The 72,089-nt window shown below is 40.6% G+C and overlaps 1 long non-coding RNA gene across 1 annotated transcript; it reads right to left on the minus strand.

Moving 5' to 3' along the window:
* Window positions 1–20,774: 20,774 nt before the first annotated feature.
* On the minus strand, window positions 20,775–45,643 carry LOC119472181. The gene is made up of 3 exons (XR_005201295.1): window positions 44,700–45,643; window positions 35,193–35,341; window positions 20,775–21,389 (listed from the first exon to the last, which is right to left on the minus strand). It is a non-coding gene; the product is annotated as an uncharacterized LOC119472181 (long non-coding RNA).
* Window positions 45,644–72,089: the final 26,446 nt, after the last annotated feature.

A 72,089-nucleotide genomic window follows, 5' to 3' on the forward strand; every position in this document is an offset into this window, starting at 1 on the left:
AAACACTCAGAAAAATTCCTAAAATAAGGACTTTTATCTACCTGCAGTGCTCATACACAAAACAGACACATTCTGTATTCCAAATTCTTGCTTAAAGAGAAATAATGTGCTTTGAGTAAGCAAAATTAATTTCCATCATAAAAAAAAAGATGTAACCAACAACCTGAGTTAAGTAGCCAAGCTAGTTTAGTAAAAGTCTTTTGCAAGGGGGAATTCATGAGATACATTAACAAGTCTTACCTGAAAGTCCATTGACTTCTAAGTACTGCCAAGCCTCCCTCACTTAAATAGCATGTATGTGACAACCTTCATAGGCAAATAATAGGAAGATAATTGGTGGAAGGAAAAGGTCTTTGAGAAGTCAAAATAAAATATGCAGTTCTATGCATTTAAATCTAGGAACTTTTCCTCCAGAAGATCTTGATGACCTCCTCGATAATGTTCTTAACCTAATTTCGACAACTGATGTGGGAGTCAGTTTCCAAAGACTATTCCCCACTGAGCTACATCTCCTGGTATTTCACCCTTGGGTTGTTTTCTCCCATATTTTGACCAAGAGAATGGGATAAAAGTGATGGAGGGGGCTGGGCGTGGTGGCTCATGCCTGTAATCCCAGCACTTTGGGAAGCCAAGGCAGGTGGATCATGAGGTCAAGAGATCGAGACCATCCTGGCCAACAGGGTGAAACCCCGTCTCTACTAAAAGGACAAAAAGTTAGCCGGGCGTGGTGGTACGTGCCTGTAGTCCCAGCTACTCGGGAGGCTGAGGCAGGAGAATTGCTTGAAATCGGAAAATGGAAGTTGCAGTGAGCCAGGATCAGGCTACTGCACTCCAGCCTGATGATAGAGCAAGGCTCTGTCTAAAAAAAAAAAAAGGAAGTGACAGAGGGTAGTCCACATGAAGGATTACTCCCCCAGCTGGATCTTATGAGATGCATGCTATTGAACCACCCTTTCTCAGAAGCCAGCTGTGAGAAGCTCAAGCCACAAGAAATCCATGTGTAGGTGCCTTCACCATAGCCCCAGCTGAGCACGCTGCTGAGAGCCAGCATCATTGTTAGACATAAGATGAGCAGCCCTGGATGTCTAGTGCAGCTGAGCCTTCTGGTACCTCCAGTCTCAGCTGCCATTTGATTGGAACCATAGGAGGCAGTTTAAGGGAATGCTTTCTAACCTAGACAAGGTACAGAACCATGAGCTACATTAACCAATTGTTTCAAAGCACTGCATTTGAATTTTGTCAGGCAGTAATAGATCCCTGAAACACTTGGCTACCAAATTTCCAGCTCTGCAAGAGCAATTAGGAAGACTAATTGAGGTAAGACCTGAAAGCAGTAGGAGCTGGAAGTTAAATTTGAGGGAAGTAACAGAGACCAGTAAAATCAAAAGAAGAAATCAAAACACAGCAGTAGGAGACCATTTAGCAGGAAGAGAGGGGAGAAGACTGCTAAACCCAGCACTAGGCTCCTCACAATAAACATTACTAAATTATGTCACTTAAGAATCATGTATTCATGACAACTTGAAGTTAGGAAGAAAGATTACATTGTCAGCAGCGTATTATTGGAGAGCCTACAGAGGTATGGAATAGTTATTTTTAAAAAACATTTGATTGTCAAAAATTAAACTGTGACATTGTCCCAGAGTTTAAGGAAGCAGGCTTTGATTTTTCTGTAAATTTATTAATGAAGACCACTTCAATTCCTCAACAGTCTTACGTTTGCAAGATATTCTTGCCTCATAACTCTTTCTGATGTCTGGATTTCTCAGTGCTGTTAGAGCTACGGAAACACATTCATTGATTCATTGATTTGTTCCGGGAAGATGCATTGATAATTGCTCACCCTGAGTTCCTTTTCTAGATGTCACCCACAGAAAGATGAATAAGACATGGTTCATGGCTCTGACACCATATCTTCCACTGGGGGAGGGATAAAGGAGAGACCAGGACTAACATTTATTGAGTTCCAACTGCTTATGCCAGGCACTATACTGGTTGCTTTGACACCTTTTACTAAATCCTAGCAATGCTATCTCCTGGACTGTATTCGCCCTATTTTCAGATGACAAAGCAGAGCTTCAGACTGGTATACAACTTCTGTGAGGACTCAAAATAAGTGAACCGGCTTGCACTCCTCATCAGTAGCATCTCCCCAGCCTCCAAACACCTTACATATACTATATGGGAAGCTGTAAGATGGAATGCCATCATCAACTTATTTTATGCATTTTGATCATTTTTAAGCTCTTATTAATAATCTGAGGGCACAGCAGAGTCAGAAAAAAGCCTCCCCAGGATCATTTCTTCCATATTTGAACCAGTTCTCTTTTTCTTTTTCATGCGACTCTTTAATTTGATGACTCCTGAGGTTCCCCAGAGTGTTTGTCATTTTTACAACGGCCATTTTTCTTTGACTCAAGAAAAAAAAATATTAAATCAATGTTTGCATTTGTGCACATTTCTTAAAGTGCTCCCAAATACGTTGGTTCCCAATGAACTTAAGATTTTAATTCATTTTATCCCATTGCCGCTGCAGAAGGAGTCACATTTTTAAGTGTGTGATGACATATGGCTATTCATTATTTATACATTCTGTAGCAGACTGTAAATTTTACTTTGGACATATATCGAGGCACTGAAACCACTTTGGTTGCAAACACATAAATCATGGTTACAGTTATTAGTCTAAATGTAACACCACCCGGGTTCTAGATCAAAACCTTTAAAATCTGTTGTAATTGATGTCTGCTGTATAACTTATGTCTGATTTTATTAAAGGTTCTCATTATTATTTATATATTTGGAGCATTACACTCCTGGCTGTGCTACTCCATCCAGAGTAAATTATTTTGAGGTGTAGGTCTGAAAGAGGATATGGAAGTGTGTCAGGGTGCCAGGGTGGGGAGGGGAAGGCTCTTTGTGAAATGTTAAAAAAAAAAAAAGTGGGAGAAGGAATGGGTGTTGTATTTCAGTGCGGTCTAATTCATGCGATGATTCAGTTAATTTACCTCCCAAACGCCTTGTCCTCTGTACCAATTGACATTCATTTGAGATAAATAAAACAGCCATGGAGTTGTGTCAGCTAAATTATAAATTAGCGAAAGGGTAACCGAGTGAGCCGGATTCCCAGGGCTGCGGTTGGACCAGGGCTTTTCAAAGACCAGAAATGCTTAGATTGATCCATACATCACAGTGCCGAGATGCCTCAGCGAAATGGGGACCGAGGATTGATGGCGCTTCACAGGCTCATTAGGAAGCCTCAGGTTGATGAGCCACTTGCCGAGCGTGACTGCAGAGTGCTGGCAGGCTGACCCAAGGGGACAGGCCATGTCAAAGCGACACCAAGGATGAAGAGCAAAGGCATCTTGCCATGGAGGAGAGAGAACACCGCCCTGGGAGACAGGAGGCCAGTGAAGAAGGAAGTGACAAGGCCGAATGGCAGAGACCTGAGCGTCAGAACCTCATAAACCAGCGTCCCCATCTCTGTTGGGCTGTTACCAGCCTTGTGGCCCCTCGGGAACTTCCCTAGCCAGTCAGAGCCTTGCTTTCCTCATCTGTAGCGAGAATGCCATTATAAGGATTTGCTATAAAGTTTTTTTTTTCCTTAATTAATGGACTTTATTCTTAGAGCAATTTAAGTTTATAGAAAAATGGAGGAGAAAGTATGAAGTTCCCATATAATCCTCCCATACTGTCTTTCCTAGCATCTTGCATTTGTGTGGTGTATTTGATACAACTGATGATACAATATCAATATCTTATTATTAACTAAGGTCCGCAGTTTGCATTAGGGTTTATTTTGTGTCCTATAGTTCTACAAATTTTTGTAAATCTATACTATCATGGATTGACCATTACCGTATTATACAGAATAGATGCACTGCCCTAAAAATCCCCTGCGCTCTATTAATCTTTCTTTTCCTACTTCCAGATCCCTGGCAACCACTGATCTTTTCACTGTTTCTATAATTTGCCTTTGTTATGAAGTTTTGAGATAACACAGGTGAAGAGACTGAGTGTTCAGTAAATGGCTGAACTACAGTAGGGTCTGTGCATGACATATGAATTTCAAACACCACATATTTAAAATGCAAATTTCAGATAGATGACCAACAACCTGAGAAGTTCTAAGAGGGGCAATGTCTATATTATAATATCTCCAAATGTGATTCCCCCAGATGCAAGCAATCAAAAGGTCTAGAAAGTCCAGCCAGCTCTCCTCCTGAGTATTTGGCTACTGTGGAGGTACACCCAGGCTGCTGTTATTCTTTAAGGCCCTCACTGAAGCATTCCATAGGGAACAAATCAGAAAGTCCAGTTGCTGTACCTGCACACCCCAATCCTGGTACAGGATAAGTCTCTAAAGCAGGATGGAGAGGAATCTTCCTTGCCTCACCACTAAGGCAAGAGCTGACTTCCCCACCCTGTTGCATCTGGTGGTCCTGGCATGGCTGCTATGCTCATACTCTTTAGACTTTCTGCCCTATGGCAGAAAAGTATTCTGTATTCTGTGGGAACACAAAGAATACTTTTTGCAGTGATGTGAGAAGAGATTGGACCGGAAACTCATTCATCTGCTTTTCGTGGTGGGAATAGGCAATAATTTTGCGCTGTTGTCCTCTCTGTTAGGCCTGTCTTTGGGTATCCAATGCATCCATTGTTATGAACAGTTCCCAGACACACCAACAGCATTCCTCCCCAAGCACCTCACTTTGTCTCAAGGTTCACTCCCATGCCACCAGAGTGTGTTCAGCCCTTAATCCGGGTGGCCAGGAATTGAGGAAGAATTGATGTCCCCGGATAATATCTTCCGCCAATGAGCGATGGATGTTGACGGCTAATGTCTGGGCCTCCTGTCTTTAGAAGAGACAGTTCTGAGGCAAATCCTATAGTTTTTTGGATAGTCCCCAGAAAGACTGAACCCCAGCTCCTACAGTGGTACCCATGTGGAGGAAAAAAGCATCTTTTTCCTCTTTTCTCCCTTCTACCTCTCACTTTTGCTGCTGCTTCATTCTTGCCTCTAGGGACATTGTCTACAAAAATGACCAGCTGCAAGTCTTGTCTCAGGCTCTGCTTTGAAAAGAACCCAAACCAGGTCAGTGCATACAAGCAAGTGGCAGAAGGTAAGATGATGTGGACGCTGAAAATTTCATTCATTTAATGAACGAGATGGCGATTTCCAATGACAGTTACAGTCGTAGTTAACATTGCCAGGTTGTTTACTGAATGTTACATAATTGCACATGAATTATGTTATTTAATCCTCATACAACCATATGAGGTAGGAATTATTCTGATAACCATGTTACAGAAGAGAAAATTGTGGTTCAGAGATATTAAGTGATTTGTTCGACCTCAAATTCTTAACTAATACAGTGGTCAGGAGGCAAACTAAAAACATCTAACTCAAGGCTTACCTTTTAACTGTGACTGCGTACTTCCTGTTTAGCATTGGGTTTTAGGTGTGCACATGTATAATATAGAAGTTGTTGACAGACACATTTTTTAATAATGCTGATATCATGACTCCCATACAAATGTAAAATGAATATCTGCCAAAGATTTTTATTTATTTTGTCAATTAATAAAGGAGCCAATAAGATGTAACAATTAGCTCAAAGGAAACTTTAGAAATCTCATATTTTTAGAGGCAATCAAGGATATCAAAATGATCTTGAAATAGACCCAAATATGGCAGTGAAACTGGTCAGTGTCCAAAGGGTATAAATCAATTGCATTTCACAGGACACAATTCATTTGCTTTTCTTTGGATAAAGATCATCTGCATTTGTCTCAGTTTTCTGCCACTTAGAGAATTGTAAAAGAGGTCAAAGAGAGAGAAAGGCACACATAATCCAGGAGGGTACATGACACGGTTGCCCAGTAATCTTCTTTGTTCAAATCAGAGTCTTCCATGATTTTTCTGGACAAAATATATGGTAGAATGAATCCAGGACTTTTACAATAACAATGGTAATAAAATATGACAGGGGTTGGCAAGTTTCTCCTAAACGGTCAAATAGTAAACATTTTCGGCACAATGGGGGACACAGTCTGCCCTGCCACTATTCAGCTCTGCCTTTGAAGCACTAAAGGGGCCACAGACAATAGATAACCCAACAAGCATGGCTGGGTTCCAATATAACTCTATTTACAAAAACAGGTGGCTAGCCTGCAGGCTGTTGTCTGCCACCCCCGGAATGGAAGATCATGAGATATAAGAAAGCATTTGCCAAGAATACTTCCCAGGCAGGACACTTTGAATTAATTCACTGCATAGCTGCTGACTATGGCTGCTGAAGGTTCCATGTGTCTAATAATTTATAAAACCAAAATCCAGTTACAAACTATGCCAGTGAGTTTCTTCACTATTTTAAAAAATGTATTGGTTAACTAATTAATTGATGGACAAATAATTTATATTATTATATTATAATTCTTACAAAATTCTATCTACTATATTATAATTATTACTATAATTAGATATAATTATAATTGTATGTAATTCTATTATAATTATATTATTTGTGAGGTGTCATGTGATGTTTAGATGTAGAAAGATTAAATCAAGCTACTTAACATGTCCAGGATGTCACCTCTTTATGGGTTTTTTTGGTGTGTGCTGAGAATGTTTAAAATCTATTTTTAAAGCAATTTTGTGGCTGGGTGCAGTGGCTCATGCCTGTAATCCTAGCACTTCAGGAGGCCAAGGCAGGTGGATCACCTGAGGTCAGGAGTTCGAGACCAGCCTGGCCAACATGGGGAAATCCTGTCTCTACTAAAAATACAAAAATTAGCTGGGTGTGTGTGTAGGGGGGCACGCCTGCAGTCCCAGCTACTTGGGAAGCTGAGGCAGAAGAATTGCTTGAACCCTAGAGGTGGAGGTTGCAGTGAGCCGAGATCGGGCCAGTGCACTCCAACCTTGGCAACAAAAGCAAAACTCCATCTCCAAAAAANCAAAAAAAAAAAAAAAAAAAGCAATTTTGAAATATGCAATGCACTATTTTAAACTATGCCGTGCACTAGATCACCAAAACTCATTCATTCCATCTAAGCAAAATTGTGTACACTTTGACCAACATTTCCTCTTTCTCCATCCCTCTGTTTCTATGAGATGGATTCTTTTTCCATTCCTCATATAAATGAGATAATGCAGCATTTGTCTTTCTATGCCTGGCTTATTTTACTAAGCACACTGTCCTTCAGATTCATCTATGTTGTCACAAATGAGAGAATTTTCTTCTTTGTCAAGGGTGTATACTATTCCGTTATGTACCACATTTTCTTACCCATTCATCCACTGATGGGCACAGGTTGCTTCCCTATACTGGCTATTGTAAATAGTACTGTAATAAATATGGGACTGGAGATCTCTCTTCAACAGACTGATTTTAGTTCCTTTGGGTGTATACTCAGATGTGGGATTGCTGGATCATAGGGTAGTTCTGTTTCTGGTTTTTTGAGGCTCCTCCATACTGTTTTTCATAATGGCTGTACTAATTTACATTCCCACTAACCGTGTATCAGAGTTCATTGAGTTTCTTTACTGTTGAAAAAGTACAAGCAGCTTAGATCTCATCCCATCCACATACAGATGAAGGATATGAGACCTAAGATGGGGGAATGTACTTGTTAAAGATTACAGAGAACATGTCGCTGGTTACCTTAGAAACCAATCAATGTGCTACAAACTAGCATCATAAATTATGTAGATGGTTCTAATTCATATATATGTTATCTCTCTATATAAATACAGACACGTTATTTATATAAATATATATGTATATGAAACTTATGACCATTATAATTTCATTTGAGAAGATCCATTAGAATTTTTTAGCAACGTAATCTTTTTTAATTTATATTTATTTTTATTTATGGAGACAAAGTCTTGCTCTGTCACCCAGGCTAAAGTGCAGTGGTGTGATATCAGCTCACTGCAACCTCTGTTTCCTAGGTTCAAGCCATTCTTGTGCCTCAGCCTCCCAAGTACCTGAGATTACAGGCATGTGCCACCACACCTGGCTAATTTTTTGTATTTTTAGTAGAGACAGGGTTTCACCATGCTGTCCAGGCTGGTCTCAAACTTCTGATCTCAGGTAATCTGTCTGCCTCATCCTCCCAAAATGCTAGGATTACAGGCATGAGCCACCATGCCTGTCTAGCAACTTAATTCTTTGCCGGGAACATGTGAAACGTATTCACACATCAATTTATCAGTTCGGAACATCTGTTGACCAATGATGCTAGAGAGGACCCCACAGAGATACTCAGGACAGACCCTGCCCTTAGGGAGCCCGGTCTGCAGTGGGAAGGGGAGACTCTCAAATGTACAATAGAGCACAGCATCTTCAGTGCCAGACACAGGTAAACTGAGGCACGATAGGAACATGGAGAAGAGGAATTTTCAAAGAGGCCAAAAAGGATGTTAAGGGTGTTTTTCTAGAGGAAGTAGCATATGAATTGGTGTTTAAAATCTGCATAAGGAAATGGATATGAAAATATATGATTATCTCCCTTTGATTAAACACATTGATCTTCTAAAAACAAGTTTTACCATAAAACAAATAGGGTGTCCTTAATAGTTGTTGATTATTGTTGTTAGAGATGACGCTTAAGAATGTATCTTTAATAACAAAATTTATAAACAGGCCGGGCATGGTGGCTCATGCCTACAATTGCAGTACTTTGGGAGGCTGAAGTAGGTGGTCACTTGAGGTCAGGAGTTTAAGACCAGCCTGACCAACATGGCGAATCCTTATCTCTACTAAAAATACAAAAATTATCCAGGTGTGATGGTAGATGCCTGTAATCCCAGCTACCTGGGATGCTCAGGCAGAAGAACTGCTTGAACTGGGAGGTGGAAGTTGCAGTGAGTTGAGATGGCACCACTGCACTCAAGCCTGGGTAACAGAGCAAGACTCAGTCTCATATACACGCGCGCGCACACACACACACACACACACACACACACACACACACGCATAAACAGGAGTTGGTGGTGGGGATTTAGGGGATGCATTTTGCATTTCAGTACCCCCTGCATGGCTCCAAAGTATTACTAGGAAATTAGGATTCATGCCCTGGGCTTCTAGAAAGACAGAGGCATGGAGGAATCCGAGTGCCTCATATTGGGAGACCAGGATGCTTTGACAAACTGTTCTTATCTGGTGATTGGTGAGAGAGGGAAGCCTCCTTATTCCCCAGGTTAGGCAGAGACTCTAGGCAAGCCCGGAAATCACTCTTTGCTGCAGGCACAATGGACCTCACAACCTTATTAAGTGACCCTGGTGTTCTGACTGAGGATAACATGACTGTGAGTCAAAAGGCCTTGAGGACTTCAAATTATAAAACAAAATATTTTTCTCATGACACAGTGGCTTCTTGTAGACAGTCACTTCTCCTGCGCTGACCTCACCTGCTAATTTTTGCATTTTTAGTAGAGATGAGGTTTCGCCATGTTGCCCAGGGTAGTCTTAAACTCCTGACCCCAAGTGATCTGCCCACCTCAGCATCACAGAGCAGTTTAAACTGTGAACATCCACTTTTAATCTCAGTCTCACCTTCTTTGTCCCTCATGCCATTATACACCCATCATGCCAAACTCAGCTTTCCCTTAGGATCACCCGTCCTTGCCCGCCTCTGGTTTTTTGCTGACCTGTCTTTTACGATACAAGTCTTTGAGTACTTGAGTGAATCATGCTTTGACTAACTTGGTGGAGGATGTCAGTCCTTTCCTGAAAATAATACCTGTGAAGGCTTGCATAACAACATAGACGCATGCATGGTACTTGAAAGAAGTAAAGTTGTGTATCACAAGTGCAGGAAATGTTCTGCACGTGTTGAGGAAAATTTAAAAAAAAAAAAAAAGGAAAAATGCACCTTTGTAACACAAGTAGTCCTGTGGAAATTGAGCCTCTGGGTTGCTCACTGCTCTTTACTTTTTCTAAAACTTAATTTATGATATCAATTTTATAATTTAAAAACTAAAAGTTATTTCACCATTTTTTTCTGTATTCACTACACAACCGTGTGTACTTTATTTACTTTTACTTTTTTAAAAAATTAAAAATGTTGTGGGTACGTAATAGGTTTATTAGTCAATTTTCATACTGCTGTGAAGAAATACCTGAGACTGGGTAATTTGTAAAGAAAAAGAGACATAACAGACTCACAGCTCCACATGGCTGGGGAGGCCTTAGAATCATGGCAGAAGGTGAGGGAGGAGCAAAGGCATGTCTTACATGGTGGCAGCCAAGAGAGCATCTGCAGGGGAACTTATAAACCCTTTATAAAACCATCAGATCTCGTGAGACTTACTGTCACAAGAACAGCATGGGAAAGACCCGCCCCATGATTCAGTTACCTCCCTCCACCTTTCTCCCAGGACACGTGGAGATGATGGGAGCTACAATTCAAGGTGAGATTTGGTCAGGGACACAGCCAAACCATATCAGTAGGTATATACATTTACAGGGTACATGGGATGTTTTGATAAATGTATGCAGTGTGAACATTGCCTGTTCTAACTTATTTGTGGGATCTAAAAATCAAAACAATTGAACATAAGTTCAACACAGTGTAGGCGGATTGTTACCAGAAACTTGAAAGTATACTGTGTCTTATTTAAGTCCATGCTCAAACACCATTCCTTCTAGAGCAAACCTATTAAAACAATTCATATTCTCTTGAACCTCTGTTGGCTTTTATACCTACTTTACTAATTCCTTGATTCTGTAATTATCTGTTGGTTACTTATTATTTTCTTGTGAATGGAACAAATTAGTTAACAAACTAAACCCTTCTCTCCCAAATCCCTGCCCTCAAGGAATTTTCATTCTGATGGGAGAGAGAGCCAAATACAGTACATAAGTAAAATACAGAGTTGGACCTTTACTTATAAATACTCTCATGTATATCTGCCTCTTTCTCTACATCACGAACTTATATGAGGGCTTATTTAATTTCATTCCCAGGGCACCTGGAACAACGATTAACATACATTAAGTGTTCAATCAATTTTTGCTGCATTAGAAAGGAGCCTCAAAAATTTTATCTGCCTACTCCCCCTTCAAGTTACTACTCCGATCGAGAAAAACTGCAACAGAAATTACAACAACAGTCATCATTTTGGCTACAAGTGCTCCTAGCAGGAGACTCAACTGATCCTCTCCTGTCACAGTGGGTACTAGGCTTGGCAACACAAAAGGAAATCCAGGCCAGGTTACCTGAGGTCAGGAGTTCAAGACCAGCCTGACCAACATGGTGAAACCTGGTCTTTACTAAAAATACAAAAATTAGCTGGGCATGGGGGGGGGGTGCCTGCCTCTAATCCCAACTACTTAGGAGGCTGAGGCAGGAAATCACTTGAACCTGGGAGGTGGAGGTGGCAGTGAGCCGAGATCGTGCCACTGCACTCCAGCCTGGTGACAGAGTGAGACTTCGTCAAAACAATTTTAAAAAAGAAAGAAAAGGAAGGAAGAAAGAAAGGAAGGAAGAAAGAAAGGAAGGAAGGAAAAGGAAGGAAGGAAATGAAGGAAAAGGAAGGAGGAGAGAAGGAAGGAAGGAAGGGAGGAAGGAAGGAAGAAAAAGGAAGGAAGGAGGGAAAAGGACGGGAGGGAGGGAGGGAGAGAGGGAGGAAAAGAAAGGAAGGAAGGAAATTCAGTGGTCCTCTTCCCAGTTCTCTGCTTCCAAACACACCCAGGGCAAAAGGAAAATGCAAAGCCCCTGTTTCCAGATGTTTTTATTTTCTTTCATTTCTTTAGACCCTGCTAATCTCTTTGCAAACTCCATGGATACAGAACAAAGCTCTTTGGCCTTTATGCCACAGAGCTGAGGATTCATTATGAAATACCACAAGGGAGACATTTGCAGTTTTGGAGGCAGAGGGAAAATGTGTCCACATGGAGGCAGGCCTGGAATAAGTTCTTCTTCGCCTTCTCGAGAATACCCATAGAAGTGTATTTGCAATCGTAATGCACAATTGGATTTTCTCCCTGGGTGCCAGCGCCCCTCCGTAGTAAGAATCAACTGCTATCCTGCGTGCTTTCTCATTTATTTGTCGTTGTTTCATTCTCCTTGTGTTTCGCACTGTGGGCTGATCTGTCAACCAGATAGTGTTATACCACAGAGGCTTTTGCTTCCTTTCCTGCTGGAACTACATTTATTCACTGGGGTTATCATGGTGCACTATGCATACCTTGAGAAAAGGAGATAGCAATGTTGCAAGAACAATTGTAAATCAGGAAGAAAAATAATAATTTTATTCTCCAAGGGAAACTGCTTTGTAAAAACACAGCATCTTGTATAATTGGGGACACAGTGATCACTTCATCTTTATCTCTGAAGCCTCTCTGACAAGAGTGATTTTTATATGGAGAAAGTGAGGATTTCCTTTTTAAATTGCCTTTAAAATGGTGAGCTTCTTGAAAATCGTCTCCCCATTGAGGAATGTGAGCTTGCATTCATTTTAGACTGGGGTTTTACTGCTTCAGAAAGCCCTTTTAATAAGAAAGGGGATGAAGAAAAACACAATTAAAAAAAGGGAAGAAAAAGGAGAAAAGAAAGGAAAAAAGAAAATGGAGGAGAAGGATGTACAGAGGGAAGGAAAGACAGAGGGAAGGAAAGACAGAGGGAAGGAAATCTTGAGGAAGCAAGTATCTTTAATTCCATTGTATCACTTCTCCTACAGAAATAATAGTAACCAAACCTTTGCTTTTGTACTTCATAATCAAGAAAGCAAACTTTTCCTATGCTGGTGGTTCTAAGTCTGAAATAATTACATTAAAAGAAGTCTCGGCCAGGTGTAGTGGCTCATGCCTGTAATCCCAGCACTTTGGGAGGCTGAGGCAGGAGGATAACAAGGTCAGAAGATCAAGACCATCCTGGCTAACATGGTGAAGCCCCTTCTCTACTAAAAATACAAAAAATTAGCTGGGTGTGGTGGTGCATGCCTGTAGTCTGAGCTACTTAGGAGGCTGAGGCAGTAGAATCGCTTGAGCCTGGGAGGTGAAAGGTGCAGTGAGCTGAGATCGCACCACTGCACTCCAGCCTGGCCAACAGAGCAAGACTCAGTCTCACACACACACAAAAAGAAAAGAAGCCTCTAGTTATTGCCATAATTTTCACTAAACCCCCAGGAAATTCCCAACTGAGAACTATTAAGGGTTAAATTTATTTGTGTTTGAAAATCAGAATTGACCAGTGTTGCAGCTACGTGATGGAGTTGAGAGTCGTAGTGTCAACCAAGACTGGGCTGTCAACTCCTGAAAAGTTGAATGTAATTGAAGAGTCCAAAAGCTAACTCTAAGAAGGTAAACCCCCTCATATAATAATAGACAAAATATCAATATATGTATAGGCATCGCTATAGATGTATAGGTATTTGAATTTATAGAAATACAGCAAAAAGCAGCACTACCATTGAAAATATAGATATCAGGCTCAAGATGGATCCTTATTTCAAGAAAAAAAATCACAAGCAAATAAAGGTGCATCTCATGTGTTATTCGGTCAGCATATATTACTTAGCATTTCCTATTTGAAAGGCATTGTTGGAGGTACCAGGGATACCGTGATGAGCAAAGGACTCTCTGAGGTTGTCCTCCAGAAAAAGAAGAACAAAAGTGAAAATCAATTAAACACACATGTCAAAAGATAATTTTAGAGGTTGGTATTAAGGGAACAACAAAGTGAAGTAATGGGATGAAGAGGTTGGGCAATTTTGAAAATAGCTCCACAGCAATGCCTCTCAGAGAGGGTGACTTGTGAGCCCAGGTCTGAAGAATGGGAAGGAAAAATCTGCAGAAGAATCAAAGGTCTTGGATGCATCTGCAAAACAAAAACAGTCAGGAAAAGGCTCTGAGGCTGATATGTTGCATTTAGTAAAGAAAAGGAGGCTATGATGGCTCAAGGAAGTGAACAAAGAGAAGGAGATTAGAAGATGTAGGGGATGAGGCTCAGGGAGGCAGATGGAGCTTCTTCAAAGCTGTGCAAACCTAGAAAATAAGTTGTAATTTTATTCCAAGTATCTAGACATTGACTCATAAACATTGAGGTGACAAGTGCACAGTTGGTCTAGGAGAAAAGAATTACAGGTCACCAGGAGACAGGAGAAACACTTTCTCTTTCTTCCCTGTATGATTTTATTTTGTTGGTGTTTTGTTTGTGTTTTTAAAACAGTCTCGCTGTGTCGCCCAGCTGGAGTGCAGTGGCATGATCTCGGCTCATTGCAACCTCCACCTCCCAGTTCAAGTAAATCTCCTGCTTTAGCCTCCTGTGTAGGTGAGATTATAGGTGTGCACCACCATGTCTGGCTAATTTTTGTATTTTTAGTAGAGACAGGGTTTCACCATGTTGACCAGGCTGGTCTCGAACTTCTGACCTCAGGTGATCCACCCACCTTGGCCTCCCAAAGTGCTGGGATTACAGGCATGAGCCACCATGCCTGGCCCCTCCCTGTATGATTTTAAAAAGTCACAGTGCCTTTCAGGTTTCAAGTACTCACATTTGTCAAGTGGAAAAATCAAACATGATCATGAGATGTATTTCATAGGGATACTTCACTCTTGCTTCCATGAGATAATGCAACCAGCACATGCTCAGCTTGGACCTAGCCTCCAGACACATAAATTTTGCTTTATTTAACTATGGAACCAGCATAGCCTGACCTATCTACTGGATAGGAGAGGACTTTGGGCTTGCCATGAAACATGAGAAGAAGCTGCTTAAACTCAAATCCTAACCATAGAGTTGCCCCCTGAGCATGAACCTTGCTGTAAGGTCTGTAGCACAGATTCTGCAAGGCAGAGTTAGAGAGTTATCTGTGTAACTATTAGTTTGCTGTTTGCTACAGAATACTCCTCCTGCTGATCTGACAACTTTCATCTGAGGGGGCACAGAAATCACCACTGTAGAATACATCCTTCTCATAGGGCCATGGCTTAGGCAGGACTTCCTAATGACTCCTTCACAAGCCAACCCTGGGTCGCATCAGAGTTTGATGTCACTGACGTTGGGATGACAGGGGGAGGATGGAGCCATTTCCTTTGGACAGCTGTCACTGCAGTCAAACAGCATAATTGAAAGTGTTCTCCTTCCCTGAACAGTGAGTCAGCTAGCATTCAAAAAAGGAAAATGGCTTCTGGTTCTCAATCATTTCTGTAGATAGATTTGAAATACCACGGGGGCAGTTCTCACTGTTGCTCATGATAGGCATTTCCAGGAGCCCTGTGGTCAGGGCCGAATTTCTGCACAGAAGCATCATTTTAGATGAAGCTCAGAAATGTGAAAAAGAACACACATGCCAGGTATATGTGAGCATCTGATATTCTTTGAAAAAGTGGCGGGGAGAGGTAAAGTAGAAAGAAGACCAAAATATGAGGTCTCAGACCAGCGTCCTCACCTTGGCTGTGACATCACATCATCCTGTGATTTTGGTTTTAACATACCTGAGCTTCAATATCCTTATCTAATAAGTGGTTCTACTATTGACTTCCTTCAGCCACACAAGGGATGTTTCAAGAGTCAGGAGAGACAACGTACGTACAAATATTTCCTGATTATTAAAATATCCTGTAAAAATGAACACTATGAATATCAAGCTTCATTGTGGTTCAAGTGCACAGAAAACACAGTCATACACAAATGCATTCTGAAAGTCAAGGCTCTTCTCTTGATTACAACAATAATAGCAAGGTTTGATCATTTAAGTTTCTTACTAGAGAACTCTTTGGTTAGGTTAAGGAATCATTCAAAGGTGAGGCAAACTGGGGGAAGAATGAGGAGTTCACATTTATAGTCAGATTGTGAGATTGGGGCAATTAGCTTTTGAAGAGCTAAGGAGATGTAAACAATTCCCATATGGTTCAGCTCTGTGTCTCCACCCAAATCTCACCTACAATTGTGATTCCCGTAAGCCCCACGTGTTAAGGGTGGGACCAGGTAGAGGTAAGTGGATTATGGGGGTGGTTTCTCCCATGCTGTTCTTGTGACAGTGAGTGAGTCTCACATGATCCGATGGTTTTACAAGCATCTGGCATTCCCCCTGCTTTCACTCACTCTGGTCCGCTGCCCTGTGAAGGTGTCTGCTTCTCCTTTGCCTTCTGCCAAGATTGTAAATTCCCTGAGCCCTCCCCAGCCATGTGGAACTATGAGTCAATTAAACCTCTTCCCTTTATAAATACCCAGTCCCAGGTATTTCTTCCGAGTAGTGTGAGAATGGACTAATACAACTTCCAAAACCACATGTCCTCTTCAGCGGCTCCTGTATGTACCATTTGCTATGGAACCCCAGTCATAGGCCACCATCTTCTCTTGAAAGGTCTGTTTTGTCTTCTACAAATGTCTTTGGAGAAGGGATCTTGTTTCTTGATTTTACAAGTACCTAAGGATAGTAAAAGGGACTGAGAACAAGTAAAGAACGTGAGAAGGAAACACGGGGTAAAATCTGGATGATCCAACATGTCTACCTATTTTCCACATTTTTAGTAAACGCACACCGTGCAGGGAAGATGGAATAATTGTGGGTGGGGGGTGTTGAAATAGAATACTCCAATCAGAGTGAAATTAAGAAATCACTCTCATTTTCCTGTTTCTCACCTCTTTTCTCCCAAACATGAGACATTGTGAGGCAAACGTTATTGTAATAGTCAGTGTTCTCTAAAGGAACAGAATTACTATGATAGACATGTATCTGAAATGGAGTTTATTAAGGAGTATTGACTCACGCAGTCACCAGGTGAAGTCCCACATAGGCTGTCTGCAAGCTGAGGAGCAAGGAAGCCAGTCCAAGTCCCCAAAGCTCAAAAGCAGGGAAGCCAGCAGTGCAGCCTTCAGTCTGTGGTTGAAGGCCCGAGAACTCCTGGCAAACCACTGGTGCAAGCCCGAGAGTCCAAAACCCAAAGCATCTGTAGTCCAATGTTTGAGGGCAGGAAGCATCCAGCACAAGAGAGAAATGAAGGCTGGAAGACTCAGGCCATTCTAATCCTTCCCTGTTCCTCTGTCTGCTTTCATCCTAGCCACATTGGCTGCTCACTAAATGGTGCCTACCCAGATTGAGGGTGGGCCTGCCTCTCCCAGTCCACTGACTCAAATACTAACATTCGGTCACATCCTCACAGATACATCCAGGAACAATACTTTGCATCCTTCAATCCAATCAAGTTGACACTCAATATTAATCACCACAGGAATACATGGTGGGGATTACAGGATAGGGTGATGGGGTTGTGTGTTTCCTGAGTCAACACCTCAAAGCTCAATGGGCTGCTTATAGGATATATTTTTTTTTAATTGAAAAGGTGACTTGTTAGATACCTCCAAACTGATTCAGTATCTTTGGCAGTAAGGCCTTGGAATCTGCATTTTTCAAAAGTACTGTCGTGATTTGTATGCACAAACATCCTGGGAACTCCAGTTTGCCCTTCCCTCTTTCTCCCATAGAGCACTTGAGTGGTTTCCGTTTGTCCTAGGTTTAGATTTTCCAGTGGAGAGGATGTCATTGGTGTAGTCCTCATTGTGGCCTTGAACATAGTTTTTGTTATGTGCAGTTTTCAAGGTTGACCCCACTACAGGCCCTTTTATTTATGGTTTTTCAGATCTTAGGTCATAAGATGTCCAATCTGTTTTACTAGGCTGGTGGGAGCCACATAGAACTTTCCGTGCTGCATACCACATCTTTCTTGATGAAAGTGTACAGGTAGAAATAACCTGGAATGGAGCTGCAGACATAGTCGACTCCTGTGCTGTCCAACATGAAAACCAGCAGCCCCAAGTGCACTTGAAATGTGGCTGGTTCACGTTGGCATCAGCAGGAATCGTAAAATGCAGGCTGGATTTCAGGCAGTGCCAAAAAAAAAGAGCGTAAAATATCTCATTAATAATTTTTGTATTAAAATAATACTGTGAATATATTGGGTTCAATAAAATATATTACTGAGATTAATTTTAACTTTTTCTTTTTTTTAGTGGGGCTACTGGAAAACTTAAAATTACACACATTTCACATTGTACGTCCATTGTGAGTGCTGGGTTAGTTTCTCCTACAGATACAGAATATTTAAAACCATAATACTAAGTGATAAAAATGGGATCTAAATTCGTATATTTTGTAAAACTTCAATTTATCTCTCTCTCTCTTTCACACACACACACACACACACACACACACACACATACCAGATACAGTATTAAAAATTACACACATACAGTATTAAAAATTAGCGTCCAAAATTAATACCCTTCAAAAAGTTCTTTAAGCCTTCCATTTAACCAGGACCATGTGTTAAGTTTAGGATGCAGTGGCTTCCATGCTGTAATCAAGGACATCTCATTTGTATGCCTCAGGGAAATGACACAGGACTTGCATGACACTCATGGCTATGAATTACAGAACAGAGACTATTAACTCCAAAGGTGCTAAAAGCCTACTTTGAATTTAAGTCAACACTGGAGAATAAGCTATTTATTTGCTTTATAAAACTATCAAGCATTCTAATTCAAACCTCATGTGTAAAATATGGCCTGGTACCACACAGCCTTCATATACTCCAGAAGAAGATACAGAGGGTCTGAGAAACTGGGCTGTTTATGTAAACCAAATTCCCCAGCCCAACACAGAAGTCAGAAGGAGAGATTCAGTTTTAAGTAAATACAAGCATTGAAACAGTAGCTGTGCTACTGCCCCAAGCCCCAGGCATTGGTGAGATTCCGAATATTCCTTCCTTCTCTGCCCCTTGGTTGTGTTTGTTCCCTTTGAAGAATAATTAAGATTTAATGGCGTATTCTCACAGTTTTTTGTCTGCCTGCTTTCTGACTGCCTACTGTGCAGAATGCTCGCGTTTGATCCCGGTCATTGCAAGAACTGTACAGTAATTGCCTATCTGGTGACTCATTAATGGAGGTCCCCAGAGAGCCAGAACGCTGCTCGTTTGAAGTTCATCTTGTTTACTGTTGGCCCTTCTGGTTTAATCTATATCATCAGAGAGTCTTGCTCAATTATTGCTGCTCAATCTCTTCTCATTGGGACACAGGCACTGGGTAAACACATTGTTTTTTCTTTTGCTGCTTCTTCTCTTTCATTTGTTTTTCTTTTTAAAAATACGTCTTCTTGTCTTACTCACGTGGGTCCACCTCGGTAAAGCATGTTGTTATCTTGTGCCAGGGAATCTGTTGACCACCTGTGAAGCAGTTCTTCAGACCTTCCCCAAAAGACAGCAGTTTGGAGGGCAACCAATCAGATGGAATGGTTCTCCCCTCCATTTCTGGACAAAATGACTTCTGCCCATCCTCTAGGATCTGAATGAGAGGGTACTTTCTCCAGGAGACCTACTAGACACTGCAGACCCAGCTCTGGCTGGTTTACTTGCCTGTTCCCTCAGTGTTTTTATTATTATAACGCTTCTCACTATTAACTTTGGTCATTTGTGAAATTTTTGTGCCTCTAAACATGGGAGCCCTAAACAACTCAATGTTACATCTTTATTTCTCAAGCCGCCGTGTTAAGAAGCCTTCCAAGAGCATGGTTAAGATGTGTTTGCAGAATTAAGTGGACGCTCTCTAGGTCATGCTAAAGTTGCTCTGTCCTTTCTAAGAAAGGAAAAATTCCTCACTAGCTACCAGAGTTCCATGCCATTCCTTCCTTAACTCTTATTGTCGGGAAATACAGATTAGAAGAAATTTCTAAAATAGGAATTTGGATGTCATTGTGATAGCGGACCCTGTTGCTGTTAGGATTAGCACAGACCGAAGTTAGGGGTCAGGAGCTACCTAAGGGCTTAGAGGCTTAGAAGTTCCTGACAATTCAGGAACTTAGAAGTTAAGAGTCAGGAGCTACGTAAGGACTTCAGAGGCATCCTGAACGGGACGCTTCTGAAGGCTTTCAGCAGCTTAGATGGGGATAGCAACTCCAGTTGACCCAACAGCACTTTTTTTTTTTTTTTTTTGAGACGGAGTTTCGCTCATTACCCAGGCTGGAGTGCAATGGCACGATCTTGGCTCACCGCAACCTCCGCCTCCTGGGTTCAAGCAATTCTCCTGCCTCACCCTCCCGAGTAGCTGGGACTACAGGTGTGTGCCACCATGCCCAGTTAATTTTTTTTGTATTTTTAGTAGAGACGGGGTTTCACCATGTTGACCAGGACGGTCTCGATCTCTTGACCTCGTGATCCTCCTGCCTTGGCCTCCCAAAGTGCTGGGATTATAGGCATGAGCCACCGCGCCTGGCCAGCACTTTTTAAAATTAGACCAAAGCAGAGCATCTCAGAATTGTTCCTGTGATTAATATCTGAGCATTGGGAGTGAGAAACACGCTTCCACATGGAGATAACATGATTAAAGATGAATAGACACAAGAGATGAACAAAAAGACACACTGTTGTTAATAAGGTTGAAGATCCTGAATCCAACTTAAACTCTAGAGTTAACCATTATATGAAAAAGTATTTTTTCTTTAGTTGATTTTATCTATTTCCAAAATAATTATAATGTGTGGAATTACGTATAACATGAATAGCACCGCAGTCCTGATGTAAACATGTTTTGTACATTTGGATAACCTTGAATTGGAAAACTTGTACCAGCAATATATTTCAAGTTCAACTGAAAATAATTATTTCAATCATACTTCCATTCGGTCATCAGTAGGAAGTTCCTTTCCTAAGTCAGGCAGTGTGGTAAAAGCATTTTTCAAGTAGTCATTGATTTAACCTCATAACAATGTCACATGACTTAATGACTTTTGTTACTATTTTTAGTCTTTATTTAAGGAGAGAGAAACCAAGGTTAAGAGAGGCAAAACAGTATTTGTCAATGTTGCGAATGAAATTCACATGTAGGTTTCTCTGTCTGCAAAACTCTTCAAGATTATGAGACATTTGTAACAATAATAATAAAATTACCTGTATTTTATTGTTTACTATGTAGAATAAGTAAGTAACCATGCTTAAAGTTAAGGTTTATAAGATAATTAATATAAAATATCACATTATACTTTTTTTTTAGATTATTTCATTATCCTCATAATCTTTTCAGGTGTGTGGGAATTAATTTTGCCATTTTACCGATAGGGCCAGAGACTGATTCCCCACCTGTAAATTTAAATGTTTGTCCGAGGTCCCATAGCAGATGAGTGGCAAAATTCATGTGTGAACTCACTTCTCACTCTAGTTCATCCAAGGTGAAACTTTATCCTTAGGTAAACTCATTTTCAATACTTGAGCAACTTCTCTCAGGAATACTCACATCACCAAGAACCCCAGGTCCAATTTAGAAAACCTTATTAGTCTAATAAGACTTCAGTTCCATCAGCATAATTGGCAGGCACCTCAAACGCAGACAGTCTAATTATTCTATACTGGATTCCTCATTACTGGGCTTGGAGGGGAGGCAAACTGCAGAGAGAGAAGGAAATACTTGTCAGAAAGTGCAGTTGTAGCCTGAGACCTCCCTGCAAGGCCAAACCGTGTTGCCTAAGACCTTGGGGGTATTGGAAATCTGGAAGAGGACATTGCACCGTTAGCCTTCTACGTTTGTGTTGTTCGGGGGCAAAACAGCCAAAAGTTAATATCCAAATTGCATTACAAGAGTTAAGACTTTGAGAGAACCTCCACAGCAAGGAAAACCTCAGAACTCAGTTGCATGCTTAGCCTTAAATTACTTTGTTTCTTCTAGAAATGTAGAGTGTAAAATTAGCTTTTCTTTAGAACTAAAAACAACTATAACAAATGTACAGTTGACACCCTATGGTTTTTAGACATCAAATAGTCTTCTTTTGGGGAGGTAAAATATTACCCTTGCTTTCTTTTCTTCTCTCTCTTTCTTTCTTTCTTTTTTTTTTTTTTTTTTTTTTTCTCTTTTTTTTTTTTTTTTTTTTTTTTTTTTTTTTTTTTGTGCAATCTCCACTCACTGCAACCTCTGCCTCCCCATTTGAAGTGATTCTCCTGCCTCAGCCTCCTAAGTAGCTGGGACTACACGCATGAGCCACCATGCCCGTCTGATTTTTGTATTTTTAGTAGAGGCAGGGTTTCACCATTTTGTCTAGGCTGGTCTCGCAACTCCTGACCTCAGGTAACCCACCTGCCTCGGCCTCCCAAAGTGCTGGGATTACAGGCGTGAGCCACCGCGCCTGGCTTCTAGCTTTCTTTTCTACCATCAAAACTAAGACGGCATTTTCAATGGCTTCCGTAGAATAAAATCCTAGAAATAAAAAGGATAACTCCCAGGCTCTGTGCATCTTTAAAGCATTGGACACATGTTGCTAAATTATCTACCATAATCGTTCAGTATTATTAGTTGGGTAGAAAATTAAAAAAAAAAAAAAAAAAAAAACCCTAGGTTTAAATTCTGCCTGTTACATTTACTTGCTGTTTGACCCTGAACAAGTCATTGAAAGACAAAACTTTTGCAGAATGCTGATTAAAAAATAATAGTGGTAACAATACTAATATTGCCTAAGATGGCCATGGTGAAGGGTGAATAAACGATGCTAAGGGGTGGGTAAATATTGCTGTCGGTGTACATGTAACAAGTTCCAGTAACACATTGTAGTATGTGCTCTAACACTGAAACCCTCAGGGTGCTTGAGAGCCAGTGGGAGGACCAGATAAACAAGACTTGAATATCAAGGTAGGCTTCCTGAAGGAGGTGACATCGTAACAGAATGGGTTCCAATTTACTTTTGCCGCTTGCCACATTTCATGGAATCCTAAGACTCAAATCATGGTTTTGCAGCCCACATTCTGTGTCAGTCAGACTCCTGCCTCCTCAGAAGAACTGTTCAAACAGTGCCCTAGCTCTAAGAAGATACCGGCTATCAGAAAACAATAAATTTTATTGTTTCACGTTACACCAATAAACACCAAGTCAAACCTTTTTATGTGTTTTCTGTTTTGACCTTTACCACATCAAGCTATCCCCATTTTACAAGCTGTTGTAATTTTTAAAATTAATTTATTTTTAATTGACAAATAGTAATTGTATATATTTATGGGATACAATATGATGTTTTGATCTGTGTGTACATTGCAGAAAGATTCAGTCAAGCTAAATAACATACCTGTCACCTCACTGCCTTATCATTTTTTGGTGGTGTGGATTTTAAAAATCTATTCTTTTAGCAACTTTGAATTGTACAGTACATCATTATTAACAATGATTGCTGTGCAGTATAATCGTTTTCCAGTTTTCTTTTTTTTTTTTTTTTTTGAGTTGGAGTCTCACTCTGTCACCAGGCTAGAGTGCAGTGGCACAATCTTGGCTCACTGCAACCTCCACCTCCGGGGTTCAAGAGATTCCCCTGCCTCAGTCCCCCGACTAGCTAGGACTACAGGCATGTGGCACGATACCCAGCTAATTTTTGTGTTTTTAGTAGAGACTGGTTTCACCATGTTGGCCAGGATGGTCTCGCTCTCTTGATCTTGTGATCCACCCGACTCGGCCTCCCAAAGTGAGTCTAGTCGTTTTCTAAAACTTCCTGCCTGGCTAATTGAAACTCTGTGCCCCTTGAGAAATGTCTTCCTTTTCCCAGTCCCTCCTCCTCTCCACCTAGCCTCTGATATCCATCTTTCTCCTCTCTGTGTCTGTGGAATCTACTTTCTTAGATTCCACATATAAATCATTTCATAATTTAAAAACAAAACCTTTAAACGAGAAGATGTCACCACAGCATGAACAGAAGCCCAATTCAGGAGTTAAAGCCACTTAATTGTGTGTACATGTCCAAGAGGGCTATTATGTCCCTGTTTTCTGTAAATAAAGCTTCTAAAGGAATTTTCTCTAAAAGCGCCATTATGAACTCAACTCAACTTTACAAACACATGCACCCTGGGGATTCTACGAAGACCACATTATTCCACTTCATTTCTACTCACAACTCGTTATATCAACGAGCCAGTAGGTGTAATTGTTCCACATATGAACATTTTCAAGGAAATCAATATTGGCTGATGGACTAATCTCTCAATTTGTCTTACTTCATTCTTAAAAAAAAAAAAAGGAGAATGAAATCTACTCATTTTTGGACATGCACATGTTCCAGAATATCCATGATAGACTAGACACACGGCTTCAATGCTCTTTCATGTCGTTCGCTGGTGATCCTCTAACAATTGTAATAATATATATCTGACCTGTACAATATTTCCAAAATTAACAAGAAGCAGTTTGAGATTATTGGGAAAGAGTTGTGTTTCAAGTCGGGAAAGTTGGATTCTAATTACAGTCTTGACACTGGAATCCAAAGTAAGTCATATGCCCTCTCTCAGTTGTTTCTTTTTGTTTTAAAAAAAAGTGTATTAAGGGGTTCAATTGTCTATAACAAAAAAGAAGGAAGGAAAATAAAGGAGGGAGGGATGGAGGGAGGGAGGGAAGGAAGGAAGGAAGGATGGATGGAAGGATGGATGGATGGATGGATGGATGGATGGATGGATGGATAAATGGATCAGTTTATTTCTGTCTCATCTAAAAATAGCCCAGTGTAGGTAAGTCAAGACTGGTGCTGCAGCTCTATGGTTTCAGAGACCCAGACTTTTTAACCTTATCACTCCACTGTCCTTAGCATGTTGACTTTATGGTACCAGAGAGCTGACGTAGCTCCTGCCATCACAACCAGGTTTCAGCCAACAAGAAGGACAGAGAATATACTCTTCTTTTTTAAGGAGCCTCTCCAGAAGACTCTTGTGACACTTCTACCTATAGCCCTTTGGCTAGCGTTTAGTTACACATCACATCTAGCTTTGAGAGAGTTTAAAGAAGAGTAAACTTCTGGCTTGGAAGTCATGTGTCTAGCTGCAAACCTGAATTCTGTGACTAAGAAAGAGGAACGAAGGGAAGAATGAATATCAGGTGGCAGCCAGCATTCTGCTTCAAAGCATTAGACCATGCATGGCCCAGAGGCTGAAACAGAGGAAAATTCCAAGATACCTGAGATTAATGTACAATCTTTTAGTATCTTCATTTCACCAAAGAATGACAAGCAGGACAGTTAATGCAACTCCTTTTGTCTATTTCAGCATATATATTTTTTACCCAGACTGACACAGGTCACAAGAATGACTCTGCAGAGCTTTGAAAACGTTTCCTAATTCTGTGCCTCACCTAACTACAGAGACGCCCAAATTCTATGAAAAGGGAGCCAGATAGGAACAGTATCAGGAGAAAGAAAATACAACGGTTTGCCTCAGAAATGTTTCTCTTTTTCCCTCTGATGTCTCCTACTTTATTTTAGGAAAGTTTATAGCATCTTATGACCAATTATTTTATGCATACAAACCTAAGAAATGGAGGATATTCTAGCCTCCTTGGAGCATGAATCTGCAAGGTCCAATTGACTGCCTGTGTAGCATACAACTCATGCATGAACCGAAAGCACATGTGAGAAGGAATTTAAAAGCCTCACTTGAAGGTTCAGTGGAAGAGAAAAGAAAATGTTGGTCGGGCACGGTGGCTCATGCTGGCAGTTCCAAAACTTTGGGAGGCTGAGATGGGAGGATTACTTGAGCCCAGGAGGCTGAGGCTGCAGCGGGCTATGATTGCATCACTGAACTCCAACCTGTACAACGGGGCAGACCCTGTCTCAAAAAAAGTAACAATTTGAAAAAAAAAATTTTAAATAGAAAATAGTGACCCTCTTCACCCATATTTCTTAAGCAGGAAACTCTTGCTATGCCCCCAATTATGTTTGCCATCACCCTAATAGGGTTTATAGAGCTGCATAGATCAGAAAGTGGGATCAGGGAAGTTAAATAATGACCAGAATGAAAACCTGCACCATGTAGCCCAAAAGCAGTGCCAGCAAATTCTTTGAACTCAGATCCTGTCAATCTCGTGTGGTATTGTATCCCCAGTACCTAGCTGAGTGTCCAGCATCTGTGATCAATAAGTGTTCTTTGATTGAATGAATGAGCAACTGAATGAATAACTCCAAAGTTCATGTTCTTTGCCTGGATCCGTCTCCTACCATGTTTAGTGCTGTGCTCTCCCTGCTAGAAATATTTGGCAAATCGGAAGGTGATAAAACCTACAATGGAACAGATTCCCACAGCGCTGCAGAATTGGAGACCGCATCTTATCGCTGCATAATAGCCCTGGTTCTATTTCCCACATCACAGAGAATGCAGCCTATAAGAGATTGAGTCACTCCACACAAAGACTTCACAGGAGGAAGAAAAAAAGTTGTTTTGATTCACTTTTTTTTTTGTCATTTCAAACACAACAATGCACATTTTCATCAGAAGCTAAATGATAGTGCTTACAGTATTTAATATTTGAATTCAATTATGTTTCTAAAGCCTTATTACCATAGTAAAAGAAAAAGTAGTTCAGAGAATTTCCAAAAGCATCAGGGTACAGTTGTTGGGGGAAAAGTACACACTGTTAAGGAAGCTATGTACTCACATAAAAGAGAGACAGTGAGACCAGCACAGACAGAAACACCCACCCACCCACACACACACACACACACATGCGCGTGCACACACACATGCGCGTGCACACACACACCAAGACAGAAACACACACATAGATAGGAAGGGTAAAGAGAGACTTTCCAGAATCTTCCTCCGATGTTCTTCACAGCTCCTGCACCGTCCTCTCTTTGTATCCATTTGCAGAAGAATGAATTTTGACTCACAGCTTATGCTATATGCAGCACTCAACTCAAAATACATTAAAGGCTGAAACAGAAGAAGTGACACTGTAAAACTCCTGGAGAAAACATGGAAGAAAACTTCATGAGATTGTGACATTGGCCTTGGCAATTAATTCATGGATAATACTAAAGCCCAGATAATGAAGGCAAAATCAGCAAGTAGGACAACTTCCAGACTAAAAAGCTTCTGCACAGCAAAAAAAAGAAAAAGGAAAAGAAAAAACAATCAAAAGAGTGAAAGGAAAGCTATGCAAGGGAAGGAGATACTTGCAAGCCACATACCAGATAAGACATTAATTACTAAAGTATTTAAGAAACTCTTGCAACTCAATAGAAAAAAAAAGTGAAAACACCAACAACCCAATTTCAATGGGTAAAGGACTTGAATAGACATTTCTGCATATGACCAACACTTATAAGAAGAGATATTCAGCACCACTAATCATGGAAATGCAAGTCAAATCCACAAGGAGATATCACTTTACAACTATTATTTTATGATTTGTTTTAAAAAGAAGACTTTGTTGGTGATGACATGAAAAAAATGGAACCCTTATACATTGTTGGGGGGAATGAAAATGGCTCATCTGCTATAGGAAACAGTATGAGGGTTTCTCAAAAATTAGAAGTAGAATTGCCATCTTATTCAGACATCAGACTTCTGGGTATTTAGCCAAAAGACTTGAAAGCAGAATCTTGAAGAGATACTTGTATACTCCTGTTTGTAGCAGCATTCTTTACAATGGTTAAATTGTGAAAGCAATTCAAGAGTCCATCAAAGGCTAAATGCATAAGAAAAATATGGTGTATACATACAATGGAATATTTTTCAGCTTTCATTTAATTTATTCATTTTTTTGAGATGGAGTCACTCAGACCGGAGTGCAGTAGCACAATCTTGGCTCATTGCAGCCTCCATCTCCCAGGTATAAGTGATTCTCCCACCTCAACCTCCCGAGTAGCTGGGATTACAGGAGTGCACCACCAAGCCCAGGTAATTTTTGTATTTTTAGTAGAGATGGGGTTTCACCATGTTGGCTGGGCTGGTCTTGAATTCCTAAACCTCAAGTGATCCACCCACCTTGGCCTCCCAAAGTGTTGGGATTACAGGTGTGAGCCACTGTGCCCAGCCAATATTTACTAGCTTTTAAAAGGAAATTCTGACACATGATACAATGTAGATGAACCTTGAGGAAATAACAGAAATAAGCCAGTCAGGACAAATACTACATAATTTCTCTCATTTGAGGTATCTAAAATAGTCAAATTCAGAGAAGCAGAAAGTAGAATGGAGGTTGCCAGGGCTAAGGGGGAGTGGGAAACAGGGAGTTGTTATTCGATGGTTGTAAAGTTCTATTTATGCAAGATCAGGAAGCTCTAAGATCTGCTGTACAACATTATGCCTATAGATAATGATACTATATTGAATATTTTAAAATATGCTGGCCAGGCAATGGTGGCTCATGCCTGTAATCTCAGCACTTTAGGAGGCCGAGGCGGGTGGATCGTCTGAGGTCAGGATGCCAAGACCAACCTGGCCAATATGGTGAAACCCCGACACTACTAAAAATACAAAAATTAGCCAGCCATGGTGGCGCATGCCTCTAATCCCATCTACTTGGGAGGCTGAGGCAGGAGAATCACTTGAACCTGGGAGGCAGAGGTTGAAGTGAGCCAAGATCAAGCCACTGCACCAAGCCTGGGTGACAGAGCAAGACTCTGTCTCAAAACACACACACACACACACACACACACACACACACACACACACACACTTATATATATGTGCTAAGTGGATATACCTTGTGTTAAGTGTTCTTACCAGAGTAAAATAATAATATGTAATCTCCTCCAATCATTTTCTATGATTTAGCTGCAATAATTTGTCAAAGAGCAAATCTGGTATTTTCACCCATCTGCCTAAAATCCCTCCATATGTTTCCCATAGCTCATTGGATAAAGGTCAAAGCCCTTTAAACTGGCTACCACTGGCCAAATCTGGGATAATGTAAGCATTGAAATAAACAACAATAGAAATACATTATGACCTGTTAAATAAAATAAGAGTCTATGAATCCATGATAATATTTATAAATTAATAGGAGAAGCTTTTTCTTATTTTATATTGCCAAATAACAAACACTGAATAAATGGCAGACTTAGAAAATCCCCGATGGATGTTAAAATTGGAGAGTGGGAGATTGATGGATAACAGGATATTCACATAGTCAAATCATTTTTTCTGTAATCACATCTTATTTACAAAAGGTACCATTTAACTTTATGAAGAGGTAACCTGACAGATACCAGCTTCACAAAGTGACCACACTTGTTTATTTATTTTTACATTTCAAAATTTTTTTAATTTTTAAAATTTTTGTGGGTACATAGTAGGTGTACATACAGGGTACATGAAATAGTTTGGTACAGACATTCAAAGTGAAATAAAAATATCATGGAGAATGGGGTATCCATCCCCTCAAACATTTGTCCTTCCAGTTACAAATAATATAATTACATTCTTTATTTAAAAATATACAAGTAAGTTATTAGTGACTATAATCACTCTGTTGTGCTACCAAATAGTAGGTCTTATTCGTTCTTTCTATTTTTCTGTACCATTAACCCTCTCCACCTCCCTTTCAGCCCCCCACTACCCATCCCAGCCTCTGGTAACCATCCATCTACTCTCTATGTCCAGGAGTTTAATCGTTTGATTTTTAGATTCCCAAATAAGTGAGAAAATGTCACGCTTGTCTTTCTGTTTCTGGTGTATTTCACTTAACAGTGTTCCCCAGCTCCATCCGTGCTGTTGCAAATGACAGGATTTTATCCTTATTTATGGCTGAATAGCACTCCATAGTGTCCATGTACCACCTTTTCTTTATCTAGTCATCTGTTGATGGACACAGGTTGCTTCCAAATCTCAGCTATTGTGAATAGTGCTGCAACACACAGAGGAGTGCAGCTCTCCCTTTGATATCCTGATTTCCTTTCTTTTTGTGTATCTAGCCAGCAGTGGGCATGCTAAGTGGCCAAATTTAATATCACTGATATCAGGACAAACTACTACCACCTGATATGGTCCTAATATGCTGCAGTAAGTAGGGTCCAGCATCACTCCTATGTTATTTTTTCCAAAAAAAAAAAAAAAAGACTCAAGACCTCTCTTATAAGGAAATATCAGACCAAGCTAAATTGAGGAGCATTCCATAAGCCAAATGGCCAGTGTTTTTCGAAAGTATCAAGCTCAAGAAAGACCAAAAAAAAAAAAAAAAAAAAATAAGAAGCCTGAGAAAATGTTCCCATTTATGCCTGAGGTTGCAATTTTTTGAATTTTTGCATGAGTGAAAAATCAGACCTTGGCTACAACCTTCAGGGGTAGGATATAACTTCCACGTATTTAGCCTTCCAATAATGGAACACTAGGCATAAATGGGCTAAAGGAATCTAAAACATGATCCTGAATTGCACGCTGAGGAAAACAATAGCTAGAGTGGGCAAGATTTGGATAATTGTCACATTTGAGTATGAGCTCTGGATTAAATTACAGCATTGTGTCAAAGTTGAAGTTTCTGTTTTGGATTATTGTGTTGTGTTTATGTAAGCAATTATCCTTGCTTTTCAAAAATAGACATTGAAGAATTTAGGAATAAAGGGATAGGACAATTCAATTTACTCCAAATGAAGGAAATTAGATCTATATTTAAATCCATCTATTTATATGTTGTATGTTATATAATCTAATAGATGCATGTGTACATTATATGTGTGTGTGTGTGTGTGTGTGTGTGTGTGTGTGTATACCCAAAATGACACTGGCACATACTTACAGATATAAGATATATATAGAAGGAAATGTAAGTGATTCACAAAGGAGATACTTTTGTGAACAGTTGAGTAAAGAATATTCTTATTCTTTCTTACAACTCATCCAAAAGTTTGATAAATATAAAACTACAGAGTTGCATCCTATTCTGAATACCCCACTTGAGGTCTTATATACGTTGGTGCATACCTACCTTCTCACCTCCACCTTATGCTATCCCTCACTCTAAAATACTGTTTTTGTATGTGTGTGTGTTTTTTTTTTTTTTTTTTTTTGACACAGATTTTTGCTGTTACCCATGCTGGAGTGCAGTGACTTGATCTCAGCTCACTGCAGTCTCTGCCTCTGAGGTTTAAGCAATTCTTTTGCCTCAGCTCCCTGCCCAGTAGCTGGGATTACAGGCATGTGCCACCAGGCTGGCTAATTTTTGTATTTTTAGTAGAGATATGGTTTTGCCATGTTGGCCAGCCCAGTCTGGAACTCCTGACCTCAGATGATCCACCTGCCTTTGCCTCCCAAAGTGTTGGGATTACAGGCATGAGCCACCATACCCAGCCCAGATGTTCTGCCTTTAATCTCTCAAGTTCACTACACTGAGTCCTACCACAAGCTCCTTCACAGGCCACTCTCTTCCTGCAACCCCCTTCTGCTCACCTTCATGCTCACCTTCACCTCTGCTAGGCACGAGCTCATGGAATTAGAGAGCCTGGCTTAATGCTTTTCCAATAGAGATGGAAAGTGTCGTTTGCATAAAACCATTTTTGTTATCTAATAACATCTTGTTCCTTGATATATTTATGCCAATGAAAATTCACCGCTCAAATAAGTATCAAAGCCTTAAAAATATATGTATTTTGCTGTAATTTTCTTCATGAAAAAATTGGAAATTACAGGAATAAATAAACCACAGTTTCATCATTTTAATACTGAATACCGTTAGCATATTTCTTTTGTCTTTTTGCTGAGAGAGAGAGATTAAAGAAAAGGAAGACTGTGCGCTCCAGCACCATGCTTTTGAGCTGTATAATTCTGCATCCTTCTTTGTTGATTGTATACTTATATAACATTCACAGGCCACCCCACTGACAAACTGCATTGGGTCAAAACATTGTCTTTTAATTTTTTGTTTAAATGTTGCTGGGGAAACCTTGATTCTGTATTTTCTTCTCTGAACATCAGGCAGACCGTGGCTTGTTCACTTTTAACCAAGGGAGAGACTTGCACCCTGGAAACCTTTGCCTCAATACATTCCAGCATCAGCAGAATCTAACAGGCTACATCAATTGCTTCGCAGTCACAGACAGAGGCCAATTACTCTCGAGAAGTGAGCTGAAGCTCAATGATTAAGAAATTTGGGGACTTAAGGCTCTTCTCTCTGTCTTTCTTTGGCCCTCTAAATGTGATACATTATTCAAAGTCTACATCTCTTTGCTTCACCATGTTTAAAATGGAAAGGAGAAATCTAATTTTATGCTCACTTTTATTCTTCCATTTATTCAATCAAAGCAGCACTCATTGGGCACCATTTCTAAGTGAGGCACTCTGTTGTTGGGTAGAGATACTGAACAGAAGCTATCATCTTTCCAACAGGTACTCTCTCCCAAGCAGGAGAGACAGGTATTGAACAGAAAATTATAGTACAATGCAATCAGTTTCGCAGTAAGAGGATAGTCCCTGTGCTAGAGGAGTTTAGAAGAGAATTTTGCTAAGATAGTCTTTAGTGTGGCTTCAACAACAACAGTGAGGAGTCAAGAGAGGAATTGCATGTTATTGCAGAATGCCAGGGCACATGCACCTGTCCAGTGCTGGTAAAGAGAGCAGCCCATCTCCTGCTTGCCTCCTTGGCAGACATTATTAATCAATGCTTATTACCCTTTGAATACAATTTCGAAGGCGCTTCTTAAAAGTGTGCCTCAAAATGTGAATTCAGATGTTTTGGATTCAGTCAAATCTTTGTTAGAACTCAGCCTCTGTAATTGTGGGATATATAATCTTGGGCAAGACAATCAACCTTTCTTACTTCCTCAAATTCTCCTCCTCACAGAGCTCAGTCGATAATTAAGTGAAATAATACAGGTAAAGCTTGCCTTTAGATACTACTGATGAGATTGTTAAGTGACAAGCACAGATTGGAAAACAGACAGTTTTCTTAAAGTTAGCCATAAGTTCGCCTCATGTGCTAACAATTCTTTTGTTGTTGTTGCTGTTGTTTTCTTGTTTGTTTGTTTTGTTTTGTTTTTGAGGCAGAGTCTTGCTCTGTCGCCCATACTGGAGTGTAGTGGTGAGATCTCAGCTCACTGCAACCTCTGCCTCCGGGGTTCAAGCGATTCTCCTGCCTTAGCCTCCCAAATAGCTGGGATTACAGTTGTGCGCCACCATGCCCAGCTAATTTTTGCATTTTTGGTAGAGACAGGGTTTCGCCATGTTGACCAGGCTGGTCTCAAACTCCTGACCTCAGGTGATCCGCCCGCCTTGGCATCCCAAAGTGCTGGGATTACAGGTGTGAACCACCACGTCTGGCCAACAATTCTATTCTTAAGTATTTAGGGAAGTGAAAACATATATCTACCCCCAAATTTGCTATGTCCATATTAATAGCAGCATTATTTATAACAGCCAGAAAATGGAAACATTCCAGATGCCCGTCAACTGATAACTGAATAAATAAAATGTGGTCTATCCACATAATGAAATACTATTTAGAAATAAAAAAGAACAAAGTAGTCATACATACTACAACATAGATGAACCTTAAAACCATTATATTAAGTGAAAAAAGCTAGACGGAAAACACTACATATTGTGTGATTCTGATTACACATTAAGTCGAGAAAAGGCAAAGTATAGCAAGTTACTGGCTCCCTGGGACTGAAGATAGACACAGTGATTAACTGAAATGAGCTCCAGGTAGTTTCTTAGGGTGATGGAAATGTTACAAAATTGTACTGTGGTGGTGGTTACACAACTCCGTGAATTCACTTAAAAATCATTGTCTTGTACACTTAAAATAATTGAGTTTTAAGTTATATAAATAACACCTCACTGAAGCTGTTAAAAAAGATATATAAAGTTTTAGCATGGAATCTAGACACATTCAACACTTATTCCAACTCTCTTCTTTGGGAAAGTCTTCTCAGACTAGTCCTGTCACCCAACATGAACTACTTTCTCTGCGTAACTGTATTTATAGCTATTTCTTGGCATTGCAACCCATCTTGCCTCATGACATGGCTTGTTGTTGGATATTGCATAATTTAACTTTTGGTATACATATTTTAATACCTCCCCAAAAGAATGTAAACTCCCCCAGGATAGGGATAATCTCTTATTTATTTTTATATCCTCATCCTTGGCATGTAGCCTTCAGCTTGGCTGCTGGCACAAAATTCAAATTCCAATATTTATTAATCTATTATTAACTTCAACACTGAAGAAAAAAAAGAGGAACTTTTTTTGCCAACTATGATTTCTGAGTGAGATGGAGAAGTAATCACAAGAACGGCTACTTTCAAGGGTGAACACATTTTAGAACACAGAGCAGCATAAAAGCAAGATCAATTTGGAGACGCTGCTGATTCAGGCTCAGCGTGGCTGATTAATTTACACTGCCATGATCACTGCAGATACATCTAAATTTTAGATTATTTTTATCTTGGCAAAGAAGCCCTAACTCAAGCCAGCCTTTTGTTGCTAAGCGTTTAGCAAAACAGACATTAAAGGAATTGGAGGAAAAAATTAAAGCTTCCGTTAGGTTTTTTTTTTTTTTTTATGACAAATTGATGTCTTTTAAAACAATTCAAAGAGTAGCATTTTATCTAAGAACAACCCTTAAGTCAATTAAATTAATTGATGTGTGTGTTAAGATCAGCCAGTGAGTTCACTGTCTTTCATCTAAACAGGAAAAAAAAGTTGGAATGGCTTTGTAGAATCTCAGATGTGAAGGTTGCTTTGAGCTCATTAAGTGCTGCTCAAACTTTTAATGGTAGTTTAAGGCAAACATTGGAGATAATGCTTCAGAACTGTGCAGTTTTGTCCTACAGTGAAAGGGAGATAAGAGTGAACTAGACAATTGTTTTGCCTATCAGCACCCACTTCCTATTATTTGGGGATAGGACCTCAGTTCTCCTTTTCGGAGCTCCCTCAACCCCATTCTTTGTTTAGGTGGCACTAAACCAGCACCGATATGACCTGGGCTTCCCCATCCATGAGGACCCACAACTCTTGTCCAGCTATAACTTGTGGTATTAATATAGCCAAGCCAAAATCATTGAATTCTGTTATTTTCTGTGAACACCATGAAACTGTTTTGCTTTTGTTTCTTTCTATTTAAAGACATCTTTAAAATTTTTCTACAAAGTTGAAAGTTGCAAAGATGCAGCAATTATCTTGACATCCTTCAAATAGATTGACAATTTTTATATATGTTAACACCTCAGTATGTTCTGTCTCTTTCTTATTCTCACTCTCTCAGTGTGTGTGGGGTGCATATATATATATATATAAACCTGTGAATATAAAGTCTGTATTCTTTCTGCATGATTTGAGAACAAGTCACAGCTATAACGATACTTCATTACAAAATATTTTAGCAGGTAAATTCTAAGAACAAGAACATTCTCCTATGTAACTATAATAGAATTATCAAATTCAAGACCAGGACGTGGTGGCTCATGCTTGTAATTCCAGCACTTTGGATAGCTAAGGCATCTTTGCTCTTACTGGAGAAGTCCTGCCTTATGATCGGGCAGCAGAGAGGAAAGTAGGCAATCATGTGGAGAGGAACAGAGCTCTCATGATCTCATTGCAAAGAATGGTGGATCACTTGAGCTTGGGAGTTCGAGACCTGAGCCAACATGGTAAAACCCAGTCTGTAATGAAAATGCAAAAATTAAATGGGTGTGGCAGCACATACCTGTAGTCCCAGGAACTTGGGGCTGAGGTGGGAGGATTGCTTGAGCCTGAGAGGCGGAGGCTGTAGTGAGTCAAGATCGCACCATTGATCTCCAACCTGGGTGACAGAGTGAAACGCTATCTCAAAAAAAAAAAAAAAAAATCAAATTCAAGAAGTTTAATGTTGATACAAATATCATGATCTAATATATATTCATTGTTTAATTTAGTAAATTGTGTTACTAATGTCCTTTACAGCATTTTAAATTCCAGGATCCATGCCAAGGTCACACATTGCCTACCTGCTACATTTCATGATTGGAAACAGCTTCCCAGCCTTTCTTTGTCTTTCATGGCAGTGAAATTGTGTGAAAACTAGAGGCAAGCTGTTCTCTGAAATGTCCCTTAATGTTGGCTTGCCTGATTTCTCTATTTTTTAAAAGGTTTTTATTACCATAGGTTTTTGGGTAACAGGTAGTGTTTGGATACATGAGTAAGTTCTTTAGTGGTGCTTTGTGAGATTTTGGTGGACCCATCACTCAAGCAGTACACGATGAATCCAATTTGTAGTCTTTTATTTCTCAACCATTTCCTACCCTTTCCTCCTGAGTAATCAAACTCCATTGTATCATTCTTATGGCTCTGCTTCCTCATAGGTGAGCTCCCACCTATAAGTGAGAACATATGATATTTGGTTTCCCATTCCTGAGTAACTTCACCTAGAATAATAGTCTCTGTTCCCACCATTTTTACACTTTTGCTTTGTATCTTTTGGCAAGAATACCAAAAACTATCTTTTCCTCATTGCATCACTAGGAAAGATGCACTCTCCTTCCAAGGGGATAATGTAAATTTGTAGCTGCTGGTCATCTGGAGAAGTCCTGCCTTATGGTCAGGTAGCAGAGAAGAAAGTAGACAATCATGTGGGGAGAAATAGAGCTCTCATGATCTCACTGCAAAGAATGGCAGCTCTCACTGCTTCAGTAGAGCCCTCCAGATCTCAGTTCTGTTAGCCAATCAAATGTTGAGTTAAACTCGATTTTTTGGCAAGCCAATACATTATTAGGTTATTAGATGTTTTCATTTGCAATGGAAAGAGGACTACTATAGTCAGATCATAAAAGGAAAGGAAGAAACATTGGAAGAAGGTAGATAGAAAACAAGGAAGGAAAGGAAAATGGAAGGAAGGAGAACTCTAACACCTGGCAAAGAAAAAAATGGAAGGAAAAAAAAGAAAGAAGGGGAAAGGGAAAGATAGAAAGGAAGAAATGAAGTATGAGAGAATGAGATGAAGAAGGAAAGGCAGTCCACAGGGGCTGCTGGGATTTGGCCCTGATGCATGCTCCACCCCTGCCTAAGGGTTTTGCGGAATGTAAGCTCAAGTGTGCTGAGGAACAGGTGCTTCCCTTCCCTCTGTTCTGGCCTCCTTGCTCTGCAGCCACCCTGCTGCCAGTGCTGCTACTGACCTGGGATTGTCACTGCAGTGACTCTGCTCTTTGAGTTCATTGCTGCTACCACACTGGGCCACCTCCCCAGTGAGGACAGGGCCCTTGCCTAATTCCTCAAGCACACCTGAGTCTGGGCTGCAGCTTTGAAAATATATGGAAGGCTGGGGATTGAGATGGCAAATATACTGCAAATAAATCTTACAAATATGGAAACCCTTCTTGGGTGCAGTACAGAGCTGTGCCTCTGGGATTCCTTTCTTCGGCAACTTACCTCTCTCTATACTGGGTACCTCTTGACCAGTGATTCTGTCCCAGATAGAGGAGAAAGATTTTACTTATGCCAAACTGTCATCTACACTTCATCCTTCTCATTCCCTGCCCCAGGAATAATTGAGTTCCAAGATAATCAGTGGTGGGAATATTCCTTCACTTCAGTGGAAAGCATAGTCCCAAGACTACTAGAAAATAGTGTCATATTGGTGGATTTCCCAACTTGTAACCCAACACAACTCATAATCCCTTATATCCTTTCCTGACTGAGATCACATCAACTTCCATGCAAACTTATTTTCAAACCTTTAGCACTGAGATTTTCAAAAGTCTTTGGCCTCCTCTTACTTCTGATCCAACATGATGGGTGCACCAAAATCTCACATATCACCCCTGAAGAACTTACTTGTGTAACCAAATACCACCTGTCCCCCCCCAAAAAAACCTATGGAATTAAAAAATAAAGAAAAAGAAAACAAAACACAAAAAAAACAAAAAGACAAAGATGATCTCTTGAGAACCCTGAGGTTGGGCAGACATTGGATATAATAAAAAGTTCATGAAAACAAGATCTGCAGACTTGAGATCCAGGTGAATCTGGAGTTTTGGACAACAATTTGGGAAAACAGCAGGAGATCTTTAGCAAAGTATTCAGAAAACAATGAAGATAAGGTTTCTTTCCTGGAGGAGGTTTGCGGGAATAGATGTATAAAGATAAGTGACGGGATAATAGTACTGATTAACTAGGAAAAGATAGTGATTATGGGAGGCAGTAGCTTTTTCTCCAGTAATTTCAAGGGTTTCATTCACCAGGCCACTTAGATCCTTTCTTGTTTATTGACACAGGATTTCACACAGTAACTTTCCCTCCATGGAATCCTAAAGCTGGCCAGTATTCTAGAAAGTGGCAAAGAAGATTTCTCTAAAACCACTTTTGTGAGTCCACTTTTGTCCAAAATTGTGAAAGGGCACAATTGTTTCTTATTCTTTCTTATTTTTTCTAGACCTTTCCCACTTCTTCTGATACATCTCTAACCACATAACCATTGCTTCTTGCTGTTAAAAAGTAGATATGACCACCATTAACTCCTCCATGTGAATTAGTAGTGCTCGCTTCAATAAAGATTGATGGAAGATCTTACGATGACTCTGATGACTCTGTATTCTTACAAAATAGAAGAAAAGGTGAAGCAAGAGTCCCAACATGAGTTTGAAGGGCTTATGCTCCTGGTAAGGGCTCTTGGAAGAAGATGGATCTTTAATGGGATTTCGGATCCATTTATACCTAGTTATCAGGGAGATCATTGGCAGGAAGGCCATTCTAATGCCTTTCAAAAGAGTGTGAAGATGGCTTTTGCACTACCTACAAAATCCTACCTTAACTAATTTTCTTCTTCTACTAGATAACACAGTCTCTGTATCATATGCCTTCATGTGTATTTCTCCACTGATACAGAATTTCCTCTCCTACCTCTCTACCCTTTATGAGGCAGAGTCTTGATATCAGAATAAATACACATAAACAAAACAAAGCAAACAAATGCTACACATATCAAAATACTGGTGCTATGTGTAGCCCATATATGCCCATTTTTTGTCCACTCTCAGCAATGAATCACCAGTTATCAGTCTTCACAACTGGCCTGGTCTGTTTGTGCTGCCATAAAAAATGTTTTGGAATGGGTAATTTATAAACAGCAAAAATTAATTTCTTACAGTGCTGGAACTGAGAAGTCCAAGATAAAGGTGTTGCACTGGTGTCTGTCGAGAGCTGCTCTCTGCTTCCAAGATGGCGCCTTGCTTCTGTGTTCTCACAGGGTGAAAGGTGGAAGGGCAAGATTCTGTTCCTCTCAGCCTCGAGCTCTTTTGTAAGAGTGCTTGCTCATCTTATTCATGAAGGCAGAACTTGCGTCACTTAATCACCTCCCACAGGAAACATCTCATAATATTTTGCATTAGTGAAGATGTTTCAACATGAATTTGAAAGAGGACATCATCACTGAAACCAGAGCAACAATAAGCAAAATGTAGTCAGGTTTCTGAGTGGCCAGAGAACATTTCACCAAATAGAGTCTCTGGAATTCAAGCATTTTGACCTGGGGGATTGCCCCCAGTACTTTTTCTCCAAGCCTGTTTTCCTTTGCCTGGGTAACCATTATAATAAGCTTTCATAATCTAGCTTCACACAGGGAAGCAGATTAAGAGCCACAAATTGGGAGAAGAAAAGGAATTTGCTGGAAGTTGATAATTAGAAGTAAAATTGGATGCCAGAATTACAGTGAGGAAAAAGAGCAAGTCTTAAAAATCACGCAAAAAGCAGAGTCCTTTCAAAAGCTGAGGATATCTGGGGGCATTTAGTGCCAGAACGAACCTGCCTTCCCACCTGAGTCCTTCCCAGAACATCTTCTTTTTATATTATCCTCCGACAAAAAGCATGCCCGCCATTTGATCTTGAATCCTTAGAGAAAACATATAGCACATTGCATGAACTTTTCTTTAGAAGGGAAAGTGACATGTTTATTTAGAATGCTTCTATGAAAAATAAAAGGTAAAGTAAGGACAAATCGCTTGAATATATAAAGAGCCCAAACTTAAGTTATTTGGAAATTAAATTTTCGTAGAGTGATTCATGTCCTTGTGTTGCCTGATAAATGAGTCATCAGAACAGAAGAGATGATATATGGCTAGATGCTATCATGGTGGGAAAGGAGAGAAACCTATCCCAAGAGGAACCACAGATTTTTAGAAAGTGTTGCAAGCTTCTTCCTGCTATTGAGACCTCTTCACCTTTAAATCTAAAGCTTCTGAAATTGAAATTGAAAAAAATAATTACCAACATTGGCACCAACTACTCACTACAGCACATTTGCCAGTGTTAGCATGGTGGTTGAATTTAGTCTGGTCCAGAATAGTGAACAGCATCAGAGGAAAAAGGAGCCAGCCTTGCCCAGACTAGAGAAGTGGGTGCAAAGAGTCAACACCCAAGAACTGATCCTGAGAAACACATTTCAGCTCTGTGGCTAGAAGTATTTGTCAAGGTTCTTTTAGCTATTCCTGGCTAATAAGATTTTAAGGCAAAGTGCCTTGAAGGCTGATTTAAATTTGATTATTGCCATTTGGAATTCTCTAGATTCCCCTCTCAGATTTACTGGTCAAAGTCTTAAGGTTACACAAGCCAAAGAAATACTAGAAAAAAAAAAACAGATCAAAAATAAATCTAAATCTTTCAACTCCCTGCTCCATGAAGCATATGAGGATACCAGCATCATGAAACACATGCTATGAAGTAGATAATACTATCCTGATTTTGACAGGTGAGACAAAAAAGGAGAAACCAGAAAGTTTTGTTACTTGTTACTCACGTTCCAAATTAAACAGTAAATCAAAACAAAACAAAAACAAACAAACAAAAAGAAACAAAAACAAAAACAAAGGTGGGGAATGATTTAATGAGTACAGTGTGCACGATTTGACTATTTGGGTGATGGTTACACTAAAAGCTGAGAGTTGGCAATGGCTCCTACCTGTAATGCCAGCCCTTAGGAGGCCAAGGAGGGAGGATCACCTGATGTCAGGAGTTTGAAACCAGCCTGGTCAACATGGTGGAACCTCGTCTCCACTAAAAATATGAAAATTACCCAAGCATGGTGGAGCATGTCTGTAGTCCCAGATACTTGGGAGGCTGAGGCAGGAGAATCACTTGAACCCAGAAGGCAGAGGTTGCAGTGAGCTGAGACCACACCACTGCACTCCAGCCTGGGCAATAGAGTGAGATGGTCTCATAAATAAATAAATAAAAGACAAGAATTTACCACTAAACAATACATCCATGTAACAAAACTGCCCTTTACCCCTTAAATTTGTAGCAATAAAAAAATGAAGCACTAGAAATAATATGCAAGTCCACTGCTGCTTAGCCTTTAGCCAGAGTTCCTTTCACTACACTGCGTACATGAAGAATAAGTCAAAGGAGAGACACAATGAACAAACTGGAAAGAAAGCACACATGGGGACAAAGCAGATGAGCAGTTTCGGAGTCAGAGATTTTTCATGAATGGATGCCAGCATCTCAATCAGGAGGGAGAGCCCTGGGAAGCACATTGTTTCTAGTAGTATCTCACCCTGGAGATGAGAGGCTCTCTCTGAGGGTTTTCTAGTATCCATTCTTTTCTTTTGTGCTAAGATCTATCAAGCCTTCTCTCTGGGCTGGACCTCTTCGAGTGAATAAAGTCCACTTTTCTTAACAAAAGAACGCTGTCAACAATAAGGATACTTGACTATGACCAATAATAACCTCAACCATGACCGTCACTTGTTGAGTACTCTGTAGCATACACAGGTAGGACTAAGCATGTCATATACATCCTCAATTTTAATCTTCAAAGTATCCATTGGATTATTGGGAAGGTTGAAGGAGATAAACACTTTGTAAACTGAAAAGCATGGTAAATGTATTAATCAGTATTATCACCATTGTTTTTATTGGCCTAAATCTAGCTTTTGTGTATAAAACTCTCAACTTCTCTTTCTGGAAAATCTCTGTCAATTTTTCCTCTTGCCTGCCTCTCAGATAAATTCCCTCCTTATCACCATGGCCACTGACCTTATTAAGTGTCTTGTCATCTTGCGCCAGAACTACTTCTAATTGATCTTTCTGCCATCAGTCTCTTTCTACCTTAATTCATTCCCCCACAGCATCCAGATGTATTTTTTGATATGAAAATGTGATCTCACTTCCTCCCATAAATCTATATGATGGATCACTGAAACCTACGAGATGGCTTCCAAACCTCCACTGTGGCTACTAGACACCAGGACTCTGCTTTTACCCAACCGTTCAGGCTCATTACTTGTGATTCCCCAATTCCCAACAAATCTGACTCTTTCAGATCACAGTGCTGTACCCAAGCACACATGCTGCCTGAATCAACCTCTGTCACCTTGTTGCATAATTGTGTATCTACCACTAGTAGATGATGAAGCTCAAATATCATCCCCTCTATGAATTAGCTTCCAATATTTCCTTCTATGTCTGCCTGAATCACAGCAGAGTGAATCTCTCAATGACCCTTGTAGCAACCTGTGCATCCTTTGATTACAAAATAATGACAGTACTGTTAATAATAATAACTACTAGTATTTTCTCCATCCCGTTTTAAGCTTTATTAAGAGTCTTGTGTAGAATATCTCACACTCACAACAGTCTCAAAATAATTTTATAGTTGCCCCCATTTTGCAGATGCATGGTCTAGGTTCAGATACATTATTTAATTTTCCAGAGGTTACACCACTCGCAGTAGGGGATGCTGCAAACCCCAGCACCTCCTGTAAGTCCTAAGGTTATAGCCTTCTTCAAAGTCACTGGTTTATCTCATCCCACATTTCATCCTCCAGATCTGCACTGCCCAACATGGTAACTGCCACCCATATGTGTCTACTTAAATTTACAATTTAAGTCATTAAATGAAATCAAGCTTTCAGTGCATCAGTTACAGTTCCCCATGACAGAAGCTCCATACCATAGCTGTAATGTTTAACACAAATATAAAACATGTTCATCATCACAGAAAGTACTATTGCACAGTGCTACACACTGGGCAGGGATCTTGTCTCCACACTGGTATCCCTAACACTTAGGACAGTGCAGTTCAATGAAGCTATTGATGAAGAACCAGACTCTTGCTATATTGTCTTGATTTTCTTATATCAGCAATGAAAATCTATCATGTAAATGGGATTGTTGTAAAATAATCTGTATCTATAATGTACATGGGATTTCTTTGGAACAAATAAGCAACTCTGGCACTAGATCTGTCAGCTCCCATCATTGCCAATCTTACTTTGGAGCAGAGATGTCATGCATGAGATCTCAACTTTTGCCCCAGCGCCAGGGAGAAGAGGGAGTTTCAGCTCCTGAATCCCGGAAAGCCTACCCCCAATCCCACCATGGGTGCACCAAGAAAGCGTTGGATCTGTTGGTTCCCATCATTACCAATCTCACTCTGGAGCAGAGACCTCATGCATGGGTGGCTCTCTTCAACCTTTACCCCAGTGCCAGGGAGAAGACATGGTTTCAGCTCCTGAATCCCAGAAAGCCCATCCCAGTTCCACCATGGGTACACCGTGATAAGAGCTAGCCACACAAATGTATTTAACCATTTCGTGTGTTTAGTTCTAGAGTCTAATATGAAATTTCCAAACTGGAAATCTACTTACTTTTTCACTGTTTGGATTGTAAATGGAATCATTTCCCTGGTGAACATTCCATCAGTATGGAATCTCCCAGGAATTCAAGTGTTTTTAATGCCCTGGTCCTATCCTTCCTCCCCCGTCAAAAATGCATGGGTAACTTTTCCAACCATCACAACTTTTCTTATTATTAACAACAGTGCTTAGCATTTATTTACCTGTTTAGAAAATGTCCATAATTTAGTCAGCCCTAGGTTTGAACCCTGCATCAACTGGCTTTGTCAACTTTAGGCTATGTATTTACTTCCTTAAGCCTCTAGTTTTCTTTCAGCTATAAAATGAAAATATGATTATTATTATCATTACTCACTTCAAAGAATTATAGTGAGGCTACAACAATAAAATACCTATTAATTGCTCAATACAGCACACAGTAGTCAAGTTAACTGTTGTTACTATCAGTATTTTTTAAAATTTTTATTATTGGACTATGTTTTGGTAACTTTATATAGCTTCATACCCTTTATTCTTTTTAAAGTTCTGGTGGAGAAGGTATTAGTCCCTCGGCTTTTGAGATGAGGAAAAGGCTCAAAACAGTTAAGAGAATTGCTCAAGGTCATGATGAGTGAATGGCAGAACCAGCCTTCCACCCCAGCTCTGATGAACTACAGAACCAAGGATCTCCCAGCTCCACCAGGCATCGGTTTCAATTTACAAGAACTGCTCAAACTCAGACCAGTCAGTGTGGCCCAGGGCATCTGTAGCTGGCGGCTGGGCTTGCATAGAAAGTGCCATTCTATCTGGAGCCTGCGATGCACATCCTACCTTTAACTCTGTAGTATCCACCAGGGAGTGTTACTCTGCAGGCCTTCCTGAAACAGGCAGAGAACCATTAACAGAGGAGAGCCTTCCATTCTCTGCTGCCGAAGACATTTAGATTAACACTTTGGAATGGAACCAAGAAAGTAAATATCAAGGGGAGTCATTCGGCCCTGGCAACACGGAGCAGGTAATGAAAGAAAAAATCAGAGTCATCTCTTTACTTTTAGAGCCTTTATGGGAATGTTACTCAAATGGCGCTGAAACAGCAGAGCATTTACAACTGGATAAAGGTTTTCCCACCCAAGACTCCTGGAATTCATGATGCCAGTGATGCTGAAAATCAGCCATTATCTAAAATCTGCACCTTAAGACAAAGCACACTGCAAACCCCAGGCTTCATGCTCCCCTCAATGTATCTCTGCCTCTGAGCTTGGCCTTGAGAAATACATATTTGTCTATCATTTAGAAATTTCAGTCAATTCTGCAGGATAAAGAAAAAAAAAAAGAGAATTTCCTGGAGGAAAAAAAAAGCAAAGTTAAACTATAACATAACACTTTGAGGAAGATAAAATCGTATACGCATACGTACACACACTCTGTCTCTTACCTGAAAGCATGCTGGTTCATTTCAATAAGAAACAAATTTGAGGTTGACGCTGATGAAGGCAGTTGTACATTTTATCACTAATAAGTGACACAAGGGGCCTTATTACAAAATATTTCTAAACATACAAAATTTGGTAATGGGACCCCCAGGGGCCAGGCCCACAAATTGTGTACTCTGTGTCTGTATATGCACAGCCAAGCGTTTCCACGGTAACTAAGACGGCGTATGTAAGCAGTTCAGAATTGCTGGCATGCAGAAATCCTAAAGCCTGCCGACTTTATTTTTAGTCCAAACGGTTAGATTTCACATTTCATCAGCATTGAGCTTCTTCTGTTTTCCAACAAACACCACACGCACATGCACACTGCACCAGATGTCTATAGTTTATCATGCAAATATTACATAGAAGCGATAATCATTATTAACGAACATAATCACCAAAGTTGGGAGGGATATCATTCACTGCCAGTTTGTGCTCAATCCCTTATGTCCCAGAGTCAAAAGGGAAAAGAAGGAAAAAAAAATTGTCAGCGATCAGATGCGTGCTTTAACAAAGAACAGCGTCCTGCCAAGGGCTACTGGTATGAAATTTCTTCCTGTTTTGACAACACTTTTTCTCCCTCAGGAACAGAGGGTACAAAGTCAACAGCTGCCAGAATGGGCCACTGGTTATTCTTCACCCACAGGCTTCCAAATATCCCCCAGCCCCACTCAAGTTCGTCTTCTGATGGTGATACCCGCAAGCTTTTGGGGTGTATGTTATAAGATGGGAGGAAAATCAAACAACAGCCTTCTTGATTTCTCCTCCTCTCTGTTCTCTCTCATCACAGTTGGTCCTTCTCAGTCTGGCCACCTCCTGCCCTTTTGTTTCCCTAGAGCAGAGACCACACTCTTACATCCTGTGGATCACTACAAGCTTGCAGACATATTTTGCTTGGCCCACCTAGTGTTTTAAAAAATAAAATAAAAATAATTAGCTGTCAACTCTTAGGGAAAGGGAGGTTTCACATAAAAATCCAAATTTTCAGTAAGTAAACAAGGAAGCAGGGAGGGAGGGAAGAAGGAAGGAAAAGAAGGAAGGAAGGAAAGAACGAAGGAATGAACGAACGTACGAATGAACGAACGATCTGCAACACTGGGCCAGCATCCCTGTTGTCTAATGGGCGGAGTGGAAAAGATTGGCCTTCTTTAAACTGGACAAGCATGATTCATACTGCTAAGTCTCCACTTCCTTCTATCCTTTGCCAGGCCCACATCACATGTTTGCTTACTGAGATCCTGTTTTAAGCACTGATCTATAATTCTCCTCTGCCCCTGAAGAGATCCTGGAGCAACCAGATCTCTTCATTGCCCCCTCACTCCAGATTCAGACTTGAGGGGAATCATAATTCTCTTAAAATTTTCCTTTCTCCTTTTGTCCCTCCCGACCTCCCTACTCTTCCTCCTTTCCTTCCCTTAAGTAATTCCTAAACACTTCCTATGTACCTAGTCTGTTTCCAATCACTGCGAATGATATATGGAAAGGTCACATGGCTTATGGTCTCAAGGATGTGGCCATTTTTATTGCTTGATGTTTTTTCCCAAATAATAAGTTAGAATATGAAACTTGAAGGCTGGGTGCAGTGGCTCATATCTGTAATCCCTGCACTTTGGGAGGCTGAGACGGGTAGATCACCTTAGGTCAGGAGTTCAAGACCAGCCTGGCCAACATGGTGAAACCGTGTCTCTATAAAAAGTACAAAAATTAGCCAGGCATGGTGCTGGGTGCCTGTAGTCCCAGCTACTCGGGAGGCTGAGGCAGGAAAATTGCTTGAACCCGGGAGGCGGAGGTTTCAGTGAGCTGAGATCGCACCATTACATGCCAGCCTGGCAACAGGGTGACAGTCTGTCTCAAAAAACAAGCAAACAAACAAAAATACAAAAAACAAAAAAACTTGACCGTAATTTCCAATGCCATGGTTTTCTCATCTTTAAAATGACCTCACAGTGGTGAAGGTCAAACTGGATCATGTATGTTACATGTTAGAGACTTAGCCCAAGGATTGACAATTAATTGTTAACAATTTAGCAGTAAGACAATCTGGCACCATAGTTAAGAACATGAGCCGTGGATTCAGATTCAAATTCTGGCTCTCCCTACTTACTGGTTGTATGGTCTTCAGCAATATAGTCTCTTTGAATCTCAGTTTGCTCATCTGAAAAGTGATTTAATAATAGACAACTTCATAATAATGCACCGACGATTAATTAGAGTACATACAAGTGTGTAACACAGTGATACCTAGTAAGTAAACTAATGGCACTTTTTTCATTTTTTTATTTTTAAGATTTCTAATATTGGGGTTCAGGGGTTCAGGGTGCCCTCAGCTCCCCTGAGAGGATGTTTCTCTAGGTTCTTGGTCTCCTGCCCTCTCAAGAATGAGAGAGGGGACCATAGCATAGTGCACAGTAAATGCCAGACACGAAAGTGTTTGTAGAAAGTGATTTATTTAGAGAGAGAGAGAGAGAGAGAAACAGCTAACTCTCACACTGAGTGAGAGAACCCAGAAAGATGGAATCCAGGGGAGGAAAGCAGCTTCCACATTGAGTGGAAGAGAATAGAGAGATGGAGTTTAGGAGGGGAAGACAGGCTTCCATGAGAGAGTGTGGAAGGGGACTCCAGAAGGAAAATCTATGAGAGAGAAAGATGGCTTCCATGAAGGGAGTGTTTGTGGAAGGGGCCCCAAACATGGAGTCCCTAATGGCACTTTTAAAGACTTTTTTTAAATTAGCTGGACATAGTGGTGCACAGCTGTAGTCCCAGTTACTCAGGAGACTGGGGCAGGAGGATCACACGACCCAGAAGGTCGAGGCTGCAGTGAGCTATGATGGCATCACTGTAATCCAGTGTAGGTGACACAGTAAGACCCTGTCTCTAAAACAAATAAATATAATTTTTCAGCACTATTAGGAACACATGATTGGACATTTGGGCAGAAAATGAGAAATCGAAGCTCTGTCGTCAAAAATCAGAACACATGGTACCAGTGATCTATTGCTGAATAACAAAATATTTCTAACACTTCGTGATTCAAAACCAACAAAAGTTTATTATCTCTCACATGTTCTGTGGTCTAGGATTTTTGGAGCAGATTCTCACTTGAGGTCTCTCTTGAGGTTTCAGCCAAGGTGTCAGCTGGGGCTGAAGTCATCTGAAGTTTTGACTGGGGGTGGGGGAGCCAATCCCAAGATGCTTTGCTCATATAACTGGCAGCTGGTGCTGACTGTTGGTGAGAGTCCTCAGCGTGTGGTCCTTTCCAGAGGGCAGCTTCAGTGTCTTCAAGATAGGAGCTGGCTTCACCTAGAGCCAATTATATAAGAAACAGAGGGGCAGGTGCAGTGGCACATACCTCTAATCCCAGCACTTTGGGAAGTTCAGGTGGGTGGATCGCTTGAGGCCAGGAGTTCAAGATCGGCCTGGCCAGCATGGTGAAACCCCATCTCTACTGAAAATACAAAAATTAGCCAAGCCTGGTGATGCATGGTTGTGATCCCAGCTTCTTGGGAGGCTGAGGCAGGAGAATTACTTGAACCAGGGAGGCAAATGTTGCAGTGAGTCAAGATCATGCCACTGCACTCCAGCCTGGGCAACAGAGCCAGACTGCACCTCAAAAGAGAAAAAAAGAGAGAGAGAGAAAAGAAAGAGGGAAACGATAATGCTTTTTATAACCTAACTTGAGATACCACACCCCACCGCCAATCTATACTCTAGGGGTCACACTACCCAGACCTGACTCAGCCTGGGAGGGAACGGCACAGAGGCACGAACCTGGAAGCAAGCATCACTGGGGCTGCCTGGAAGCCTGGGGTCCACACTGTGATCTTCACACACATATCTGTAAACAGTCCAGTGCTGTGAAAGAGGATGCACTATATTCTTAATTATTTTACGATTGGTAGAAGTTAGAAGTAGCAGGCATACACCCTTGAAGCCCTGGGCTTTAAGAGAACATGGGTCAGACCATTTCCAGAGTCTCTGACATTTCTAATGAGTTTCCAAAGGAAGGGAAGGTAAACAGTCTACATCTATTATTAGCATATGTGCAGGCTTTTACTTATATATTATCTCATTTGATCTCAAAAATTCTCATCCATGCATTCACTTTAATCAAATACCAACTGTATATCAGATACCATACTAGGTGCTGATAATACAGCAAAACAGGTCAGACATAAATGTTGCCTTCATAGTCCTTACCAGCCAGCCAGGGGGAAAGAAAGGCTTTGATGAAGTCTGAAGTGTGCGCCTCATGCAGTCTTGATGTTCAGATTGCCTAAAAGCAACTTAACAAGTGCTTTCCATAGGCTAGGTATGGCGATGAATGCTTGAGAAGCCTGATTTCATTTAGTTCTACCACCTCCCTTGAAGATAGGTACTCTAAGTGCCTCTAATTTTTATGTATGGGGAAAGTGAGCCTTAGAGAATTAAGTCAATGACTCAAGGCTGCGCCGTTACACAGCTAATAAGCAGGACCAGACTCCTGACTTCAGTTGAGCGGTGGGGAGCACATTCCCACTCTGGTTACGGCTCCTAAGTTCTGTACCCTACCCTGGGGCTGTGCCTTCCTGGAGGAAACAGTGCATCTTTGTAAGTCACACAGAGGGCTACTCAGGCCATCGAAGATCCTTGTAGAAAGGGTGAGCACCCCTAGCCCTATTTGATTCATTGCTACATTACTCTCTAGGCTGTTGTGCAGTGAAAGTCAAGGTGACAACAGAAAGCATCCAGGAGAGGGCAGAGAGGAGTGAAAGCTATTGCAGTGGCCAGGATGGCCTGCGCTGAACTCATCTTTATTGGCGAGAGGGTAGGGCCAGCTTAGATTGATGTTGAATGGTGGGGCAGACACACATCTGCATATTTTTAGAGGAGTTTTTCAGAGAGAAAAAGGAAGACAAAAGCAAAGAGTACTACTCCTTCTTCCTCTTCCCTTGCCTTCAGGTCAAAAATCATTAGATAGGGGTAAGCACAGTGCCTCATGACTATCTTCCCATCACTTTGGGAGGCCGAGGAGGGTGGATCACTTGGGGTCAGGAGTTTGAGACCAGCCTGGCCAATATGCTGAAACCTCATCTCTACTAAAAATGCAAAAATTAGCTGGGCATGGTGGTGCATGCCTATAGTCCTAGCTACTTGGGAGGCTGAGGCAGGAGAACTGCTTGAGCCTGGAAAGTTGAGATTGCAGTGAGCTAAGATCATGCCCGTGCACTCCAACCTGGGGCGTCTCAGTGATCTGCTAAAAAAATTTTTTTTTAAATAATAATAATCATTAGATGGGATTGAGTAATGTAGACATCCTGGTTAGAGGTTGGAGGCAAGTGGCTTGGGGCAGGGTAAGGAAGGCCGCAGGGCAAGGTTTTGTAGCCTGAGTGGGTAAGTGTGGTGTCCCAGAGGAAGGGTGGCCACATTCCCTACTGGGGAGAAGTGGACATTCCTTTTGAGGGGTGGCTTTATAAGGGGTCATGGAGGCTAGTGGAGAGAAGTGCCATTTCTATTTAGCAGTAGCCTGATACAGGATACTGGACCTAGTGGAAAGCGCAGACATCCTATTTAGGTAAAGAGTAAGAGGCGGTGGGGGTTAGCGGGAAAAGGAAGCCACCTATTCATGAGGTTGGCCAGCACTGAGTGTCGGAGTCCAAGCAGGGAGGGGAGGGCTTCGCTGTGGACTGGCTGATGATGCCTGGGGTGCAGGAGGCTGAGCGGGATGAGTAGATCATCCTTTAGTGGGAGAGCAACTAAGGTGACAGGAGGTTGGCTACAAGGAGAGTGATGGTTAGTAGATGTGACGGTTAATATTGAATGTCAACATGATTGGGTTGAGGGATGCGAAGCATTGTTCCTGGGTGTATCTGTGAAGGTGTTGCCAAAGGAGATTAACACTTGAGTCAGTGGACTGGGAGAGGCAGACCTACCCTCAATCTGGGTGGATACCCTCTGAGCAGCTGCCAGCTTGGTCAGAATCAAAGCAGGCTGAAGAATGTGGGAAGACTAGAATGTTCTCGTTTTCTGGCCTCCATCTTTCTCCTCTGCTGGATGCTTCCTGCCCTCAAACATCAGACTCCATGTTCTTCAGCTTTGGGACTTGAACTAGCTTCCTTGCTCCTCAGCTTGCAGTCGGTCTGCTGTGGGACCTCACCTGGTGACTGTGGTCAGTACTCTTTAATAAACTCCCCTTTATACATACACCTACCCTATTCATTCCGTCCCTCTAGAGAACCCTGATTAATACATTAGAACAAAGTTCTCTTGGTTGGTTTCATAGTTCGCTGGTTACCGACCAGTAGGGCCCTGTCTCCACAAGAACTTCTGAAAATAATCAGAACTTTTTTTTTCATAACTAATTATTGGGTGCTTGGTACACCTGATGGCTTCTCTTTCCTCACAAGGCAGTTTTGTATCACTGATGATGGTGTCAGACTGAGAATGCCCTTCTGGGTTCACTCCATTTCTCAATTCTCCACGCTGCCGGTTCTCCTCTGCATCTTCTCCTCTAGAAAGGACAAGATAATTTATAGTGCTTTCTGGCAGAACCTGGCAAGTGTTTTAGTAAATTTTAAAAAGTGCTTGTGAGAGAGAGAGAAGAAGAAGGGAGAGGAGGAGAAAAAGCAGGAGGAGGAAGAGAAAATAGGTCAGTTTACAAAATAACTCAGCAGTACTCTTCAAAAGTGTCTGAATCGTGAAAGACCAGGAAAAATGCAGAAATTTTCAGGTTAAAAAGTAATCTAGACCCAAAGATCTTTTTTATGTTTATTCATTATTATTTCTAGAGACAGTCTTGCTCCATCACCTAAGCTGCAGTGCAATGGTGCCATCCTAGCTCATTGCAACCTCTAACTCGTGGGCTCCAGTGATGCCCCCACATTGGCCCCTCAAAGTACTGGGATTACAGGTGTGAGCCACTGCACCAGCAAAGTTTAAAATAAATGCCAAAAAAGAAAGTTCAGGAGAAAAGGACAAGAAATGCTTGCGGAGACATTCAACACCAGAGAAAAAACATTAAAAATCAATTTTACTTTTGCATTTGATAAATCTGCTGGACATCATCTTTAAGAAACATTTTTTAACATTGAAATAATGTTAGACTCACTGAAAAATTGCAAAACAGTACAAAGATTTTCTACGCATGCTTCCACCACCTTCCTCTAATGTTAAGATCTTACATAACCATAGCACAATTAACACCATGAAATTATTATGGATATGATACTATTAACTAATCTGCAGATCTTGCTGCGACTTCAATAGTTGTTTTTCAACTGATTTCTCTTTCTGTTCCAGGAACCTATCCAGGCTCTCAAACTGCAATCGTTATTTTTCCTTAGACCTCTCCAGTCTGTGACAACTTCTGAGTCTATCTTTGTTTTTCGTGACTTGGACACTTTTGAAGAGTGCTGTTATTTTGCCAAACGCCCCCCTCGATTGGGTTTATCTGATGTTTCCTCATTAGATGCTTCCAATTAAAAGGAAGATTTGCATTTCAGACAAGAGTGTCACAGAAATGATGTGCACTTTTCAGAGTATTATGTCTGGGTATCATGATGTTGATATGTCTTATTACTGGTGATGTTAGCCCTCGTCTCTTGGCTAAGGCAATAGCTGTCAGACCTCTCCACTGCCAAGTGAACATTTTTCCCTCTTTAATTAATAAGTATATGGTGGGGAAATACTTTGGGACTACACACATAGCCTGTTGTCATTGCACTTTTTCACCTAATTCAAGCATCTATTGATGGTTCCTGCCTGCAACAATTATTACCATGGTGTTGGTAGAATGTCTATAACCTTCTGAAAACACCAACATCCCAGATCTAGTTTATTAACTTCCTGTAAGAAAGCCCTCTGTCACCTAAAAGCTGTCCAATCCAGGTCTAATAGATTTGTCCAAGAAGTCTTTACATTGGGACAATAATTTTCCTGAAGCTTCTGCTCAGTGACACTTAGGTCAACAGAAAACAATCATCATTCAATCTTGTATATTCTCTGCCTCTTCTTGGTCCTTCTTAGCTGCAATGAAACACTACACTCTAGGAGCAGCCCAGCAAGCAGAAAGCAGATAATTTTATCACTTCCCTTATAGCAGATATTCCTGTGGGATCTATAAGTTCCCAGCAACGAAAGTGGCCCAGTGGAAAGCATGTTGGCTAAAGAAAATAAAGGAAGTGTCAGGGCCCTTTGTCAACCAAAGATCACGGACACTCCATAAAATGCAGCTACTGCTCCATTCCAACTTTTCTCAATACCTTTAGTGAACTATTTTCCTAACAGTTTTTTAAAGTCAGTTTTCTGAATCTGCCATTTTATCAGCAGGATATAAATGATTCCAAATGTCAAATGTTTTCAGATAATACAATTAGAACCAAATCTATGCAAGTCAAACCAAGAAGTCTCAGTGAGTCATTTCCATTCTGCTGGTTATGCATTTATGTCTATAATAGAGCTCTCTGTACAATCTAAGAACCTAGACACTTCTGGGGGATGTCATGTTCCATGGGGGATATTTTGAGCTCAAAGTGTATTGTTTTTATTTTTCTTTCATATTCTGTAACTGACTTTTGGCTTCTGCATTTCATACACATTATAAGTGGAGTTCTGGATGCGAGTGTTAGAGCTTGTTTATGCAAAGAAAATTTCATCATATTAGATGCAACTCCTTAATATTTTATCAGTCTCAAATTTTAGCTGGAGCTATAGAGAGTGAATTTAAATAGCCAAATCCCCTTCTTTTATAACAGTGTTTCTTGAAGCTATGGTTTGAATATGGTTGGTCCCCACCAAAACTCATTGTGAGGCTTGGTCCTTGATTTGGCCATGTAGAGAAGTGGTGCTTTTAAGAGGTGATTAGGTTGTTAAGAAGGATTAATATCGGCCAGGTGCAGTGGCTTACACCTGTAATCCTAGCACTTTAGGAGGCCAAGGTGGGCAGATCTCCTGAGGTTGGGGGTTTGAGACTAGCCTGATCAACATGGAGAAACCCCATCTCTACTAAAAATACAAAATAAGCTGGGCATGGTGATGGTTGCCTGTAATCCCAGCTACTTGGGAGGCTGAGGCAGGAGAATCACTTGAATCCTGGAGGTGGAGATTGTGGTGAGCCAAGATCGTGCCATTGCACTTCAGCCTGAGCAACAAGAGCAGAACTCGCTCTCAAAAAAATAAACACATAAATAAATAAAGGGTTAATATCTTTCTAGTAAGACTTGGTTAGTGCTTCAGGGAATGGATTAGTTCCCATGAAAGTGGGTTGTTACAAAGTGAGTGTGTTAGGCTGTTCTTGCATTTCTATGAAGAAATACCTGAAACTGAGTAATTTATAAAGAAAAGGGGTTTAATTGGCTCACATTTCTGTAGGCTACACAGGAAGCATGTCACTAGCATCTGTTTGGCTTCTGGTGAAGCCTCAGGATACTTGTAATCATGGCGAAGGTGAAGGGCGAGCAGGTGTCTCACGTGGCGAGAAGAGAAACAGGAGAGAACAGGAGCAAGAGAGGGAGTAGGGAGGTACTAAACACATTCAAATGGCAAAATGTCACGAGAACTCACTCACTATGGTGAGCAAAGCACCAGGCTATGAGGGATCTGACGCCATGACCTGAACTCTTTCCTCTGGACCCCACCTCCAACACTGGGGGTTCAGATTCAACATGAGATTTAGTGAGAACATATATTCAAGCTATTATCAGTGAAGCTGGCTCTCCTGTTGAGCCCTTTGGCTTAATCGCTTCTGCTTCTGTTTCTCTACCATACTATGATGCAGCATGAGTCCCTGACCAGGAGCCAACCAGGTATGGCCCTCTGATCCTTTATTTCTGAGCCTTCAGCATCGTGAGGCAAAATAAACCTCCTTTCTTTATAAATTCTCCAGGCTTAAGCATTTTTTTGCTATAGGAACAGAAAATGGACTAAGACACGATCCTATGGTATTATTTACCCTATGTTTGTGGTTGAAGCACAGAAGTAGGTTGAAGAATCTTGCATATTTTCTTTGTTCACTTTTTTTAATTGTACTTTAGGTTCCGGGGTCCATGTGCAGATCATGCAGGATTGTTGCATAGGCACATTCATGAAAAGGTGGTTTGCTGCCTCCATCCCCCCATCACCTATACCTGACATTTTTCCCCATGTTATCCCTCTCCACCCTCCTTCCCACTATCCCTCCCCTAGCACCCCCCAGTGGACCCCAGTGTGTGATGCTCGCCTCTCTGTGTCCATATGTTCTCATTATTCAACACCTGCCTCTGAGTGAGAACATGCGGTGTTTGATTTTCTGTTTTTGTGTCAGTTTGCTGAGAATCATGGTTTCCAGGTTCATCCATGTCCATACAGAGGACATAAACTCATCATTTTTTATGGCTGCATAGTATTCCGTGGTATAAATGTGTCACATTTTGTTTGTCCAGTCTATTGTTGATGAGCATTTGGGTTGGTTCTACGTCTTTGCAATTGTAAACAGTGCCGTGGTGAACATGCACGTGCATGTGTCTTTATAATACACCTATTTATAGTCCTTTGGGTACATATCCAGTAATGGGATTGCTGGGTCAAATGGAATTTCTATTTCTAGGTCCTTGAGGAATCGCCACACTGTCTTCCACAATGGTTGAACTAATTTACACTCCCACCAACAGTGCAAAAGTATTCCTATTTCTCCACATCCTCTCCAGCATCTGTTGTCTCCAGATTTTTTAATGATTGCCATTCTAACTGGCGTGAGATGGTATCTCAATGTAGTTTTGATTTGCATTTCTCTAATGACCAGTGATGAGCATTTTTTCATATGTTTGTTGGCTTCATATATGTCTTCTTTTAAAAAGTATCTGTTCATATCCTTCATCCACTTTTGGATGGGTTTTTTTCTTGTGAATCTGTTTTGGTTCTTTGTAGATTCTGGATATTAGCCCTTTGTCAGATTTGTCCATTTTCTAGATTAACATATTAAATTAGGCACACCTAAGAAACCTCCCAGAAAGTTGATATCCGTCCTTGAGATTACATATTTTCATTTCATTTAGCCCATTATTCTTTGTTCATGCATCCAGGCGATATTAAAAAAATGCTTCAGGCTTGGTGCGGTGGCTCACACCTATAATCCCAGCACTGTGGGAGGCTGAGGCAAATGGATCACCTGAGGGCAGGAGTTCGAGACCAGCCTGGCCAACATGGTAAAACCCTGTCCTACTAAAAGTACAAAAAAAAAAAAAAATAGCTTGCTGTGGTGGCAGGCACCTGTAATCCCAGCTACTTGGGAGGCTGAGGCAGGAGAATCGCTTGAACCTTGCAGGTGGAGTGAGCGAGCTGAGATCATGCCATTCCACTTCAGTTTGGGCAACAAGAGAAAAACTCTGTTAAAAACAACAACAACAACAACAAACACTTCAGTTATCAAGTAGTAGATTAGTAAATTTCTTTGCGGTAAGTCAACAAATAGTATATCACTCCAAGAGTGAATTGTCAGGGACACAGCATAGCATGTTGGTAAAAACCAGGGACTCTGGAGAGCCAGATTGGCTGATATTAGATCTCAGCTTCATCACTTAACTGCTGCATTCCCAGGGATGGATTCCTTAAGCACTTCCTGACTCAGTTTCCCCATCTGTAAAATTGGGTTAATAATAGTGCCCACTTCATAAGATAGTGGTTAATATTATATAAGTTATATAAGTAGATTGCCTAGAATAAACATCAAGTGATCAGAGGAACCTCAATAAAGATTGGATGGCTTTTATTACTTCTAAAATAAGTAAAAATTCCTTTGGGAAATGGAACAAGATGGGAAGAAAAGCAAACAAGGTACTGAATGAATGGAGAGAGAAACCTTTTATTTTATCTTATTTTATTTTTTCTGAGTTGAAGGAAGAACAGAAAGATCCAGCACACACTTCCATCTTAAACCAAGCTGGCATCTCTTGTTTTTATCTTTCATGTCTAGAGCCTGAGTCTCCAAAGACCATTGTGAAGGGATTGTGTTTGACTGATCAATCAAAGCAACCCCCTTGCTTGTCTTTTGAGACTCTGAATTAAAACCTCCAGGCAGGATTCTGGGGAGGACAGGACTGGCGAGGAGGCGGGCAGCTACTCAAAGTTGAGTGGGCTTTGATGGCAGAGAAGCAGCTGAGATAAAAGAGCTCCTCCCAGCAGAGCTGAAATTAAAACGGGAAACATTTCATTAGGCGCAGTCTCAGGAAGGGAGCCCTGGGCGGTGAGGAAAAGCAGTGGGGACAGACGCCCCAAGCCAACCCCGTTAGCAGTGGGCAAGGGATCAGGCCACCAGCAAGGACAGTTCTTCCAAGGATACTCTGTTCAGGCTGCTTCAATCAGCATGAGTCCCCACAGATACAGGAATACCAGGAAGTCGGCAACCTCCGGAGTTCAGTATTCAGACTGTGTGGAGAACTGATTTCCACTTACTTGGCTTCAGTCTGTTCCACAGTGTCTACTGGTCGCTGCTCCAGGGCCAAAGTCTCTAAATGCTCCCACTAGTCTGGGCATTCGCTGTCATCAAACAGCTCTTCCTTTCATCAGCCTCTAGCAGTGTTATTTCTTCTGCCTGGAATGCCTTTCCCTCATCTCTGCCTGCCAAGCTCCTATACATCCTTCAAAACCCAGCTGAAATCTCACTTCTTACAAAAAATGCCCCACAGGTGCCATCAGCAATGTCTTTCTCTGATCTATCTGTAGAGTTAGCATTCCCTTGTACTTGCATTTTAGAACATGTCACGAACGTGGTAGGTTACGCTTGGCCGATGACCCACCCTGTTCTCCCAGCACATCGTATCTGTAGGTAGGAGGAGGAGCATATAATTATCTAATTTTCCACAGCAGTCAGAGATAGTAGAGTTGAAAATGACCTCAGGCTTCCTTTAGTTCAGACATGGCAAATTTACACAAGATGGGATACTGCTTCTGCCGTCTGTGCTCAAGAGGACAGTATGCACCGCTCGGAGAATTCTTCATTTCTGTTAAATCTGGACTCAGAATCTTTGTCAACACACTGTTCTAGGCAGTCACAGTCAACATATTGGATTCAGAATTTTTTTTTTTTTTTGTCAGAGACACAAACAGGTAGCCCTTAACACGAAGCGAGTACAATTACCAGAATAACTCACAGAGAGGAAGTAGTAATCAGAGTGCAGGACCTCTAGGGATATGTGACGATGTATAATTGGTCACAAGACCTTAGAAATTTAGTACACAAGACCTTAGGAATTAACTGATCCCAAGATTTTAGGAATTAAGCCCAACCATGGGGCTTCCTGATATATTCAGGCAGTGACTCTAAGCTGGTGGGCAGGAACCCAACTTAAGTCACTGTGGTGGGGATTCACAGCCTCTTATCCAGTTGCTAGGACTAAACCTGCTCACATCCTTGGGGCCCCAAAGGACCCTGCAATGTGAACACAGGTGTGTTTTGTGAATCTTCGGTAAAACTTTCCCCAGACACAAGTAGGGCCATTTGCTAGTGTGACTGTAAATTGATGAAAGGTAAAAATCTTTTCAGGGTTAATTGATACTGGCTGAGAACTGAAGCTAATCCCCAAAGACACTGAATAAACAAAATAAAACCAGATAAAGCAAAAGAAAACAAAATCATATTTTACTTGGAATAGAAGACAAGACCTATGTGCTACCCCTAAACTAGTTCAGCACTAACCTCCCATCATATATGATGAACCTCAAATCTAGGAAAGTAAATATCCTAACCAAATAAAGTATTAAATCTAGGGGAAAATTATTGTGCTAATTAAAAATAATAAAATTAAATAAAATTAAAAACAGTAAGAACCAGATCTCTATTTCTGAATTGCCCAGCTCGTACCATTATAGGTACATCACACCGCTTTCTAAAAATAGTGATTTAGATATAATAGTGCCTATTATACACATTGGTGTGGGCATAAAATTAAATTCCAAATTGCAAATAGAACTGTTGCAAGAAAATAATATTTCCCAAGACTTATTCTACTTAATTGCATGGAATATTAATATGTATAATGAAAATAAAGAAATCTTCCATCTAATTGGCCTAATTGGTCTCTCTAAAATAAGCCGTACATGCTTTAAATAGCTAATAGGCATTGTGATGTTTCAAGAAAATAAACCAGTATTTAGAATTTTTCAAAAGCTTTAGCTCATGAGACTGTTTTGTCCAGGATCATGTCTTAAGAAGAGTGCGTGACAAATGCTGGTGGGAAAGGCACTGATGAAAAGGAAAGAACAGGGGTCTTGGAATCTGTCTTTGATTTGCATACTGGCACTGTAACTTATTTGCTGTGTGTACTCATGCTGGAATCTTGAACTCTCTGATTTTCAATTACCTAATCTATGAAACAGGTGTGATAGCTATATCACATATGGATTTAATGGACTAACACACTCCAAGTGTGTGACAGTAGTGGGTACTTAATAAATATTAATTCTATTGTTTAAATCTTGAGGCATGGGCCTGAGAACTATTTTCTCAGCAACAATGCTAGTCTCTTAAATTAAAATTATGTTTGGCCACTGTTTAATTGCTATATAAACATTTTGGCGCTTGTGCCTCATTCAGCATTTATTCAAAATGAACTTTCTGTGCATGCCAGAGACAATATGATGTGTTCATCCACACATTTCATTTTCCTTCTGAAAATGCAGGAAGGCTATTTCCCATACCCCTGACCCCCACCCTCCTTGAGCTTTGATATGCCTACATTACTGTTCTGGCTGTAAGAACGTAGGTAGAAAGGATGTATCTCATTTCTGGGCTTGAGCCCTGAAAGATGTGCACGATCATCCATGTATTCTTTCACCTATATTTCTAGTTGGAAATTATGGCTTCTAAGTCAGCAGTTCACATGATGGAAGAAGCTTGGAAGTCTGCATCCTTCAGATACTATTTGGAGAAGCATCTCTCAGAAAAGTGACAAGCTGCAAACATTCCCATTAGGTCTTGCGTAAGTGAGGAAACAAAAACAAAAACATAGCATGTTAAGCCCTGAAATGTGGGGTGCATGTGTTCTCTTCACATAGTCTAGCCCACAGCACTTCGTCAGCCTCAGTACTGCTGACATTTTGGTCTGAACATTTGTTTGCTGCAGAAGACTGTTTTGTGCACTGTGAAATAGTTAGCGTTACCCACTAGATGCCAGTACTGACCCCTTCAGTTGTGACAACCACCACTATCTGCAGACAAGGCCCAGTGTCCCCTGGGAGTGGGAGGAACTTAAAAATCACTCCCATTGAGACCCGCTGTTCCAGGCTGACTGGAAAAGGAAAATTGGCATAATGTAACAACAACAATAACAAACCCAAACAAATAAAAGAGACATATATGCAGAGCTGGCAAAATCAATTGAGAACCCCTTCATGTTTTCTTTTTATTCATTGTCTTTTATACTGGAAACCTCACCTGCATTTTATAGATAGAGTAGATAAGGAGATTGAAACACAAAGGAGTTACATATCCAAACATACCTGCTATTCCATTACTGTATGTAAACCCAGAAAGCTGGCCTCCTAATGCACTTTTAAATATAGAAACTTTCTGCAAAGAGTATCTATGCACCATTTTCTTGTATATTTCCTGAAGTTTCAGAAGTAGGTTAGGCAAAAGTTGGGTGGATCAAGGGAAAAAATGCCTGGGGACATATTGTTTCATTCTACATCCATTGGACCCTGTGCATCAAGAATCCTAATGACTTGCAAACTCACTGAAATACTGAAAATAGAGCTACAGATGTTACAAAATCATTCCAAAACCAGATGAAGCTAAACTACTTGTTGGTCCTCTCTAGATTCTAGGAGAATCACCAGTAAGAATATATGCCATATATCCCTTAGGATGACATTTCCATGGAGAGAAGAAAACTGAGCCAGTCAATCTAATGATTGTAATGTACTTAGCAAAGAAAATTAACACCTGCCATCACACCTGAGGCTCCTCATGTCTATATTGAGTCCACCGTCTCACCGTAATGTTACCTGAGGAGTGTTAAGGGAAGACACCAAGGGCCCGATTGTTCCTTTAATATACTCAAGTATGTAAGCTGTTGTTATAAGGAGAAAACCAACAAACATAATCAACAAATCCAAAAGTTCCAGAACCCAATACTTCCAAACACATTTATAAAATAAACTTAAAACTGGATTCTCCTCCATAGATTCTCTCAGAACTTCTCATTGGAGCATATGTTTGTGAACCCCAAAGAGAGGAAACAATGCTTCTCTGTCTGACTTGAACCTGAAACTTGTTTTTCATGGCAACATAAACCTAAAGGCATACATGCTGAGAATCAGGGTGTATCAGGTGATAATGAAGCATAACCAACTCTTGCACTAGCTAGGGATCTCAACTATTGGGGATCAAACTAGTCTCTACCAGTAGTAGATGCATGTCTGAATATTTCTTACCCGCTTGGTACAATGGGTTGATAAAAAGACCACCCCACCGCATGATAGCGTTATGGGGACTAAGTGAATTTGAAAAGAGCATGTATTAAAAACTTTGGCTTTGAAGTGCAGCAAACCCTGACCTTGACTCATGAACTCCATAAACCTCAGTTCTTATCTGTAAAATGGAGATAATATCTTCTTCAAATGGGGTAAAAACTAAATGACAGCAGTGTGTGTGAACTGCTTAGTGCGGTTGTTGACACTGGAAGCACTGTGCTCTCATCGTTATCACCACCACTGCTATGGGTGCTGCCTGGGAATCTCTTACAGAAAGAGTTTTCTTATCTAATTTGCCTAGTAATCAATCAAAAATCCAAAGGGACTGTCGAGTAAAATGTTAAATAAATCCTGAGGAATAACGATGAAACATTCATAATATATGCTCTGCACTAAAACATCTTTACAACTCTCTAAGGAATTCATCTTTTTAATGTAATATGTGAGGAAATGCTACAGGGGGATAATATTGATCTGAAAGTCCTTTGGCAGTGACTTTAAATATGGGCATTCTATGCCAGAGATCATGTTAGAGCACCTGGCAGCAGAGTTTGAGGCTGAGGACCTTGTGACTAAGTCTTGGGCAACACTCCCAGGTTGGTATCGCTTGTTGTAATTTCATTACCCTAAAAGCATCCTGGAAAAAAAGCATTCTAAAAACCTTCCTGGACATACAAACCTTAATCCCCACAGAGTTGGAGAGCTGTAAAGTGTTTGAGAAGCACAAATGTCCTCTGTGCAACTGCAAGAGGCTCATTTTCCCCAAAGACTTCAACTGTCTCAACTCGGTAGCCTTGACAAATGGAAATTAATCACTTCACATCCTGAGACCTGGCTTCTTGCATTCATGCCATTAAACTCCAATACAATACGTGATTATTGATGTCTCCTGTGCCAGATGTCAGGAACACAAATCAAAGAACAATCATCACGATTAGTTCTTCAAACATTTATTGTGGTTTTACTGTTGGTACCTTCGTGGTGAGGGCTCCCTATGCACTAGGTGGCAATGTAATTCAGCTACTCTGTGTTGCAAGAGACAGAAACTCAGCTCCAACTGACCTAATCAAGAAGGGGGAATGCATTGGGAGGGGCAAGGCTAGGACTTGCTAAGGTACAGCCGGATCTAGGGCTTTCAATGCCGATATCAAAATTGTGTTCTATTCTCTTCTCTCTGCTGTACTTTTCTCTTTATCTCCCCGTTCCCAAGTGAATCCTTCTTCACAATGGCAGGAAGGTTGCCAGAAGCACCACACTTGTATTTACAACCCCCAGATACTGTCCTGGAAACAGTAAGCGTTTCTTGCTGCTGGCTTCATCCAGCATTAAAAAACTGACTGATTAGACACGTTTGAGTCATATCTTCACCTGAAACTGATCACTGTGGTTTAGGATATAGAAAATGCTGATTGGTAGGCTTCAGTCAATTTCTTATACCTAAACGATTTACCTAAGGAAAAAGAAAATTGGCATGATGTAACAATAACAACAACAAAGCAAAAAGGAAAACAAACAGAAAGGAGAAATGTATGTAGAGCAGGCAAAAACAACTGAGAACACCTTCATGGTTTTTGTTGTTGCTGTTGTTTTGTTTTTTTGAGACAGAGTCTTACCCTGTCACCCAGGCTGAAGTGCAGTGGTGCGATCTCGGCTCACTGCTGCCTGCACCTCCCAGATTCAACTGATTCTCCTGCCTCAGCCTCCCAAGTAGCTGGGACTACAGGAGTGCACCACCACGCCTGGCTAATAATCTTTGTATTTTTAGTAGAGATGGAGTTTCACCATGTTGGCCAGGCTGGTCTTGATCTCCTGGCCTCAAGTGACCTGCTCACCTCAGCCTGCCAAAATGCTGGGATAACAGGCGTAAGCCACCACACCCAGCCATCCTTCATGTTTGGTTTTTAATCCATTGTCTTTAATACTGGAAATTTCACCTGCATTTTGTACAGTAGATGAAGAGACTGAATTACAAGGCAGTTAAATATCCAAACGTACCCGCTATTACATGCCTATATGTAAACTCAGAGAGTCGGCCTCCCAATGCACTCTAAAATACATAAGCTTTCTGCAAACAGCATCTATGCACTATTTTCTTGTGTATTTTCTTAAATTTCAGAGGTAGGTTAGGCAAAATTGAGTAGAGCAGGGGAGAAAACTCCTGGAGGCATTATTTATTTCATTCTATAGCCATTGGAGCTTAGATCTGAATACAGCTAGGTGTATCCTGTATCATGATCTCTGAACAGAGTTTCCATGCTATACTTGGACCTGGCTATTTTTTTCAGTTAAATATAAGGGATATTTATTATGGCTCTTAATTTAAGCAACCAAAATGGACCATAGCTCATTGAAGCAGATAAGGGATTTACTGAAAGGCTATTTTGGTTGTTCACCATAAAAGCTGGAGACAGAGATTTTTTTCTTTCTTTCTTTCCTTTTTTAAAGCCAGGATATAGGCAGAATGTGCCTAGGTCAATATCATGGTCCAGGACTAGTTTGGACATCACTGACATTAAATTCTTGCTAGATTGGCTGGCCCGGATGCTACTAGCTCTCCTGTCAAAGACACCTGCAGTTTGCTATAATTTCAGAACTGACTATAGCTGGTGCTGCTGGTGGTGCAACCCTCACTGCTGATGGAGGTGATAAACTCCCTGGAGGCTTCTTTGTGGACTCTCAAGCTCTCAGTTCTGGAGAAGAATGCATTTGATTGGCTGAGTCTAGATCTTGAGCCGCCCTCTAGACCAGTGGTTCTTAGCTGGACTGTTTGTCTCAAGGGGACATTTGACAATGTCTCGAGACAATTTTAGCTGTTACAGCTATGGGATCTCACCCATAGAAGCCAGAGATGCTGCTAAACATCCTGCAATACCCAAGACAGCTTCCCACCGCATAAGATTATCTTGTTTAAAATGTCAACAGTACTGAGATTGAGAAACCCTGCCCCAGCTTCAGGGAGTTTTGGAGAAATTAGTATGCTAAAACTTTATGTTCTATTGTGAGAAGAGCTCCGCTTCTCCAAAAAAACTTCTATAATGGAAAATTCCTTAGACAGAGGAAGAGAGTTCTGATGTTTAAAAAAAAAAAAAAAAAAAGGTTCCACTATAAATAGATACCACAAAGGCATCTTTGTTCGTATCCTAGAATCCTCCTCATTTATTTCTAGCACCTACTTGCTTCGATACTATCTCAACCCTTTTCCAAACTCTTTGCCCTGACATTTACCCCCTGTATATCTGCCTTTGGATCTAGTACAGCTTGATGACTTGATGCTTCCTAGGTACCTCGGCTTGACCATGTGAACTTCTCCTTTCTACTGCTTCACCAGAGCCCTGTGGCTCTTGGGATCCTACCCTGGGACAACGTCAAGAAAAACAAAGCTCCAGTATTCCTTTACCTTCCTTCATGGCTTTCTCAACAAGGCTGCCAATTCCATATGGAGAGAACACAGCCAGATCACGCCATGCCAGGATGTCTGATGCAGCATTTCCAGTTATCAAAGCTCCTGAATGGATTCCACCAAAGACACCAATATTCAGAAACCAGTAGCCATTTTTATGCGTAAGACTCTAAGTTTCAGGGACTGAATGGCCTGAGCAAGGAACCTTGATGACCTCAGGTGAAAAGAAATACTTAAGATACAGGCTTTTGGGGCCTCTAGGAATCCTATGAAGAAGGAATGACCAGTTGGCCATAATAAACAGTGCCGTTGGAGGCCTTAGGATGGAATTGCAATTCCAACTACAGTGAGTGACTCCACTCTCCTGGGTACATAACACTAGGCTCCCAGAAGAGGCCAGGAGGTCAGGGAGGAATTAGAAAAAACAAAAATCATCAAATGTGTAGTGTTCTTGCCTCTTAACCTGTAAGACACCATACAACTCAGAAACCTCTAACCAGAAAATCATCCTTAGACAAAATTGCAGTTCAGACAGCATAGAAACCCAATAAATGAAGCACTTTTTCAGCTCAGCAAGCTTCTTCGTGTCATTTCAAAATTGCAGCTGACACTTTAATATTTAAACAGAACAGAAGAGATATGGATTATTTATTTTCTTTTACTTTAATTTTACTACTGTACCAGTTCCCAACTTTATTTTTAACTTTAAAACAACAAAGCCCTAGATTTTAACAGCAGCTTCTGCTCGATTCATCAGGTTGTGAATGTTAACCTGACACTTACAATCCATAAAAGCCTTTTTCAATGCCATTGTCCCATTATCTACTTCTATATTGCTATGAAATTACATGGAAAATATTTTTTGCTCTGGGCAAAACTAGTCATATAGAATTTGACAATGATCTATATATTTATGGAGGAAAATTAATCTTCAATGCTTCAAAGTTTTTATGCCTCATAATTTTATCAAAAATGTCCAAATGCATTATAATGGAGCTTCCAGAGACATGAAAAATGTCCCACTTTTTCTCTAAGATTGAAAAAAGAAAAACGCTACACTCTCAGGATGCTTTTGAACACACTGTCTGGTTATGCTGTTTAATGGACCACTCAACAACTGTAGCAGAATCTCATGGAAACCTAAAACATGGCAGGAACTATGTAATAGCCTGTTTGAGACCAGTCATGGAGAGTCCTACAAAGTGGTTGTATTAGCCTCAGCGGTTTTAGAATACCACTCATCCAATCCAAGAAATATTTTAAATCCACATTAACAAAAATTAAACTACAGCTGTTTTAATAATCACATGTCACAGAAACCCAATTCAAGGAAAACAAAAAAATTCATTGATTGCTTCAAATAACTAAGAAGTCCCAGGATATTGGTGGCTTTAGTCTCATCTACTTTAGGCAAGGTCCCAGAGGATGTCATCAGTCATCCATGTCTTTCAGTCCTCAGGTGGGTCCACCCATGCCGCACATGTAATGCTCACAGCCTCCCCAGACCCACGTATTGGAACTCACCCCACCTATCACTACAGGACTAACTTCCTTCTTATGTCTGGCAGAAAAGTCTCAGAGAAGACTCTGAGTGGCTTAGCTCAGATCACATGTTCATCTCAGGACCAATGACAGTGACCCATGAGATAAAGCCCTCTGACTTGGGTCATATATCCTGGTAGGTGGGAAGCCTGGGCTAGTACCAAGTCTATGAAATGGTATCTTCAAAAGAGCTATTGCTGCTTCAGCAGAAGACAGCTGGGCAGGCAAATATGGGATTACTAACGACCAATGGCGCTGGGTTTTGGTGACCATACTTCCATCTGTGGTTTCATAACCTATTTGGTCTGGTCTCCACTAAAAATGCCAGCAAGAGTTGTTTCTTGGGTGGATTTTATATTGATCTGACTAAAGATTTCTGTTTCTGCATGTGGCAAAACTTAAATTTTTATTCTTCTACATTAGGCAATAGTGCTGAAGTTCTCTGTCAATCAAGCCTTTTTTTTTTTTTTTTTTTTTTTGAGACAGAGTCTCTGTCACCAGGCTGGATTGCAGTGACGTGATCTTAGCTCAGTGCAACCTCCACCTCCCGGGTTCAAGCGATTCTTCTGCCTCAGTCTCCCAAGTAGTTGGGACTACAGACACCTGCCACCAAGCCTGGCTAATTTTTGTATTCTTAGTAGAGACAGGGTTTCACCATATTGGCCAGGCTGGTCTCAAACTCCTGACTTTGTGATCCACCTGCCTCAGCCTCCCAAAGTGCTGGGATTACAGGCGTGAGTCACCATGCCCGCCCAATCAAGCCTATTTGAACTATCTTTTCCCACTCTCTTCTAAGGTCCTTTCCCTTTATCTCTGATGGTTTACCATGCTTTCTTCTGAATACATTTATAAGACCAACAAAAAAATCCTATGAACTTGAAAGATGTAGTTACATAATAAAACCTTTTAGCATCTGTTTCCTGGAGATCACAAGAAATTGGGCACTTGGTCTTCCAAGCTGTATGCATTGTAAGAAGAAAATTGGATTTGATTCTGTGATTACTCTTTGGTGTTTATGCACTTATGGGCTCATACATATATTCGGCAAATATTTGGTGAGCATCCATTATGTCCCAAGCACTGTACTAGGGTCCCAGGGATACAACCAGGCTCAACCCAGCTCTCCTGGAACTTGGAATCTAGGAAAAAAGACAGTGTTCAAATGGTCATAGACAACTATGACATATGTATGTATTGAGGGCAGGGGTGGGTGGTGGTACATACGATTATGAGAGAGACAATGAAAGGGAAATAGGCCTAGTTAGAGAACTCAGAAGGAGGCTTTCTGGAAGAAATAGTGTTTGTATTGTGATCTGAAAGATACATAGTGATTAACCAGACAAAAGGAGACTGTAGGGGCATAAAGGCAGTTGAGATTTTCTTTAAGGCTCATTTTCTTTTCCTTTAAGCTTCATTTTCCTAGTCTCAGACAGGGGAACTGACTTTTGGGTAATACTTCAGTATTTTTATCCACATTGTCAAACTTTCATTGAAAAAACATCTCATGGAGTGAAAGGCCCCAGTTGGTAGTAAAACAATATGTACTTCAATACTTTGTAGGTATTTCATGAGAAACGTTTTAGAACAAATATATATCATGGTATGCTACAGGTAGTAGCTACATATTTAGTAGCCATTGATTGAGAAAATTCATAAAGACAAAATATTACTATAAATTTGATGTTTTAAATGACTTTGCATTGTTTTCTTTACGCTTATTTGAAAAGTAACCATATTAAAAGATATGAATCATATCCCTGTTCTAAAGATAGTGCCTGGTTCACCTAAGGATTGGAGAACTTGCTGGGACAAATTCCTGCAGCTCATACTCACCCCTCAGGATACTGTAGCTCACAGGTTGTGAACAACAGGAGACATCTGTTACTTGTGGGTTCTGCTCCACATCCATTCATTTTGTGAAGTACACCCACCCCCTGTGATAATGATGTACCCGTCAATCATCATTATGTCTGCTTCCACCATCTCAGTTGTGGGCACATAAACCAGGCTAGCCAGAGTTCCTTTGGGGAACTGACATGGATACTGGAAGTAAAGCATTACCCTATTAAATTTCCTGAGACCAGGTACTCTAAGTGTCATAGAAGCCCGAATCGCTAGGGTCATCTCCCACCATGCAGAAGATGGCCCCATCTGGGAATAAAACCAAGAGCCCAGAGAAGGAAAGACGTGCACAGGCCAAAAGGCCTCATGTGAACACTTGGATTCTTACGGGCTTAAGGCCACTCCACCTCTGGAGGTGGGTGAGCTAATGACTTCCACTCCTGTCACTATCCTAAGTTGATTTGAATTGTTTTTCTCCTACTTGCCACCACAAGTGCCCTATTACTGTAATCCCCACTAGTCCAAGCATTTGCATTTTGTGCTCATGGGTAGAGTCCAATATTATACCGAGAGTCAATTATTACTCAGAGAGTTAATTATTATACAGAGTCAATTATTGCACAGGATCAACTATCACACAGGGAGTCAGTTATCACACAGGAATCAGTTATCACACAGTCAGTTGTTACATAGTCCATGATTACACCGATAGTCAGCAATTGTACAGAATTATTACACTGATATTCAATTATTATAGAATGTGATTTATTTACACAGAATCAGTTATTATACAAAGTCAGTTATTACTCAGGGAATTAATTACTACACAGCAAATCAGTTATTACATAGAGAATCACGATGATTTATTGTCACACACATTCACAGTATGTTTGAAATCCCTATTTCTTTGTCAGAATGACTACCATGCCATGTTCCCCTGATTTGGGATTCTAGCATTTCTGATAGCCAGCTACTGTTACTTCTAAGAAAGAAATTCTGCAGTGTTTGGAAAGGGATACCAGGGACAAACTGGGGAGACTTTTTCAAAGAACTGAAGTGTCCACCAGAAGGTCTTACAATACATTATTTATGTAAATGTATTATAAAACAGAAAATGAAATTACATGTATGCACAGTATGTTCTTAACCACATACAGCATAGATTTGTGAATATAATTATCCCATCTTCCATAAACACGTATGCATAAGCACATATGTATAGGCACCCAGATACACACACACCACATATCCAGAAAGATGTAATAACTATGATATACATAGATCTTAACAATCTAGAAAAATACAACTATGATATATACAGATTAACTTATGATAGTCACTGTGTGAAACACTTTATAAACATTGCCAAGGTATTATAGTGGTTAGTCTCACAGACTAAATGGAAGCAGTGTTCAGTAGGACTTTCAGCAATGCTGGAAATATTCTATAATCCTCACCAGCCAAGACAGTAATGACTAGTCCCCTGTGGGCTCTGGGACCTTGAAATTTTGCTATTGAGGCTAAGGAATTGAACTTTTCATTGTATTTAATCTTGCTTAATGTAAACTTAAATTTAAACGGCTACATGTGACCAGTGTCTACCATATTGAAAAACACAGCCCTAGAACCTGTATGCCTGGGTTCAAATCTCGGTGTGATCATTTATTACCCATTTCACTCTGACAAATTGCTTGATTTCTTTGTCCCTTGGTTTTCTTCTCCATTAAGTAGGGCTCTCAACAGTACCTATCCCGTATACCACATTTCTCTCACATGCAGAGGGCAATGCTGTTTTCCTGTCTGTTTCATAGAAATATTGATTGTATTGGCTTCCTAGGACTACCATAACAAATAACTACAAACTGTGTGGCTTAAAGCAGAAATTTATCTCACAAATCTGGAGGCCAGAAGATTAGGATTGATCCCTTTTGGAGGTTCTCAGCAAGAATCAGTTTTATTCCCACTTTCTGGTGGTTGCTGGCATTGCATGGTGTTCTTCTGCTTGTCAATACATTTGCCATCTCTGCCTCAGTCTGGACATCGCCTTCTTCCCTTTGTGTCTGTCCAAAATCTGTATCCTGTAAGCTAGTGTTTCTACAGAATCTATGAGCCTAAGCATTGGTCTATATTCTATGTCTCAAATCGTCAATCTTTCTTTTTCTCCTCTTTTTATTTATTGTGGGGGTTTTTGGGTTTTGTGGATTTTTTTTTTTTTTTTTAGACAAGGTCTGGTTCTGTCTCACAGGCTGGAGTGCAGTGATGTAATCACAGTTCACTGGAGCCTTGACTTTCTAGGCTCAAGTGATCCTCCCACCTCAGCCTCCCTAGTAGCTGAGGCTACAGGCATGATGCACCATACTCTGCTATTTTTTTTAAGATGGGGTTCTCACTACATGGCCTAGGCTAGTCTCAAGTTCCTGGGCTCAAGCGCTCCTCCTACCTTGGCCTCCCAAAGTGCTGGGATTATAGGCATAAGCCCCAGCACCTAGCCTCAAACCTTTCTTTATAAGAATATATGCCATTGAGTGTAGGGCCCACCCCTTAACTTAATCATATCTTCAAAGACCCCATCTGCAAAAAAAAAGTCCAATTCAAAGCTTCCAGGGATATGGACTTGGATATTTTGTGTTTGTCACTATTCAACTCGCTTACTTATTTTTGGAAGTTGATCTTTACCTATTTTACAATCATTTCAATAAGAAAAAAGTACTATTTTTAAAAGGAACATATATATACATACATACATTTCCCTCATATAACTGCTTCCCATTCTGTACAGCCCTGAAGGACCCATGTTTCTGCTTGTGGCGGGATATGTAAATCTATAGTAATTATTACCCTGATGAAAAGAGTACATGATAAGTCTTAATGCAATTGCATGCTCTGAAACAAAGGACTAATTTAAAGCAGTGGATGACATTAACCTGTGTTCCCATGAGTACATTAGGATTTTCAAAATACAGCACTTTCTTCTTGTACTGCATGCATACAAATGGGACTCAATTTATTGCAAATGGTATTTCCGAGCACAACTCTCGTGACATAATTAAGAAATGTATGCAGCCTATTACTAATTTAACACTGTTCAAGGTTCTTATCAAAAAGCCGTGTGTCGCCCCACAGTGTCACCATCAGATTTATGCATTGTAAATACAAATATATTTTATTCATAGTGGATTCTTGCAACTTCAATTATGCAATAAGTATTTATTTGGAATTCGTTCTCCCCCCACCCCCACCCCGCCCCTACTTGATAGCCATCATTAATTCATGTGAAACTGATTAAGTGTCTTGTAAAGCTCTAGCAAACACCTTAGAAGACAAACTCAATTTGTAAGGATGAAGCTGTTGTCACAATTATTTCAAATGAAGAAAAATAGTAGCCTCTGGACTGAATAACTTTAAGGCTGATGCTTAACAGAATGGTAAGGTAGAATACTTTGATTTTTGTGGCACCAAATTATTTTCATAAGTATCCTTCTCCTCTCCTATGGGAACTTTCAACGCTGGAGTCCAATTGAGCACTTTAGCTTCCTGCTAATATGCTTTTAATTCAGTCTTCTTCAGTTCCTTAAATGCAATTACCATTCATTCCATTTCTGGCCAAAATTTAGGTATCATTTAGATCTCCCACTTCTTACCACCAACAAATCAGTAAGCTCTGTTGCCTCTGCCTCCTGTAGATATATACTTGACCCTTTGAAAGGTGTAGATCCATTTATACTGGGATTTTCATCCACTTGTATCACACCTGCGAACACAAAAACAAGCCCTCCATTTCCTGCCCCTCCTCTTCCTTCTCAGACTACACAACATGCCGACAAGAGGGATGAAGGCTTTATGATGTTCCACTTCTGCTACATGAAGAGTAAGTAAGTTTTTTCTTCCTTGCGGTTTTCTTAATAACATCTTCTTTTCTCTGTGACTTTACTGTAAGAATACAATACGTAATACATACAACATACAAAATGTGTTTTAACCAGTTGCTTATTATTAAGGCTTCAGGTCAATGGCAGGTCATTCGTAGTTCAGTTTTTGTGGAGTCAAAATTCATACATAGATTTTCAACCTACACGAAGTGAGGGGGTTACCCCAAACCTCCATGTTGTTTAAGGGTAAATTGTAACTCAAAGTCACTTCTTAC

The sequence above is a fragment of the Cebus imitator genome, unplaced genomic scaffold (genome assembly GCF_001604975.1).
Source record: "Cebus imitator isolate Cc_AM_T3 unplaced genomic scaffold, Cebus_imitator-1.0 Scaffold4, whole genome shotgun sequence".
NCBI classification, from domain to species: Eukaryota; Metazoa; Chordata; class Mammalia; order Primates; family Cebidae; genus Cebus; species Cebus imitator.